Source organism: Marmota monax, unplaced genomic scaffold (assembly GCF_021218885.2).
Source record: "Marmota monax isolate L192 unplaced genomic scaffold, Marmota_monax_Labrador192_F-V1.1 WCK01_AAM20220418_F8-fsc00200, whole genome shotgun sequence".
NCBI lineage: Eukaryota > Metazoa > Chordata > Mammalia > Rodentia > Sciuridae > Marmota > Marmota monax.
Window position 1 is genome coordinate 204,618 of NW_026692549.1, and position 72,089 is coordinate 276,706.

General features: G+C 36.6%; 1 pseudogene; it reads left to right on the top strand.

Annotated features, from left to right (window-relative positions):
- The first annotated feature begins 28,269 nt into the window (after positions 1-28,269).
- Positions 28,270-29,444, top strand: LOC124093504 (MKI67 FHA domain-interacting nucleolar phosphoprotein-like; annotated as a pseudogene).
- The last annotated feature ends 42,645 nt before the right edge of the window (positions 29,445-72,089 follow it).

A 72,089-nucleotide genomic window follows, 5' to 3' on the forward strand; every position in this document is an offset into this window, starting at 1 on the left:
AGAAAACTTTCCAGACATGAAAGATGGAATGGATTGACAAATCCTGGAAGCCAACAGGACCCAAACATAAAAAATCATAATAGACCAACTCCAAGACACATTATTATGAAGATATCCAACATATAGAACAAGGATAGAATATTAAAATCTACAATGGAAAGGAGGCAGATACATTCAGGGGTAGACCAATTAGGTTAATGGCTGATTTTTCATCACAGACGCTGAAAGCGAGAAGATCCTGGAACAACGTATTTCAAATGCTGAAAAATAATGGATTCCAACCAAGAATATTGTATCCAGCAAAATTAAGCTTCAGGTTTGGCAATTAAATTAAAATATTTCATGATAAATAAAAGTTAAAAGAATTTGCAGCCAGAAAACCAGCACTGCAAAGCATTTTGAGCAAAACACTACAAGAAGAGGAAATGAAAAACAGCACCCAAAATCAACAGTGGAAGGTAACTCAGTAAAGGGGTGGGGGGAAATAACCAAAGAGGAAAAACAAGCCAAATTAAAATAAATAAATAAATAAATAAACATGACTGGAAGTACAAACCATATATCAATAGGAACCCTAAACATTAATGGTTTAAACTCACCAATCAAGCAACACAGGCTAGTAACTTGGATTAAAAAAAAAAAAACAGATCCAACAATATGCTGCCTTCAGGAGACTCATATGATAGAAAAAGACATACACAGGCTGAAGGTGAAAGGTTGGGAAAAATCATACCACTCACATGGTCCTCGGAAGCAAGCAGGAGTGGGCATACTCACATTGAATAAAATCAACTTCAAACCTAAGTTACTCAAAAGGGATAAAGAAGGACACTATATAGTGTTAAAAGGAACCATTCACCAACAAGACATAACAATTATCAATATGTATGCACCAAATAATGGTGCTCCAAAGTTCATAAAACAAACTCTCCTCAAGTTCAAGAATCAAATAGACCACAACACAATAATTATGGGGGACTTCAACACACTGCTCTCACCATTGGACAGATCCTCCAAACAAAAGTTGAATAAAGAAACTATAGAACACAATAACACAATCAATAACCTAGACTTAACCAACATATATAGAATATATCAACCATCATCAAGTGGATATATGTTCTTCTCAGCACCACATGGATCCTTCTCAAAGATAGACCATACATTATGCCATAGGGCAACCCTTAGTAAATATAAAGGTGTGGGGATAATACCATGCATCTTATCTGATCATAATGGAATGAAACTGGAAATCAATGGTAAAAGAAGGAAGGAAAATCCTGCATCACCTGGAAATGAACAATATGTTACTGAATGATCAATGGGTTACAGAAGACATAAAAGAGGAAATCAAAAAATTCTTAGAGATAAATGAAAATACAGACACAACATATCAGAATCTATGGGACACAATGAAAGCAGTTTTAAGAGGGGAATTCATTGCCTGGAGTTCATTCCTCAAAAAAAGAAAAAAAAAACAAATAAATGAGCTCACACTTCATCTCAAAACCCTAGAAAAGGAAGAGCAAAACAACAGCAAATGTAGCAGAAGGCAAGAAATAATTAAAATCAGAGTGGAAATCAATGAAATTGAAACAAAAGAAACCATTGAAAAAATTGACAAAATTAAAAGTTGGTTCTTCGAAAAAATAAATAAGATCAACAGACGCTTAGCCATGCTAACGAAGAGAAGAAGAGAGACAACTCAAATTACTAACATATGGGATGAAAAAGGCAATATCACAACAGACACTACAGAAATACAGAAGATAATTAGAAAGTATTTTGAAACACTATATTCCAATAAAATAGAAGATAGTGAAGATGTCGATAAATTTCTTAAGTCATAAGATTTGCCCAAATCTTACTCAGGAAGATACACACAATTTAAACAGACCAATAACAAAGGAGGAAATAGAAGAAGCCATCAAAAGACTACCAACCAAGAAAAGCCCAGGACCGGATGAGTATACAGTGGAGTGTTACAAAGCCTTTAAAGAAGAATTAATACCAATACTTTTCAAGTTATTTCAGGAAATAGAAAAAGAAGGAGCTCTTCCAAATTCATTCTATGAGGCCAACATCACCCTGATCCCAAAACCAGACGAAGACACGTCAAAGAAAGAAAACTACAGACCAATATCTCTAATAAACCTAGGTGCAAAAATCCTCAATAAAATTCTGGTGAATCAGATACAAAAACACATCAAAAAAATTGTGCACCATGATCAAGTAGGATTCATCCCTGGGATGCAAGGATGTTTCAATATATGGAAATCAATAAATGTTATTCACCACATCAATAGACTTAAAGATAAGAACCATATGATCATCTCAATAGACGAAGAAAAAGCATTTGACAAAGTACAGCATCCCTTTATGTTCAAAACATTAGAAAAACTAGGGATAACAGGAACTTACCTCAACATTGTAAAAGCTATCTATGCTAAGCCTCAGGCTAGCATCATTCTAAATGGAGAAAAACTGAAGGCATTCCCTCTAAACTCTGGAACAAGACAGGGATGCCCTCTATCACCACTTCTATTCAATATAGTTCTTGAAATACTGGCCAGAGCAATTAGACAGACGAAAGAAATTAAAGGCATAAAAATAGGAAAAGAAGAACTTAAATTATCACTATTTGCAGATGACTTGATTCTATACCTAGCACACCCAAAAGGGTCTACAAAGAAACTACTAGAGCAAATAAATGAATTCAGCAAAGTGGCAGGATATAAAATCAACATGCATAAATCAAAGGCATTCTTGTATATCAGCAACAAATCTTCTGAAATGGAAATGAGGGCAACCACCACATTCACAATATCCTCAAAAAAAATAAAATACTTGGGAATCAACCTAACAAAAGAGGTGAAAGATTTATACAATGAAAACTACAGAACCCTAAAGAGAGAAATAGAAGAAGATCTTAAAAGATGGAAAAATATACCCTGTTCATGGATAGGCAGAACTAACATCATCAAAATGGCGATATTACCAAAAGTTCTCTATAGGTTTAATGCAATGCCAATCAAAATCTCAACGGCATTTCTTGTATAAATAGATAAAGCAATCATGAAATTCATATGCAAAAATAAAAGACACAGAATAGCAAAAGCAATTCTAAGCAGAAAGAGTGAATCAGATGGTATAGCGATACTAGACTTCAAACTATACTTGAGAGCAATAGTAACAAAAACAGCATGGTACTGGTACCAAAACAGGCAGGTGGACCAATGGTACAGAATAGAGAACACAGAGACCAATCCACAAAATTACAACTATCTTATTTTTGACAAAGGGGCTAAAAGCATGCAATGGAGAAAGGATAGCATCTTCAACAAATGGTGCTGGGAAAACTGGAAATCCATATGCAACAAAATGAATCTGAATCCCTTTCTCTCGCCATGCATAAAAGTTAACTCAAAATGGATCAAGGAGCTTGATATCAAAAAAACTAGGGATAACAGGAACTTACCTCAACATTGTAAAAGCTATCTATGAGACTCTGCATCTGATAGAAGAAAAAATTGGCTCCGATCTACATCCTGTGGGGTCAGGCTCCAAATTCCTTAATAGGGCACCCATAGCACAAGAGTTACAAACAAGAATCAACAAATGGGACTCACTCAAACTAAAAAGTTTTTTCTCAGCAGGAGAAACAATAAGAGAGGTAAATAGGGAGTCTATGTCCTGGGAACAAATTTTTACTCCTCACACTTCAGATAGAGTCCTAATATACAGCATATACAAAGAACTCAAAAAATTAAACAATAAGAAAACAAATAACCCAATCAACAAATGGGCCAAGGACCTGAACAGTCACTTCTCAGAGGAGGACATACAATCAATCAACAAGTACATGAAAAAATGCTCACCATCTCTAGCAGTCAGAGAAATGCAAATCAAAACCACCCTAAGATACCATCTCACTCCAGTAAGATTGGCAGCCATTATGAAGTCAAACAACAACAAGTGCTGGCGAGGATGTGGGGAAAAGGGTACACTTGTACATTGCTGGTGGGACTGCAAATTGGTGCAGCCAATTTGGAAAGCAGTATGGAGATTCCTTGGAAAGCTGGGAATGGAACCACCATTTGACCCAGGTATTCCCCTTCTCGGTCTATTCCCTAAAGACCTTAAAAGAGTGTTATAGGGATACTGCTACATCGATGTTCATAGCAGCACAATTCACAATAGCTAGACTATGGAACCAACTTAGATGCCCTTCAATAGATGAATGGATAAAAAAAATGTGGCATTTATACACAATGGAGTATTACTCTGCACTAAAAAATGACAAAATCATGGAATTTGCAGGGAAATGGATGGCACTAGAGCAGATTATGCTAAGTGAAGCTAGCCAATCCCTAAAAAACAAATGCCAAATGTCTTCTTTGATATAAGGAGAGCATCAAAGAACAGAGCAGGGAGGAAGAGCATGAGAAGAAGATTAACATTAAACAGGGATGAGAGGTGGGAGGGAAAGGGAGAGAGATAGGAAATTGCATGGAAATGGAAGGAGACCCTCATCGTTATACAAAATTATATATAAGAGGAAGTGAGGGGAAAGGGGGAAAAAAACAAGGGAGAGAAATGAATTACAGTAAAATGGGGTAGAGAGAGAAGATGGGAGGGGAGGGGAGGGGAGGGGGGATAGTAGAGGATAGGAAAGGCAGCACAATACAACAGACACTAGTATGGCAGTATGTAAAAATGTAGTTGTGTAACCGATGTGATTCTGCAATCTGAATACAGGGAAAAAATGGGAGTTCATAACCCACTTGAATCAAATGTATGAAATATGATATGTCAAGAGCTATGTAATGTTTTGAACAACTAATAATAATAAAGAAAAAGATGTCTTAAATGTATGATTTTACATTAATAATAAAGGTCACAAGGCAATTATATCACATTACTTTTAGATGCTATAGTATGAATATATAATATTAAAGGCCACAGGGTAGCTATTATATTAATTTTAGATTGCATAGCATAAATATTTTATTAGTAATACAGACCACAAGCCAAATATTATTTTAGTTTTGATGCTATAATTTGAATATCATATTAGAATTAAATAGCCTCAGGGCCATTATTATTTCAGTTTTGAATGCCACAATATTGATATTATATTAATATTTAAGGCTGCAGAGCAATTGCTATCCTAAGTGTGCATGGTACAGTACAGATATCCTATTAGTGTTACAGGTCAGCGACATAGCTTTTCAGCTGCCAAGTTATGCAGCTGGCCCACTGGTCTCTGTTGAGAAGCATCAGCCAAGCAGCAGAGCAAAGCAGAGGAACAACAACCTGGACAGGCTGGAGTACAGGTGTCAAGCATGGGCCACAGCCTCAAAGAGTCTGCCAAGCTGGCATGGGGGACATGACGTGGAGTGGATCAATGCCACAAGCAGGCCATGGTGCACTGACCTGTCATCCCAAGATGACACTGACCTGTCATTCCAGAGGGGCAGAGATGCCGCAGTCCGGCTGCAGCAAATAACCGGGGGATGACGAACAACTTGTGTACGTTGATACAGCAGGAGTGGGAGCCTTTTATTGTAGGACAGGAGCGGTATTTATACATTCCACACAGCTTATCTAATTAACATAAACTAGATACAGCAGTCAACCAATCAGGAATCTCCACACTTAATGGCTCGCTTTTGTTACTTCTCAAACCACTCCCTCTGGCATTTTGCCAGGCACCATCCAGACTTGTTTACGAACTCTAACATTCCCCTGGCAAAATGCCAGGTGTTATTTTGACTTGTTTACAGACTCTAACACAGAGAGATAGAGGAAGTAGGGCAAACCTGAATGGAATTCAGGGCTAACAAACAGTGTTAGTACATTAGCATAATTTTTGGACCAACAGCATTGGTACTTTTTTTAAATGCTGATTAGCATAAGTTTGGACCAATAGTGTGGACCCAAGTGCTGTATAAACCTAGACTGGCACAATCAGATGGCAACCCTTTTCAGGGCTCCTCTTGCACTGCTCACACTGTGAGAGTCCTGTTTCTATGCTCACGTGAATAAATCCCACTCTCACACTCATGCATCTGGTCTGTGGATTTCATTCTTCAAATTCACAAGACAAGAACCTAGAAAGAAGAAGAAACTGACAGGGAACTGCTGGGGTCTGCTGTGTCCCTGGAGGGCATGGACCACCATTGAAAGCTGTAACACTTCTCAGCTGCAGAGGGCTGCAGCTTGTGCAGAAGGAACTCTAGTTTCAACAGGGCAGTAATTATATTAGTTTTAGATGAAATCATGTGGATACTATATTAAATGCTGCAGTGCAGCTATTATATTGATTTTAGATGCTATATTATGGATATCACATTAGCAATAAATGCTACATAGCTGCTATTATATTAGTTTAACAGATTATAGTATTAATATTACATTGATGTTAAGTGCCACAGAGCAGCTATAACATTAGCTTTAGAGCTATAGTATGGATATCATATTAGTGTTAAAGGCCTCAAAGGATCTATTATATTAGTATTGATGCTAAAATATGGATCTCATTTTAGTAATAATGGCTATAGGAAACATTACATTACTTTAAGATGCTTTAATATGTATATTGCATTATATTAAAGAATGCAGGACACATTTTATATTAGTTTTAGATGTTACAGGATGCATATTACACTAACATTAAGGGCCACAGGGCATGTATTATATGTTTAAGGTGCTATTATATGCTTAAGGTGATATAACTAGTATTAAAGGGCACAGTGCAATTATCATATTAACTTGAGATGCTATAGTATAGATATTGTTTTACTACAAAAGGCCACAGGACAGTTATTATATTATTATATTTTGAGTGATATAGCATGGATATTAATATTAACAGCTATAAGACAACTATTATATTAATATTAGATACTATCATATGAATATCATGGTAGTATTAAAGACTCAGAAAGCATTATATTAGGATTAGATGCCATAATACAAATATTACATAAATATAAATGGCCACAGTACAATTATTATATTTAGATGCTATATGAGTATCAAAGGTCACAGGACAACTATCATGAGCTATACTACATATATTCGTAGTAAAAGTCACAGGGCAGATGCTGCACTATGTATATTTTATTAGTAAAGAAGGCACAGGAATGCTATTGTGTTAGTTTTAGATGCTAAAGTATGGATATTACATTAATATTAAAGACCAAGGGGGAGTTATTTTGTTATATTTAAGTGGTATAGTAAGGATATCTTGTTAGTATTAAAGGCCACAGGGAAGCCATTATATTAATTTTAGATGCTAAATATGGATATTACATTAACATTAAAGGCCACAGGGCAGCTAATCTATTACTTTTAGATTCTATAATATGAAATATTATATTAATATTAAAGGCCATAGGACAGCTAATATGCTAGTCTCAGATGCTACAGTAAGGTCAGTCCATCCATTACAGGTAAAAGTGCAGTATTATTTACTTCTAAATGCTCTAGTAGAATATCACAGTAATATTAAAGTCCATAGGAGAAGTATTATGTTAGCTTTAGATATCATATTGTGGCTATCATATTAGTGTTAATTGGCACAGGGCAAGTATTATATTAGTTTCGGATGCTACAGTATTGAATTCTCATTAGTATTAAAGACCACAGCATGCTTGCTTATTTATTTATTTATTTATTTATTTATTTATTTATTTATTTTTGGTATCAGGGATTAGGCATGGGGATGCTTAACCACTAAGCCACATCCCCGGCCCTTTTTATATTCTTTTATTTTTTTTTAAAGAAAGAGAGAGAGAGAGAGAGAGAGAGAGAGAGAGAATTTTTAAATATTTATTTTTTTAGTTTTCAGTGGACACAACATCTTTATTTTATTTTTATGTGGTGCTGAGGATCGAACCCAGTGCCCTGTGCATGCCAGGCAAGCGTGCTACCACTTGAGCCATATCCCCAGCCCTTTTATTATTTTTTAATATGTAGTTTTTAGTTGGAGGTGGATATAATACCTCTATTTTATTTTTATGTGGTGCTGAGGATCAAACCCAGTTCCTCACATGTGCAAGTGAGCATGCTACCACTAAGCCCCAGCCTCAGCCCTTTATTTTTATTTTGAGTCAGGGTCTTGCTAAGTTGCTTAGGGCCTTGCTAAGTTGTTGAGGCTGGCTTTGAATTTGTGATGCTCCTGCCTTAGCCTCCCAAGTCACTGAGATGACAGGTGTTTGTCTCTGCACCCAGCTATTTATTTAATTTGGGATGTCATGCTATGAATATTATAATATTTTAAAGGTAACAGAAAAGCTATTGTATTAGTTTTAGATACTATATTACAGACATCATATTAGCATGAAGGGCAACACTTAAGCTATTATTAGTTTCAGAGGACACACTACATTACATTAATGTTAAAGGCCACAGGATATGTATTACTTTTCCAGGCTACACTATTGATATTATTAATAATGAAGGTAACAGAGCAGTTATTGTATTAATTTTAGTTGCTACAATATCTATATAATATTAACATTTAAGGACACAGGGCAGTAGTATATCTGTATTAGATACTATATTAATGATGTTATATTAACAGTAAAAGATGAAGGGCACTAATATATTGATTTTCAATGCTATTGTACAGATTTCATGTTAATATTAAAGGTCAGCTATTATATTACTTTTAGATGCTAGAGTATGGATATTATATTAAAATTAAAAGTCAGGGGCTGGGGCAATAGCTCAGTGGTAGAGTGTTTGCCTAGCATGTGAGGCCCTGGGTTTGATCCTCAGCACCACAGGCAAATGAATAAATAGAATAAAGGTATTTAAAAAAATTCCTTCCTTAAAAAAAATAAAGGTCAAAGAGTACCAATTATGTTAGTTTTAAAATCTATAATGCTGATATTATATTAATCATAAATGTCACAGAGCAGCTATAATATTACTATAGGATGCTATAGCATAAATATTTTATTAAAATTAAATGCCACAGAAACCTATTATATTAGTTTTAAATCTATAATAATGATATCATATTAATTATAAATGTCACAGGGCAATTATTATATTAGCTTTGAATACTATAGTATGGATATCATATTCATGTCAAAGGTCAAAGTGCAGCTGAAGCCAAAATTAGACAGGCAGTCAGTAAAGATAGGTAGATTGAGTCAGATCAGATCAAGGAGGCCAATTACAGTTAGTCCAGGATGTTGGAGAGGGATTGAAATGCTAATGCCCTCAGAGCCCTTCCTCCACCCTTATCAAGATAATCTGCCCCTGCTCCAACCTGTTGCTAAGGTAACCTGCCCAGGAATTGTCCCTCTCTAGAGAAAGTTGTAAAAGTTGCTAGTTAATTCACCCTGGGCCCCCTTCCTGCCCAGATCACTCCACTTTGGCCCCTGCAGCCCATCTGCTTCTCACCTTTTGGCCATCCCACTGAGCATATCCTGGGCCTAGTCATATATACAAGAAGGAAAGAGATGAAGGAAAGACAGCAAAAGAACAAAAGAAGCCTAAGACATATTAAAAGGCGCTTGGGATTCCAGGATACCATCTATGGCCCCTTTTTCCCTCCTAGAAGTTTGTTACCCCTTTTTAAATAAACCCTGTTTTATATGCTTGCCTCAGTGTGCTTCTCTAATGTTATACTTCAACATGTGAAGAAGCAGAACTCATCACTGGTATCACAACTATTTTATTAATTTTAGATGTTGTAATATAGATACCATATTAGTATTAAAGGCCACAGGTAAACAATTATACCACTTTAGGTTGCTTGAGTATGAATATCACATTAATATTAAAGTCAAGAGGGCAATTAATATATTAATTTTAGATAAGATTATAGGAATATAATATTAGTTATTAGCCATAAAGCAGATATCATATTAGTTTAAAGTGCTATAATATGGATATAATGTTCATATTAAATGCCACAGGGCATCCATTTGTCTGTTTTAGATGCTATAATATGGACAATAAATAAATATAAAAATTGACCAGGAAATTATTATATTGGTCATAGAAATATATACAGGTCATAGAAAGGATGGTATATTAATATTAAAAGTCACAGGACATCTATTACATCATTTAGAGGCTACAATATACATATAATATTAGTATTAAACACTACAGGGCAGCTATTATATTAGTTTTAGATGCTATACTATGTATATCACATTAGTATTCAGGGCCACAGCACAGCTATTACATTAATTTTAGATACTATAGTTTAGATATCTTATCAGTGTTAAGGGCCACAGGGCAGCTATTATACCAGTTTTAAAAGCATTTAGTATAGATATTACACTAACATTATAGGTCATAATACAGCTATTATGTTAGTTTATAATGCCAAAGCACAAATATTATATTACTATCAAAGTCAATAGAATTGTTATGAAATTAGTTTCAAGTGAAATATTATAATATTTATTATATTAAAACTAAAGGCCAAAGGGCAGATAAAATTTTAATATGAGATTTTGTAGTATACATGTTATATCTATTTGTATTAAGGACCAATGTTTACCTATTATATAAGTTTAAGATGTTATTTTATTAATATTACATTAACTCAAAGGCCAGATGTCAGCTATTATATTAGATTTTATGTTATTCTATGCACATAATATAAATATGAGAGGCTACATGTCAGCTATTACATTAGCTTGGGATAGCAAAGTATGAACATTACATTGATGTCACAGGCCAAAGGGCAGTTATTTTATCAGTTTTAGATATTAATATGTGAATAGTACACTAGTGTTAAGGCCACAGGATATACATCATATTAGCTTAGGATGCTATAATAGGGCACTAATTAATATAAAAGGTCAAAAGGCAGCTAATATATTTATTTTAGATGCTATATTATGAATATTTTAGTACTATAAAGGCCACAATATGGCTATTTTATTAGTATTAGATGTGATATATAGATATATATATATAGATATAGATATTAGATAGATAAATATATATTAGATGTGATATATATTAGCTTTAGATAAAATAGTATGGATGTTATATTAGTGTTGAAAGCCACAGAGAAGCTATTACTTTAGGATGCTAGAGCACAGATATTTCCATAGTATTAAAGGACACATGGCAGATATTATATTAGTTATAGATGTTATAGTGTGGACATCATTTTGTTTTAGAGACCACAAGGCAACTGTTATAATAGTGTTAGCATCTATAGTTTCTATAGAATATCATTTAAGGCCAGAGGGCAGATATTTTATCAATTTTAGATATTATATTAATATAATATAAGGCAATAGTTGCTACAAGGCAACTATTCTTTTAGTTTGAGATTCTATAGGATGGATATTATATTAGTAACAAAAGACATAGGGAAGTTAACTAATGAGTTTTAGAAGACTCTGTAGGGACATCATATTAAATGAAAGGCCACAGAGCAACTATTATATCAGTTTTAGATGCTAAAATATGGATCTCATATTACTATTAAAGGCCTCAGGAAAGCTATATCATTTTTGATGTTATAATGTGAAAAATCATGTTAATATTAAAAGATAAACCATAGCTATTATATCAGTTTTAGATGCTGCTATGGATATTATATAAATATAAAAGGCTACAAGGCAGCTGTCTTTTTAGTTTTAGATGCTACAGGGTAGATAGTATATTAGTAACAAAAGACATAGGGAAGCTATTAAGCTAGTTTTAGAGGACTCAGTAGGGATATCCTATTGATATTAAATGCCACAGGGCACTATTATAATAGTTTTATATACTGTATTAAGGATTTATATTAGTATAATAATAAAGGTCACAGAACAGATATTGTATGATTTTAAGATGGAATAGTATAGGGCTGGGGTTGTGGCTCAGAGGTAGAGCAATTGCCTATCATGCATGAGACACTGGGTTCGATTCTCAACACCACATAAAAATAAAGATATTATGTCCAACTATAACTAAAAAAATAAATATTTTTTAAAAGATGGCATAGTATAAATGTTATATTACTATTAATGGCCAAAGGGAAGCTATTAGTATTGAATGCTATAATATGAATATCACATTAGTATTAAAGATCAAAGACTTATTTTACATTAGTTTAAAATGTTTTAGAATGGATATTATGTTAGATTAAATACCATAGGTTACATTTTATGTTAGTTTTAGATTCTAGCATAAATAGTATATTAATGTTAAAGGTCCGGAATATCTATTACATCAGTTTAAGATGCAATAATATGAATACTATATTACTATTGATTACCAGAGGGCAGCTATTATATTAGCTTCAGATGGTAGAGTATGAATATCATTTTGCTAAAAAAAAAAAAGCCTACAGGGCAATTATGACATTTTGAATGACATAGCATGGATATTATACTACTACTAACAGCTACAAAAGCAACTATTATATTAATATTATGTGCTTCCTTATGAATTTCATAGTATTAAAGATTCAGGGCAGCTATTATATGAGCTTTAGATGCTATAGTACAAATATTATATCATATTAAAGGCCAAAGCACAGCTATTATATTTATTTCAAATAGTATATTATGAATGTTATATTAGTATCAAAGTCTACATGGTAACTATCATATTAGTTTTAAATGCTATACTTTATATATTATTTTAGTGGTAAAGGCCAGTAAAAGCAGGTATTATATTAGTTTTAGATAATGCACTATGCATATCGTTAGTATTGAAGGCCATAGAGAAGCTGTTGCATCACTTTCAGATGCCACTGTATGGATATAAGTATTAAAGACCATAAGAAAGCCATTATATTAGTTTTAGGTTATATATTATGAATATTATATTGATATGAAGGCCAAAGGACATCTGTTATTTAAGATGCTATCATGTAGATATTATTTTAGTATTAAAGGACACAGAGCAGCTATTATATATTCAAAACTAAAGGTACAATATGTTTATTATATTAATATTAAAGAACCCAGACAGCTATTTTATTAGGTTTAGATGCTACACTATGGATACCATATTAGTATTAAAGGACATAAGGTATCTAGTATACTAGTGTCAGATCATATGTGATTATTACTAAGGGCACAGGACATGTATTAATATAACATCAATATTATATTCATTATTATGATATTAATTTTTAAGGTCACAAGACACCTATTATATTAGTTAGAAATGGTACCATATGATTATTACATTAATATTAAGAAATGCAGGGCATCTGTTATTAGCTTGAGATGTAATAGAATGAATATATTATTATAAAAAATCATAGGCAGCTAATATATTAGTACAGAATTCTATAGTGTAATAGTACATCAATATTAAAGGTCACATGGCAGCTCTTGTGTCAGTTTTAGAGTCTATAATATGGATATCACAGTAGTATTAAAGAACACAGTTCATCTATTATATTAGTATTAGGTGCTGTAGTATGGACATTGTGTTAGTATTAGAAGCACAGGGACATATGTTAGTTTAAGATGCTATATGTGAATATTACTTTAATATTAAAGGGCACAGGGAATATATATTAGATTATTATTTTTAAGTTAGATTACATAGACAGTATGTATATTACATTGGTATTAAAGGCCACAGGATAGCTATTCTGTTAGATTGAGAGGCTATAGTATGAATGTCATATTACTGTAAAAGACTACAAGGCAGCTATTACTTTAGTATCAGATGATATAATATGGATATCATACAAATATACAGGCCACATGGCAGCTATTATATAAATTTTAGATTCTATATTATTGGTACTATAACATTTTTTAAACCACATGGCAGCTATTATATTTTAGATATTATATGTTGAATATCATTAGTATGAAAGATTACAGAAAGCTAATATATTAGTATATGATGCTATAGCATGGATATTACATCAACATTAAAGGCTGCAGGGCAGCTATTATATTTATTTAAGTGCTGTATTATTGATAGTTTATTAATATTAAAGTTCACAAATCAGCCATTATGTTGGAATTAGATGCTACAGTATAGCTATCACATTAATAATAATGCCATAGGGCAGCTACTATATTAGTTTAATATGCTATAGTATTGATATTAAATTGATAATGAAGGCTATAGTGCAGCTATTATATTAGCTTTACATGCAATAGTATGCACATAATATTAGCATTAAAAGCCACAAGGCAGTTATTATACTAGTTTTAGAGGCTGTGCTATGGTTATACTTAGAATACTATAGGCCAATAAACAGTTATTCTATTATATTTAAAATGTATATTATATTAGTATTAAAAGCCATAGAACAGCTCTTCTGTTTTAGATGCTATAATATAAATATTACATTATTATTAAAGACCACAGGAGAGTCACTTTGTTATATTTATATGGATATCATTAGATAAGAGGAACTAGTCACATTTTATTAATTTTATTATTTTTAGGTGCTATCATACAGATATCATATTAGTATTCAATGTCACAGGCCAGCTATTATATTAGTTTTAGACTGTATAGTATGGAAATCATATTAGTATTAAAGGCCACAGGTCAGAAATTGTATTAGTTTTAGAAGCTATAATATGAACAATATAGTATGGATATTATATTATTATTAAAGGTCACAAGGTAGCTATTATATTAGTGGTAGACTATATAGAATAGAGATCATGGTATTATCAAAGGCCATAGGGCAGCACTTATATTAGTTTTAGAATCTACGATAGGATAATATATTAATTATAATCACCACAGGTGTTATGGTTTGGAAGTGAGGTTGTTACCATTGTTTACCGGTGACGAGTCCTTGCTTCCCCAATGTTGAAGTATAACACCAGAGAAGCACGCTGAGGCAAGGTTAGAGTGGAAAGTAGAGGCTTTATTAAAGGACAGCAGAAAAGACTTCTCCTGGAGGAAGAAGAGGACCCAAGAGGTGGAATCCGTGGAAGGGCTGTTGTCTCCCCTTTTTATAGCTAAGGTCTTCTTTTAGTTTTCCCCGCATTCCTGTCACATTCCTGTCTTTTGTTCTGTTAAGTGTGGGGCACAGGTGGGCCAAAGAAGTAATCTGGGCAAGAGGGACATTTGGGTTAGCATCTCCCTGTTTGCTGGGAGCTGTTTCATTAACACTTCTTTGGATGGGCTCTGGGCCTCGGGGACATTAACATTCCAAGAGTTGCTCTGCTTTTCAAAGACTATTCTCAACATGGCCTTCATTTTGGATTTTACTCAATATTAGACCTGATTTACCTAACTACACTGACTATCTATCTTTAAATCTGGCTTCAAGGTGTCTCCCAAAGTTCATGTGTGAGACAATGCAAGAAGGTTCAGAGAAGAAATTATTGGGCTATAAGAGCCTTAACCCAATCAGTAAATCATTAATCACCTCATTGGATTAATTGAGTGGTAACTGGAGGCAAGTGGGGTGTGACTGGAGGAAATGGGGTATTGGGGGTAAGCCTTTGAGGATTTACTTTCAGAAAGTGGCATGGGTATTGTTGGTGGCTTTTACCCAAATTTATTGTGATATTCAGGAGAAGAAAGCTGAACAGATTTGAAAAACATGGACTTGAAAGGTGGGAGTAAAACTGGGTCTAAGGAAGTTGCAGTTTTTAAAGACTTTATTATTACTAACATATTTTATCATTACTAATATATATTTGTATCTGGCAAGTGGAGATCTAGCTAGCTAGTGAGCTAGCTAGCTATCTCCTTTGATCATCATGAGAGCTGCTTCCCTCTGCCACACTCTTTCACCATATGTCCTTCTTCACCTTGAGCTCCAAGGAATGGAACCAGCAATCTGTGGACTGAGACCTCCAAAACCATGAGCCCCCAAATAACCTTCCCTCCTCTATAATTGTGCTGGTTGGGTCTTTTAGTCAGAGCAGTGAAAAATCTGAATAAATTAAATTAGTACCAAAAAGTGGAGTCATTGCTGTGACTAACCTCACCATATGGTTCGGAAGCTTTTGGAGCTTTTTTGAAATTGGTGCAAGGAATTTTGAGATGCTCAATAGTGAAAGCTGAAAATGGTTTATACTGTTATAAGCAGAAAGCTTAATTTCCAATTCTGGTAGGAGCTCAGAAGACCAGAATGCCAAGGGGACATGGAAAGTGAAGACATGGCTTGAGAGGGTTCAGAGGAGGATACTATTGGTAAGTGGACTAGAGGCCATTAATGTTATGTTCTAGCTGAGAAGTTGTCTGCATTTTGCTTATGTCCTGAGACTTTCTGTGAGGCTGATTTTAAAAGTGATGAACATCTTAACCTGGCAGAAGAAATGTCTAGGCAACATAGAATTCAGGCAGTGGCATGGGTATTGTTGGTGGCTTTCACCCAAGTTTATTGTGATATTCAGGAGCAGAAAACTGAACAGATTTGAAAAACATGGGCTTGAAAGGTGGGAGTAAAACTGGGTCTAAGGAAGTTGCAATTTTTAAAGACTTTATCCATTATTAATGAAATGCAAAAGACTTTGCCCAGAGACAATAAGAAAGATGGCTTGAGGGCATCCCAGGAGCTGACAAGACCACACCCAACTCAGGCTCAAGGGAGCAAAAGTGAAAATTCTCTTGAAGAGAGATAATTGGGGAACCCTTCTTGCACAAGGGGGCCTAGGAAGTTTTTTCAACGTGCTTACCACCAGAAACTCAGAGGCTACTGCAGCCAGGATCCCTGAAGGCTTTACCACTTACTGCTTGGGATGGCAACAGACATTGATAACAACCACATGGGGCTGGTTCTGAAGGAATATAGGATGCTGGAGTTAGGGGGTCTTGGAAGTTTCCATCAAGATTTCAAAGGAAGGCCTGGGAGACAAGGCAAAGTGCAGCAGGGTTGGAGTCCATTCAGGCAGCCCCTGAGAGGGCAAAGTGTGGAGGTATGAGGAGGAAGCCAAAGCTGCAGTGGATACCTCCAAGATTAAGAAATGCCAGTAATATGAGACATCATCCTAGGAAAGCTGCAGGAATCAAGCAGAGACAAGCCAACAGAAAGCCACTTGGCTACAAACAACAAGGCTACAGGGGCAGATCTACACAGGCCCTTTGGAGAGAACATAATGATGCCATGTGCTCCAGATGCCAGCCACAGAACTGCAGAACTTGTTTTCCCAGCTGGATTTCAGTCTTAGTTTGTTCTTTTCCCTTCTTTCTATGCCCCTATTTTTCTGAATGGAAATGTTTGCTCTGTATCATTATATATTGAATACTTGTAAATTGCTTTTAATTTTATGGGAGCTCAAAATGCAATATTGCCTTGACTTTGAACTTGAACTTTGAGCAATATTGGAACTGTTGAAACTATGGGGACTCTTCGGAATGGACTATTAAAATCATTAAAGGAAGCACTGTATTCTTTTGCCTAATCAATACAGCACTGGGAGTGCCCAAGCCCTGGGTGGCTGGCAGCTACCACACTGAACCACCCAGTGTAGTCGCTTTACAGGTTTCACTCTCACTTCCAGGTCCATGATTTACTGCAGATGTTTTTCGTGTGTGATGTGGTGAAGTATCAGAGTTTTCTTCTTTCCAAACCTTGACCCACTTGTTCTACTAACACTAATTGAAAAGTCTTTCCTTTCCCAAGGGAATAAACTTGAAGTCAACTGACAGGATGTGCAGGGGGCCTATTCATAGAGTCCACCAATTCTCCACTGCACTGCCTGATTTCTCTGGCTGAAGAGTAATCTGATTCCTCCAGCTGTTCTTCTTCTGCAAGATGAAGACAAGTTTGAGATTTGGGGGACCAGGGGCAGAATGCCCCTGGATGTGAGGTATTCATGTGTAAGACAATGCAAGAAGTTTCAGAGATTGGGTTATAGGAGTCTTAACACAATCAGTAAATTAATCACCTGATGGGATTAATTGAGTGGTAACTGAAGGCAGGTGGGGTGTGGCTGGAGAAGGTGGGGCATTGGAAACATATCTTTGGGGATATATTTGTATCTGGCAAATGGAAAACTCTCTCTGATCTGTGATCATCATGAGAGCTGCTTCCCTCCACCACACTTCCACCGTGATGTCCTGCCTCATCCTGAGTGCCAAGGAATGAATCCACCTGTCTGTGTCCTGAGAACTCTGAAACTGTGAGCCTCCAAATGACCCTTTTCTCTTCTACAATTGTGCTTTTAGTCACAGCAATGAAAAAGCTGACTAAAACAAGAGGGCAGATATTTTGTTGGTTTTGGATATGACATGTGGATGTCATACTAGTATTAAAGTGTGGGAAGCCATTCTCGCATGTGATTGGGCACCTCCATGATTGGGTGTGAGGCATTCTGGCTAAACTGTGTCAGAACTAATCCCCACCCTCTCTAGGTGCGAGAGCCCATCCGTGTAGGGGTGTGACTGACCATTGACCCTGAGACCAATCACTGACCCTGACCTTGGAATGCTGTCCCCCTCGACCTTCATTGAATGGAATTTTCCCCTGAATTTCTTGTTCCCCAATAAAAGGCCACTCCCTGGCATGCTCTCTCTCTCTCTCTCTCTCTCTCTCTCTCTCTCTCTCTCTCTCTCTCTCTCTCTCCTGCTAGTCTGTGTAAACCTCACTGCCCCACCAGGTGGCTTGAGGCAGGAGCCAGAGGGGAGAGCCATCTCAGACCTGGTCAAAGAAAAAGGTAAGTTGAGTTTTGTGTGTTTATTTTGATCTCACTAGTTAACTTCTATGCTTCGAATCTCTTGTATGAAGCCAGAGTGCTGGTGGCGTGGTGGATTAAAGGCCACAGGGCAGCCATTATATAAGTTTATATATCACAGTTTGTATATTCTATTAATATTAAAGGCAGATATTATGTTAGTTTTAGAGGACAAAGTATAGATATTATGCTAATATTAAAGGCCACAAATCAGTTATTTTATTAGTTTTAGAGATTGAAGAATGGCTACATGGAAGATATTAAATTAGTTTTGGATGCAATACTATGGATATTCCAGTAACATAAAAAGTGAATGAGCAGCTATTGTATAAATTATAGAAAGTATAGTATAGACATTATAATAATATTAAAGGCTAGAGGGCAGCTAATCTATTAGTAACAGATTCTATACTATAAACATCAGATTGGTCTTTAGCACCACTGGAATAACTATTTTATTAATTTCATGTGCTACATGTGGATGAAATGTTAGTATTAAGGTAATAAGACAACTATTGGTATTACATGCCTCACTATGGATATCATATTAATAATAAGGCCACAGATCAGCTACTACATTCATTTTAGATGCTATGTATGGATATTACATTAGAATTAAAAGCCACAGCACAGCTATAATATCAGGTTTTGATACTGTGCTATGAATATAATAACAAGCCACAAGGCAGTACTACATCAGTTGTATATGCTCTAGTAAGGATAGTATATCAATATTAAAGGCCATTGGACAAATATTATATCAGTTTTATATGATATAGTATACATATTAATTTTAGATGCTATAATACCTGTTTATGATACTAATATCATATTAGTTTTAAAAGCAACAGGATAGATATTGTATTAATTTTAGATACTTAATAAAAATGTTACAAAAATATTAATATATTAGTATCAGATGCTACACTATGGATAGTACAAATAAAAGGAAAAGTGCAGCTATCATTTAGTGTTAGATGTTCTAGCAGGATATCAAAGTAATATTAAAGGACACAGGATTAATTATTGTATTAGCTTTAGGTACTATATAATAATATTATATTAGTATTACTTGCCACAGGCCAAGTATTCTATTTATTTCAGATGCCATGGTATTAATATCAAATTCATGCCGAGGCCTCAGTGCAACTATTGCATTAGTTGTAGATGCTATTTTATGGGCATCATATTAGCATGAAAGCAACATGAAGCAATTACATTGGTTCTGGAGGTCACACTGTGGATATCATATTAATGTTAAAGTCCATAGAAAATATATTTGGATATTATGTTAATAATAAAGAAAACAAGCCAGAGATTTAATTAGTTTTAGTTGCTATAGTATCTACATCATATTAACATGAAAGTTAACAGGGCCACTATTATATCAGTATTAGATGCTCTACTAAAGATGCTACATTAATGTTAAAAGCACTAGCATATCAATTTTAATGCTATTGTATAGATATCATGTTGGTATTAAAGATCATAGGGCAGCTATCATATTAGTTTTAAATAGTATAATATAGATATTATGTTAAAATTAAAGGTCACAGGGCAATCGTTACATTAGCTTTAAATCTATAATACCTATATTATATAAATTGTAAATGTCACAGGAAAACTATGATATTAGTTGTGAATATTATAGTAGGAATATCATGTTAGTACTAAATGCCATGAGACAGCCATTATTTTAGATTATAGGCCACAGTGTACATATTATATTAATATTAAAGACCACATGGCAGTTACTGTTAGTTTTATAGGCCAAATAATGCATATTATATTAATATTAAATGCTACAGGTCAGTTGTTATTTTAGCTTTATGGCTAAAGTATGGATATTATATTAATATTAGGGTTAGATGGTCACAGGCCATCTTTTATATTGGTTTTAGAGGCTGTAATATGGATATCATATTAATATTAAAGACCATAGAATAGATAATATATTAGCTATAGAAGTTATAATATGGATAACATAATAGTCTTTAAGGCTACAGGGCAGCTATTTTATTAGTTAGAGCTGCCAGAGTATTGATACTGTATTAGTATTGAAGGCAACTGAACAGCCATTATATTCATGTTAGATGCCACACTTTGGATATCATATTAGTATAAAAGGCCACAGCATAGCTCTTATATCAGTTTTATATGCTACAATATGAATATCATGTTAGTATTAAATGCCACAGAGCAGATATTATATTAAATTTTGATGATACAATTATAGATATATTAGGAAGGCCACAGAGCATGTATTATATCAGTTTGAGATGCTACAGTTTGGATACTGGATTAGTATTAAAAGGACACAGTCAGCTATTATTTCAGTTTTAGAGGCCACCATATGGATATTATATTAATATTAAACCCACAGGGAATCTATCAGTTTTTGATGTTCTTATATGGATATCATATCAGCATTAAATGCCACAGGCAGCTATCACATGAGTTTTATATGCTATAATATGAATATCATATGAGTACTAAAGGCCATAAGGCAGCTGTTCTTTTAGTTTTAGACACTATAGTATTAATATCTTATTATTATAGGCCACAGGGCAGCTATTATATTAGTTTTATATGCTACATTAGTTTTAAAGATCAGTTATATAGCAGATATTACATAAAATTTAGGTGCTATTTTATGGATGCCATGTTAGTACTAAGGGCACAAGGCAGGTAGTATAGAAGTTTTAGAAACTGTAGTAGGAATGCTACATTGATATGGAGGGCCAGAAGAGACCTATTATATTTGTGTATGGATATAATATTAATATAGAAGGCCACAGGTAAGTTATTCTATTGTTATTAGAAGTCACATTGTATATGTATGTATGTATGTATGTATGTATGTATATTAATATATTAGTAATACTAAAGGCCACAAGAAAGCTATTTTATTAGTTTAAGATATTATAGTATAGAGGCTGGGTTTGTAGCTCAGTGGTAGAGCACTTGCCTAGCACATGTGAGGAACTGGGTTTCATCCTCAGCACCACATAAAAATAAATAAATAAAACAAAAGTATTGTGTTCATCTACAACTAAGAAAAATATTTTAAAAATTTAAAAGATGTTATAGTATGATTTTTGCATTAATAATAAGTGCCACAGGGCAGATATTATATTAGTGTCAGTTGTAGTAGTATGGATATTACATTAATGTTAATGGTCACAGGCAGGTATTATATTCATATTTGATGGTTTACTATGCATATTACATTAGTATGCAAAACCAATGGGCAACTATCGTATCAGTTTGAGACACTAAAGTATGAACATTTATACTAATATTAAAGGCCTCAGGATAGATATTTATTAGGTGCAGATGCAGTTGTATTGATACTGCATTAATATTAATGGCCACCAGGAAGGTTTTATACTAATTTTAGATGTTATAGTATAAATATCAATTAGTAATGAAGCCACTGGGTACCTATTATATTAGTATTTGATTCACTAATATAGATGTCACATTAATATTAAAAGCCACAGTACATATATTAGTTTAAGATGTTAAATTAATACTAAAGTTCACAGGCCATCTATTATATTAGTTTAAGATGCTATGCTAAGGATATTACTTTAGTATTGAAAACTCAGGGTAATTATATTATAGCTTGAGCTCATTAATGAATATCATTTTACCACAAAAGACTACATGAGCTATTACATTAGTTTTCAAAGCTATGACAAGGATTTATATTAACATTAAAGGCCACAGGGCAGTTATTAATTTTGCATGCTATAGTATGGATATTATTGAGTATTAAAGACATAAAACAGCTATTAAATTAGTTTTACAGGCTATAAAATTGATATTACATCAAATTTAAAGGCCACAGAGCAGCGATTATATTTATTTTAGATGCTATTATAGAAATATTATATTACTGTTAAGGGCAGCTAAATATGAGTATGCATATAATATTAGGATCAAAAGCCATAGAGCAACTATAATATTAGTTTACTATTAGTTTTGATGCTATAATATGGATATTATATTAGTACTAAAGCCTCAGGGCAGGTATTTTATCACTCTAAGATGATAAGAATATGGATATTACATTAGTATTAAATATCCCAGTACTATAATTGTGTTATTTTTAGATGACACAGTATGGAAAACATTCTAGTATTAGATTTCACAAGGGATTTATCATATTATTTTATAATCTTTTGTGTGGGTACCATATAAGCACTAAAGGCCATAGTGAGCAATTATATTAGCTTTATATTTTATATTATGAATAACATATGAATACTAAATGCCACAGGGCAGCTTTTATGTTAGTTTTAGATGCTGTAGGATGGATATTGTATTAAGATTATAGGCTACAGTAGAGCAATTATATTAGTTTTAGAGGCGATAGTATAGATATAATATTAATATTAAACTGCATAGGTCAGTTATTTTATTAGTTTTAGATGCTACATTATGAATATGAATGTCAAAAATACCACAGAGCAGGTATTATTTCAGATTTAGAGGCCACAATATTGATATTATATTAATAATGACAGGAAGCTATTTTATTAATTTTAGATGCTATAGTACAGAAATTAGTATTAAGGATCAGATGGGGGCTGGGTTTGTGGCTTAGTGGTAGAGTGCTCGCCTAGCATGTGCAAGGCCCTGGGTTCGATGCTCAGCACCACATAAATAAATAAAATAAAGATATTGTGTCCAACTACAAATAAATAAATATTTTATAAAAGGGTCAGATGGCAGATATTAGATGATCTATAGTATGGATATCATATTAATATTAAATGTTATAGGGCAACAATTATATCAGCTTCAGAGGCTATATTTTGGGTATCATGTTACTTAAGGCAAAGAAACAGATATTTTGTTAATTTTAGATGCTACAGATATCATATTTGTACTAAAGGCCACAGTTCAGCCATTATATATTAGCTTTTGATGCTATACTATGGATATATATTAATACTGAAGGTCACATGACAGTCACTGTATCAGTACTACGGGCCACAGAAGAGAGGACAGTTATTTATTCACTTCAGATGCTATAATATGGTCATTATTTTATTATTAAAAGCTTTATGGAACTATTATGCAAATTTTTGATGCTATAATATGCATATCATATTAGAATTAAAGGCCACAAGGCAGTTATTATATTAGATTTTGATGCTATAATATGGATATTTTATTAGTACTAAAGTGTCCAGGGAACATATTACGTTAATTTGAGATGTTATAATGAGGGTAAAATAATAATACTAAATCTATAGGCAGCTAATATACCAATTTTCAATGCTATCATATGGATAATGTTAGTATTAAAAGATTATGTGGTGGCTATTATATCAGTTTTACATGCTATAATGTAGATATGATATTGGTGTTAAAGGCCACAAGGAAGCTATTTTATCAGTATTATCTAATACTGTGGATAAGATATTATAATATTTAAAACTTATATAATATTTCCCTTGTGTCTTTTAATACTAATAAGAATATCATATTAGCATTAAAGACCACACAGGAGAGCTCTTACATCAGTTTTGGATGCTCTATTATAGATATCATGGTAGTATTAAAGGCTACAAAACAATTATTATGCCAATTTTAATTGCTAGAGTGTGGATAATAAATTAGTATTAAAGGTCATAGGCTGCTTTTCTATCAGATTTAGATGTGATAGAAAAGATATTATTTTAATATTAAAATCCACATGGAAGCTACTATATTAGTCTTATAGGTATTATATGGATATTATATTATTATTAAATGTCACAGGGCAGCTATTATGTTCATTTTATATGTCATAGTATCAATATTATATTAATATCTAAGAGCATATGTTAAAGGCCATAAGGCATATATTATATTAATTTTAGGTGAAATTTTATGGATGCCATATTAGTACTAATGGTACTGGCAGGTACTATATTAATTCTGGATGTTATAATACAAATATTATAGCAGTATTAAAAGCCACAGGACAGCTATTAGTTTTAGATGCTATAGTATGAATATTATATTAATATTAAAGACCATGATGGAGCTATTATATTAATTTTACAGCCACATATGTGTATATTAATATTAAATACACATTTTAGTTAAAATATCAGTTTTAGGTGCCACAATATGGATATAATATTAAAGTTCACTGGGGATTTATTATATCAGTTTTGAATCCATAGTATGGATGATAACATACTAGTATTAAAAGACCACAAGTCATCTGTTATTTTACTTTTAGAGGCCACATGATTGGTATTATATTAATATTAAAGGCCATAGGGAAGCTATTATATTACTTGTAGTTGCTGTATTATGGATATCATCATAGTATTAAAGGACATAGTGCAGGTATTATATTAGTTTTGGATGCTATAGTGTTGATATCATAATAGTATTAAAGGCCATGAGGTAGCTATTAAACTAATTTTAGATGCTATACTATGGATGTTATATTAGTACAAAGGGTCAAAAGACCACTCTCATATTATTTCTAGATAGTATAGGATTATGATAGTCATCTTTTCCACCATTGTGTCTCAAAGTCCTGACAAGAACATTTTTAGAGAATGAAAATTTTATTTGGCACTCACGGTTTCCAAGGTTTCAGCCCATAGAAGGCCAACTCCATTGCTGTGGAGGAGGAAAGCATCTCAGAATGTGGCAAACAGGAAGCAGATACAGAGCTCTGCTCATCAGGAACAAATACACCCCCAAAGAATGCCCCCAGTGAAGCACCTCCTCCAGCCACACTACCTAACTACAGTTTCCACCGACTAAAACCCTATCAGTGGATTAATGGACTGATTGGGTTAAGGCTCTCATAACCCAATTATTTCATGTCTAACCTTTCTTGTGCTTTTTTACACATGACATTTTAAGTGACATCTCATATCTAAACCATAATATTCTGCTCCACCCCTCAAAAGTTCATGTCCTTCTCACATGCAATGTACTTTGAGTCCATTTCCAAGAGTTTAGAGGTTCTTAACAGTTCCAGCATTCCCCAAAAGTCCAATTCCAAAGTCTCTTCTGAGACTCAAAACAAAATCACAGTGTGAACCCCTGTAAAAATCAGTATATACATACATCCAATATATAATGACACAGAGTAAACATTTCCATTCCACAAGGGAGAAATAGGGGCAAATAGAGAGAAGGGATGGGACCAAAGCAAGTCCAAAATCCAGCTGGGCAAACAAGACCTGTATTTCCACATCCAGCATCTGAGGCATATGGCATTGTGATATTCTATCCAAAGTTCCTGTGTAGCTCCTATCCTTTTGTTAGTAGCAGTCTACATGGCCTCTTCTTGGCCTGTCTCTGCTCAATTCCTTGAGATTTCCTTGGCAGATGTTCCATGATACTGGCATCTCTTAATCCCAGAGTTCTTCACTGCAGTTTTAGCTTCCTTCTCACTTTTTCATTCATCAGCCTCTCAGGAGCTACCTGCAGGGACTCCAACCCATTACACTTTGCCTAGTCGCCCAGGTTTTCCTTTGACATCTCCATGGAAGCCTCCATGACCCCCTTAGTCCAGCATCTTTCAATCCTACAGAACCAGCACCACAAGGTTGATGCCAAGTTCCCACCATCTCAAGTAGCAGCCAAGCCTCCTGAGACCATGGTTTCAGCAGCCTCTAGGTGCCTCAGCCTCTAAGTATGGTGAAACAACTTCCTAGGCCCCCTTGTGCAAACAGGATGGGGATGGTCTTGCCAATTCCTGAGATGCCTTCAGGCCAACTTTCCTATTGTCTCTGTGAAAAGCATTTAGCATCTCTTTTGTGGTTCTAATTTCTTTAACAACCACAACTTCCTTTAGCCTCAGTTTGCCTCACACTTTTCTGACAAAACTGAAAGTTATTCAAATCTTTCTCCACTGATTTATGATCCTGATTATCACAGTAAACTTGGCCAAAAGTTGCCAGAAATAATTGTGTCCCTGCCTGAATGCTGTGCTTGCCTTGAAATTTGCACCACCAGATTATTTACACTATCACCTTTAAATTCAGCCTCCCAGAAAGTCTCAGAACAATGCAAAATATACATAACTTCTTAACCAGAATTTAATAAAAATGGCATCTCATCCTATTTCCAATACAGTTCTCTTCTCCTAAAACCTCACAAGTCCAATTGTTACTGTCTATACTCCTGTCAGCATTACAGACTTATAGGCTCCCACCAGAACCCCCCATTAAGCTCCACTAACAACATTTGAAAGCTCCAGCTTGCATCTCTAAACTTTTCAAAATTTCTTTCCCCAAAAAAACAGCTTCAAAGTCTTCTGAACCCCATGTGACCATGTGCTGTTATTTACAGCAATTAACCCACTCTAGGTACCACTTTGTGTTTTAGTTAGCTTTTTCTGCCACTGTGATGAAAAGACCTGACAAGAAAAAATTTAGAGGAGGAAAAGTTTACTGGGTGTTCATAGTTTCAGAGGTCTCAGTCCAAATATGACCAACTGCATTGTTTTTGGCCCAAGGTAAGACAGAGCATGATCATGGCCAAAGGGTATGGAAGAGAAAAGAGGCTCAGGGCATGGCAAATAATAAAAAGAAAGAGACCTCTGCTCATCATGAACAAAATATAAACCCCAAAGGCATGTCCCCAGTGACCCATCTCTCCAGCCACACCCTAAGTAAACACCCACCTTAAATTAACAGCCTCTGGTTAAAAACCACTTGATCCCAATGTGTGAGTTAATGTACTAATTAGGTTAGGCTCTTATAACCAAATCTTTTGACATCTCAACTTTCTTCCACTGTCTTAGCAAGGGACTTTTAGGAATTTCATATCTAAACCATAACAGGTATAGATTTGATATTAGTATGAAAGGCCAAAGGTTAGCCATTACATTACTTTTAGATGCTCTAGTAATGAATACCATATTAAAGATAACAGGGCAGCATAGATGTTATTATGGAGACTATATTAGTATTAAAGGTCACAGGGCACATATTACATCAGTTTTAGATAACAGCATGCCTATTATATGAGTGTTAAAGGCCATATTACAGATATTATATTAATATAAGATGCCATAGTATGAATAACAAATTAATATTAATTGCCATATGGCAACTATCATATTACAATTAATACTCTATTATGGATATTATAATAGTATTAAAGGTCAGGGAAACTATTGTGTCAATTTAGATTCTCTAGTATGGATAACATATTAGCATTAAAGATAATAAGGCAGCTATTATATTAATTTTACAGCCCACAGGATGAATATAAAAAACTTAAATGCCACAGGGCAGCTATTATATCAGTTTTAGGTGCTATATATTGGTATCACATTAGTATTCATTTTAAATACTCAAATATGGATATCATATTAATATTGAAGACCATAGGAAAACTATTGTGTCAGTTTTAGATGATGATATAATAAGAATATCATATTAGTATTAAAGACCACAGCTCAGATATTTTATTAGTTTTAGATTCAATAGCATGGATATTCCATTAATATTCAAAGCCACATAGAAGCTAGTGTATCAGTTTTATATAATAGGGAGCTATTATATTAACAAGTAATATTAGTCTTGAAGCCAAAGTTCAGCTACTATAATAGTTTAAGATGTTATGTTATTAATATTAGTTTAATTTCCAGGAGCGCGCCACGTGGAGGTGTGTTGCTGCGGGTCTCAACATGGTGGGGTCTCCGTTCGTTGTCCCACCCAGGCCGATTCTTTCACTGAACCCACAGGAAGACGTCCAGTTTCAGAAGGAAGTGCAGCACGTCAGCCAGCGAGTAACCCAGCAAAAAAAAAGCAAGAAAAACTTATTCCTGGAGTAATTTTTGTGGGCCTTCTGTCTCCAGCACTTTATGAAACCCAAATCAAAGCATATTTCTCCCAGTTTGGCACTATTATAAGATTTAGACTATCCAGAAGTAAAAAGATTGGAAATAGAAGAGGCTATGCCTTTGTGGAGTATAAGTCTGAAGATGTTGCCAAGATAGTTGCTGAAACAATGAATAACTACCTTTTTGGTGAAAGACTCTTGGTGTGTCATTTTATGCCACCAGAAAAAGTACTCAAAAAACTTTTTAAAGAGTGGAATGTTCCATTTCGTCAGCCATCGTATCCAGCCATGAAGCGGTATAATCGGAATCCGACATTTTTTCAAAAACGCAAATGGAAGAGCAATTTAAAAAGAAAGAAAAATTTCTCAGGAAAAAAAATAGCAGCAAAAGGAATTAATTATGATTTTTCTTCATTGGTTTTATCATCCAGTAAGACCAAAGATCCTTCAGATAAACCTACAAAGAAGAAAAAGTCTTCAGGCATACCAAAGAAGAAGAAGAAGTGGGTTTCTAAAGGCACTGCTGCCACTCCTGAGAAGTCTATAGATAGCCAGGGCCCTACACCAGTTTGTACACCAACAATGTTAGAGAAACTAAAATCTGAAGTGGCGGGAATGGATGATGATGAAGATAATGAAATAGTTTTCAAGCAGGACGTATACGGTGCAGAAGGAGCAGTAGAGACTCCAACACCTAAACAGTCAGGGAAGAAAAGACAAAGACAAAAACCAGTGATTCTGAACTTATTATATGAATATATATCTTCTGACAAAATGTGATTTTTTTTTTTTCTTACAGTGGCTGACTATATTTTACAAAGTACAATGAAATGTAACCATCAATAGACTCAAAAGAGAAAACATGCTGTTTGGAAAGCAATCAGTAGTTTGGCCTTTTTGAGCCTGTTGAAGTACCGGGGTACATCAGAGCTTGCAGTGGTTGGGCTCACACTGCCTTTGCCCTAGTCTCAGTTTTCCTATCCCCTCTTTATTTTGCCCATGTTAAAGGGTAACTGTTAACTGTACATTTAACAACTAATCTGAAGCTATTTTTATTGCCACCAAATAAAGACAGTCAATCCTGAAAAAAAAATATTAACTTAATTCAAAGGCCACTGGGCAGCTTCTATGTTAGTTTAGATGTTATACAATGGAAATATATATTAGTAAGAAAGCCTGTAGTGCAGCTCTTCTATTACTGTTGGATACCACATACAGAAATTATATTAATATTAAAGGCCACAGGGCAGGTATTATATCAATTTTATATGCAATAGTATGAATATTATCATAGTTAGAAAACCAAAAAAGGACCTATTATATTAGTTTTAGATGCTATATTTAGATATCATATATGTATAAAATTCCACAGGGCAGCTAATATATTAATATAAGATGCTATAATATGGATATTACATCAATGTTAAAAGCCATGGGCAGGTATTATATTGATTTGGATACTATAATATGGATATCATTTTACTGTTAAAGTATTATAGTGTGGCTATCTTATAATTATAATATTAATTTTAGATACTATAGTATGTATATTAACATAATATCCACAAGGCAGATATTAGTTTTACATGGTATATTATGGGAATAAGTATAGGTCACAGAACACACATTTTATCAGTTTTTGATAGTATAGTAGGAAAGTTATATTAGTATTAAAGGCCACAGCATAGCTTTTATATCAAATTGATATGTTACAATAGTTTTAAATACTAATTTATGAACGTTATATTATTATTAAAGTCCACAAGGCAGTTATTATATTAGTTTTAGATACTATTGTATGGATATTATATTCATATTTAAGGCCACAGGACAGATTATATTTGCTTTAGAACTCACAGCATGAATATAATTGAATGCAAAAATCAGCTATTGTGGGCTGGGGATGTGGCTCAAGAGGTAACATGCTCGCCTGGCATGCACGGGGCACTGGGTTCAATCCTCAGCACCACATAAAAATAAAATAAAGATGTTGTGTCCACCAAAAACTAAAAAATAAATATTAAAAAAATTCTCTCTCTCTCTCTCTCTCTCTCTCTCTCTCTCTCTCTCTCTCTTTCACTCACTCTCTTTACAAAAAAAAATCAGCTATTGTATTAGTATTACTTGCCTCAGGCCAGTATTATATTCATTTCAGATGCCATGGTATTGATATCACATTCATGTCAAGGCCTCAGCACAGCTATTGCATTAGTTGTAGATGCTATCTTATGGGCATCATATTAGCATGAATGCAACATTGAAACAATTACATTGGTTCTGGGAGCCACACTGTTAATATCATATTAATGTTAAAGGCCACAGAAAATTATTATATTGGTTTTTCAGGCCACAGTTTGGATAATATGTTAATAATAAAGGAAACAAGTCAGTGATTTAATTAATTTGAGTTGCAGTAGGATCTACATCATATGAACACTAAAGTTCACAGGACAGCCTATATATCAGTATCAGATGCTCTACTAAAGATGCTATATTAATGTTAAAAGCCACAGGGCACTAATAAAATCAATTTTCAATGCTATTGTGTGGAATATCATGTTAGTATTAAAGATCATGGGGTAGCTCTTATATTAATTTTAGATGTCATAGTATGGATATTATATTAAAATTGAAGGTCACAGGGCATCTGTTACATTAATTTTAAAATCTATAATATCTATATTATATAAATTATAAATATTAGAAGAAAGCTATTATATTATTATCAGATACTATAGTATTATATTGGTTTTAGATTATATAATATGGATATTATATTGGTATGAAAGGCCATATTTTATTAGTTTTATTTTATTAGTTTTAGAATCTATAATGTAGATAATATATTAATTATAATCACCACAGGGCAGCTATTATATTAGTTTTGAATATAAGACTGATCACAAGTTCAAGATCAGCCTCAGCAACTTAGTGAGGCCCTAAGCAACTTAGTGAGACCCTGTTTCAATTTTTTTAAAAAAGGGGGGTTGGGGTTGTTCTGTGGCAGAGCACTTGCCTTGCAAATGTGAGGCACTGGGTTTGATCCTAGCACCACATAAAAACAAATAAAGGTATTCTATTAAATCCAAAACTTCAGTTATTATATTAGTCCATATACAACTAAAAATTTTTTTAAATGGTGGGGGGTGGGGGGCTGGGGATGTAGCTCAGTAAAAAAAAGTGACTGGGAAGCCATTAGCAGCTTTTATATCAGTTTTAGAAAATATAGTTGGGTATCATAATGATATTAAAGGTTACTGGGCAGTTATTGTATTAGTGATATATTCTACACTATGAATATCATACTAGCATTAAACACCATCATGTAGTTATTTTATTATTTTCAGGTGCTATGGTATGAATACTATATTAGTACTAAAGGCCTCAGGACAGCTCTTATGCCAGTTTTAGATGCTATATATGGATATCACATTAGAACCAAAAGCCACAGAGCAGCTATTATATCAGTTTTCAATGCAATATTATGTTTAATTTAACATATGATACAAAAGGCCACAGAACAGTTATATCAATTTTTGATACTATAGGATGGACATAATAATAGTATTAAACACAACAGGGCATCTATTATATTACTTTTAGATGCTGCAATATAGATATCATATAAGCTATGAAGGCCACAGGGCAGATACTATATCAGTTTTATTTTTATTTTTTATTTTTTTGGTACCAGGGATTGAACTCAGGGGGACATGACCACTGAGTCACATCCCAGCCCTATTTTATATTTTATTTAGAGACAGAGTCTCACTGAGTTGCTTAGCACCTCACTTTTGCTGAATGAAGCTGGCTTTGAAATTATGATCCTCCTGTCTCAGCCTCCTGAGCCACTGGGATTACAGGCATGTGTCACTGTGCCTGGGCCTATATCAGTTTTAAATGCTATATCATGGATATCATTTTAACATCAGAGGCCACAGAGCAGCTGTCATATCAATTTTAAATGCTATATTAGTCTTAAAGGACACAGAGCAGCCACTTTATCAGTTTTTGATGTTCTATTATGGATATCATATCAGTATTGAAGGCCATGGAGCAGGAATTATAGCAATCTTAGATGTAACAGTATGGATATTGAATTAGTATTAAAAGCTATGGGGCAGTTATTATATTGACTTGAAATGCCATTATTTTATTTTATTAATTAATGGAATCATTTTATTATAAAAGGCTACAATGCAGCTATTTTAATAGTTTTGGAAGACAGAGCATGGATATTATATTAACATTAAAGGCCAAAGGGAAGCTAGTATATTAATTTTACATGCTGTTCTGTATATCATAATACTATTAAAACCACAGGCAGTTATTATATTAGCTTAAGATGCAATAGGATGGATATTATATCAATATTAAAAGCCACAGGGCATGTATTATATTTCTTTCAGATGTTATACTATAGATATTATATTAATATTAAGGGTTACAGGGAAGCTAAGTAATAAGTTTTAGATACTATGGATATGATATTAGTATTAAAGACAACAGGGCAGGGGCTGAGGTTGTGGCTCAGTGATAGAGCACTTTCCTAGCAAGTGTAGGGCCCTGGGTTTAACCCTCAGCACCACATAAAAATAAATAAATAAAATAAAACAACAGGACAACTGTTATATTATTTACAATGATAAAGTATGGATACTACATTAAAACTATAGGCCACAGGGCTGCTATTTTATTAGTTTTAAATGCTGTAGTATGGATATCATAAAAGAATTGAAGGTCACAGAGCAGGTATTGTATTCATTTTAGATGCTGTAGTATGGATTTCATATAGTATTAAAAGGCCACAGGGCAACTATCATTTAAGTTTTAGGGGGCACAGTGTTGATATTACTAAAGACCATAGGGCAGCTAGTATATTAGCATTAGATGCTATATGTGGATATTGTATTAATATGAAAGGACACAGGTGAGCTATAATATTACCTAAAGAGGCCACAGTATGGTTATAATATTAACAATAGTGTCACTGGCAGCTCCTACAGTACTTTAAGATGATGTAGTGGGGCTGGGGCTGGGACTCAGTGGTAGAGCACTCATCTAGCATGGGTGAGGCATTGGATTTGATCCTCAGCACCACATAAAAATACATAAAATAAAGCCATTGTGCCCAACTACAACTAAAAAAATACCTATTTAAAAAAAGATGATGTAGTATACACACTGAATTAGTATTAAAGCCCAGCCAGGCAGTGGCACATGCCTATAATTCCAGTGAGTTAGGAAGCTAAGGCAGGAGGATTACAAGTTCAAGACCAGCCTCAGCCACTTAGTGAGTCCCCAAGTAATTTATCAAGACCCTGTGTCAAAATAAATTTTAAAAAATCTAAAAAGGGCTAGGGATAGGGTTAAATGCCCCTAGTTTCAATTTCTAGTACCAAAAGCAATGTATTAAATCCAAAACTTCAGTTATTATATTAGTTCTATATGCTATACTATGTATATCCTATTAGTATTAAGCTATTATAGTCACTTTAGGTACTATAGTTTGGATATCATATTACTATTAAATGCCAGAGCTATAGGCATTTAGTTAAATTATATTAACTTTAGATGCTATATTATGGATATCATAATAGTATCAAAATCCACAGGGCAGCTATTATATTACTTTTAGAAGACATAGTATAGAGATTTTATTAAATTTAAGGCTAAAGGTCATAGGGCTGATATTATATCCATTTTAAATGTTGTATTATTGATATCATATTATATGGATATCATAATAAAGGCCATAGAGTATCTATTATACTAATTTAAAATGCTACAATAAGGATGTCATGTTGGTATTAAAAGATACAGGGCAGGGGCTGGGATTGTGGCTCAGCAGTAGAGCACTTGTCTAGCATGTGTGAGGCCCTGGGTTCAATCTTCAGCACCACATAAAAAAATAAATAAACAAAATGAAGGTATTGTGTCCAACTACTTCTATTATATCAGTTTTAGATGCAATCATATGGGTATTACATTAGTGGCTACAGGGCAGATATTATATTAGCTTGAGATGCTATACCATGGATATTAATTTAGTATAAAAGACTACAGGGCATCTATTATATCAGTTTTGTGCCAATCACCACCCATTCCTGAGTCACCATGCCATTCAGCACCCACCACGTCACCAAAGCAGCCCTTCTTAAGCTGAAGCTTGTAGACTCACACTGCTGCTTTCTTCCTCTCCTTTTCTGTATTCTTCCTCTCCCTTTCTGCTCTCTTCCTCTCCTTTTCTTCCCCTTCAGGCAGCTCCCCAATAAAAACTCTTGGTTGAATTTCCATCTCAAGTGAGTCACTTGCCTTTCATTGGATATAGTTTGGATATTTTATTAACATTAGAGGTCACAGGGAAGTTATTATATTAATTTTAAATGCTGTGTATGAGTAATGTAATAGTATTTAAACCTCAGGGCAGTTATTATATTAGTTATACTTGCTATAGTATGAATATTACATCAATATTAAAGCCTCAGAGCAGCTATTATATTAATGTAGATGCTGTAGTATGGATATTATACTAATATGAAAGGCTAGAGGAGAGCTATACAATCCTATTCTACAGCCACAGTATGCATATATTAATACTAAATGCCACAGAGAAATTTTTACAGTACTGCAAAATGCTACAGTAAACATACTACATTAGTATTAAAGGCTAAAGTTTAGTTATTATATTAGTTTTAGATACTAAAATATATTTATATAGTTTTATGGATATCATAATAGTGTTGGCAGCTATTATATCAGATTCAGATGCTACATTATGGAGAATTTATAAATATTAATGGCCAAAGGGCAGCTATCTTATCAGTTTTAGATACCAAAACAAGTCATCAAATTAGTACTAATGGCTGCAGGACAACAATTATATTAATATTAGTGTTAAGACCACAGGGGAGATATTATATCCATTTTAGATGATAGAGTGTGTGTGTGTGTATATATATATATATATATATATATATATATATATATATATATATATATAGTATCAAGGCTACAGGGCAGATATTATATCAGTTTTAGATGCTACACTAAGCAGTTTTAGATGTTCTACTAGTATGATATCATATTAGTATTAAAGGCATCATGGCAACTATTTTAGGTGATGCAGTATGTATATTATTTAGTGTTAAGACTACAGTACAGCTATTATATTAATTCAGATACCACAGTATGATATTATACTAATATTAAAGGTCACAGGGCAGCTATTTTATCAGCTTAAGATGACATAATATAAATATCATATTAGTATTACATATATTATATCATTAAAGGCCACAGGGCAGCTCTTATATTAGCTTTGGAAACTATACGATGGATATTTTGTTAGTTTTTAAGATCTCAGAGCAGCCATTATATCAGTTTTAGATGTTCTAGCATGGATATCTTATTAGTATTAAAGGCCCAGGTTAAGAATTATGTCACTTTTAGATGTTCAAATATGCATAACATGTTAGTATTAAAGTCAACATGACAGTTGATATATTAATTTCAATAGTATACCATAAATATCATTAGTTTAATGGCTAAAAAGCAGATATTATACTAGCTTAATGTACTATAATAAAAATATCATGCTAATATTTTTAAATTTTTTTATTAGTTATTGATGCACATTTATTCATTTATTTGTTTATATGTGGACCTTTATTCATTTATTTTTGTTTATATGAGAATCAAACCCAGTGCTTCACACATGCTAGGCAAGCACCCTACCACTGAGACACAACCCCAGCTAGCATGCTAATGTTAAAGGCCACAGAGTACCTGTTTATCAGTTTTAGATTCTATATCATGTATATTAAATATTAAAATCCGCCAGAGAGTTATTATATTGCTTTCACAGGTTGTAGAAAATGTGTCACATTCATATTAAAGGTCACAGGATATCTATTACATTGGTTTTAGAGGCCATAATATGGATATCATATTAGTTTTAAAAGCTACAGGGGAGCTATTATATTAGTTTTAGATACCATAGTATGGATATCACATTAGATTTAAAGGCCACAGCCCAGCTACTATATTCATTTTAGGTATTATAGTTTGGATATCATATTAGTATTAAAGGCCTCTAATGGCTCTGATATTTGTTTTTGATGCTATAATATGAAAATTGTATTAATAGTAAATGCCACAGAGCAGCTATTTTATCAGTTTTCCATGCCATATTATGGAGATCATATCAATAATAAAGGTCACAGGACATCTATCATATTAGATTTAGAGGTCATAATATAGATGATATATTAATAGTGAAGTTTGGGCTGGGGTTATGGCTCAGCAGTAGCGCACTTGCCTGGCATGCATGAGGCACTAGGTTTGAGTCTCAGCACCACATAAAATAAGTAAAGGTCAATCAAAGAATATTTTTTTTAAATAGTGAAGTCTATAGGGAAGCTATTATATTAGTTTTACATGTTATCACAAGGTAATTATATTAATATTAAAGGGCAGAGGGAAGCTATAGGATGGATATAATATCTGTATTGGAAGGCCACAGGACAGCTTTTAAAATAATTTCAGGGACCATAATTTTTATATCATATTAATATTAAAGGATACAGGGCAGGGGCTGGGGTTGTGACTCAGTGGTAGAGCACTTGCCTGGCATGCATAATGCAATGGGTTTGATCCTCAGTATCACATAAAAATAAATTTAAAAAATAAAAGTATGTGTTCATCTATAACTTTAAAAAATATTTTTAAAAGGCCACAGGGCTGGCTGGGGTTGTGGCTTGGTGGTAGAGTGCTTGCCTAGCACATGTGAGGCACTGGATTTGATCATCAGCACCACACAAAAATAAACAAATTATGGGCTGGGTTTGTGGCTCAGCGGTAGAGCACTCACTTAACACATGTGAGGCTCTGGGTTCAATCCTCAGTTCCACCTAAAATAAATAAATACATACATAAATAAATAAAGGTATCATGTCCATCTACAACTAAAAAAAAAATTTAAAGGCCACAGGGCATGTATTACATTAGTTTTAGATGCTAAATTATGGATATTATGTTAATATAAAAGGTCACACAGCACCTATTTTATTAGATTTAAATGTTATCCTGGGGGGAGGGTGGAGGATGGGAAAGGCAGCGGAGCACAACAGACACTAGTATGGCAATATGTAAATCAATGGATGTGTAACTGATGTGATTCTGCAATCTGTGTATGGGGTGAAGGTGGGAGTTCATAACCCACTTGAATCAAAGTGTGGAATATGATATGTCAAGAAATTTGTAATGTTTTGAACAACCCACAATAAAAAATTAAAAATAAAAAAAATATATATGTTCCAATGGCAAATTGACTCACTTCAACTTTGGATTAGTTATCCCAAAGAATCCTTGTCTCTATTTTGTTTCTATGCACACACTTTAGCAATAATAAAATAAAATATTTTCCCTGGACAAATAGTCAAAGAAAAGAAAAAGGTAACTGCCACAACATTGGCAGTGATGATGAGTGACACCTTCTGGCATTAGAGTTTAAGAGGACACCAGTGTTCATCTTCATGATGCTCTGCGAGAAGTGGTGAGCCCAGAAAAGCACAGGTGGTAGTCAGCCCAACAGTGACTTTAGATGCTTCTGTGTTATGGGAAACATTCTACTTTCTAAAAATCATAAGGAACTATCAGATGCCCAAACTCTTAAATGAAAAGAAAAAGGTAAACAAGATTGGAAAACAATCTGCCTTGTGAGCAGAAGAGTTTAAAAAGACACAAAGGTTCATTTCCTCCATGACATTCTGAAGGAAATAGTGAGACACAAGGAGCATAGGTGGCAGCTCCATCCATGCCTGATCTTAGATGCTGCTAAGATCAGGCATGGATGGAAAAACACTCTACTCTTTAGAGATTTCAAAGAATTATTAGATGCCCGGACCCTTTAAAGTTTCAAATTCAGAAGAACTTCTATGTAATTTTATTATCACTCTAGCTAGTCATGAAGCTAATCATAACTAAAGGATCTATGGAGCTGTCAATGCAGTTCAGTGGAAGAGTGTTTGCCCAACATGTAGGAGGCCCATAAAAAAAAAGAATTTGTATCTTATTTGTGTAATCAAATAGGAAATGAATGATCACTGCTTCCAGGAAAATATGTTGGACCCGAAACACCATTGAGACTATCAGAATCAAAATATTCTTGCTGTGAATTGCATAACTAGACTATCATGAACAGCAGGGACACATCTTAAAGCATGTTCATGTTAAAGAATACCATTGAAAAAATAAAAAGGCTTTATTGACTGTTGAGAAGAAAAATGGACATAATATAGCTTATGAAATTATTAACACATTGGAAACATGATAATGGCATCAAACTCCTCCAGGACATGCCAGGCACATCCCTGTCATCCCAGTTACTTGGTAGGCTAAGGCAAGAGGATCATAAATTTGAGGCCCATCTGGGCAATATAGCAAGACCATGTCTCAAAATTAAATTTTAAAAAGGACTGGGGATGTATGTAGCTAAGTGCTTATCAAGCACATAGAAGGCCCTGAGTTCAACACCCAGTGTGAAAAAAAATTCTCCAGGCCACACATCTGATCATAGACAACCACTGCAGGAATAGAACAGGGAAGAAGCCATTATATCAACCTCCCAAAAATAATTAAAGTAAACCTGCACTTTGTTCAGCTCACAATACTAACATATCTAACCTCTGCTTCTATAAATTTAAATATGATAACATTTTAAATATGATAAAAAGTGTATGTACTTTTCTAATAAACCCAGCATATATGCAAAATACTCAACTCTGCTCTAAAAGCCAACTTATAAGCACATAGGGGCACAAACATTAGGATAAAATGTAATTATGGCATTTCACATGAAATAACTCTAAGTGATAATAAACATATAACCTCAAAAGTATAAATTCAAATTTCTGAACTCAAAACATAATGGTATATTAACAAGTGATAATTTGAACAGACACAAAACACAAATAGAGTTTTCCAACAAGAATTCCTGGCAATATACAAAGCATCATGCGCATCAGAAGACCCAATCCCTTGCTTGCAATGAAAAAAAGAACTAACTTTTTATAAATGTAAAACTTTAGGGGCTGGGGATGTTGCTCAGTGGTAGAGCACTTACCTAGCATGCGTGAGGCACTGGCTTCGATTCTCAGCACCACATAAAAATAAATAAACAAATGTAGAAGTTTAATAAGACATAGGGATATGCTTTCTAAATTGAAAAGTAGAAAAGAAAATGTCTGTTTAAAAAAATTTATTTTTAGTAAAAATATTTTTTAATTACAAAACTCAGCTATTGACTTGTCTCTTACACATTGTAATGACTTGAGTCCTAAGGAAACTTCATGTACAGTGATTTTAAGAATCATGCAGGGCTGGGGATGTGGCTCAAGCAGTAGCACACTCGCCTGGCATGCGTGCGGCCTGGGTTCGATCCTCAGCACACATACAAACAAAGATGTTGTGTCTGCCGAAAACTAAAAAATAAATATTAAAATCCTCTCTCTCTCTCTCTCTCTCTCTCTCTCTCTCTCTCTCTCTCTCTCTCTCAAAAAATAATAATAATAATAATAATAATAATCATGCAGGGGGGCTGGGGTTGTGGCTCAGAGGTAGAGCACTCGCCTATCATGTGTGAGGCACTGGGTTCAATCCTCAGCACCACATAAAAATAAAATAAAGATATTGTGTCCACATATAACTAAAAAATAAATATTTAAAATAAAAGAATCATGCAGGGGACTGGGGTTGTGGCTCAGAGGTAGAGCACTTGCCTATCATGTGCAAGGCCCTGGGTTCAATCCTCAGCACCACATAAAAATAAAATAAAATAAAGGTACTGTGTACAACTAAAAAATAAATATTAAAAAAAATTTGAGGTTGTGGCTCAGCAGTAGAGTGCTTGCCTAGCATGTGTGAAGCCCTGAGTTCAATCCCCAAAACCACATAAAAATAAATAAAAGTAAAAAAAAGGAATCACGCAATATAATAGTTGACATTGAAATTTTTTCTTAAAATAATTTCATCTAAATCTGGAAGAGATATATGTAAATACATAATGTTTTTAAACATATCTCTGGATTCCTCTGATGCTTAAGTTCTGCCAAACGACATTGTGTGTGTGTGTGTGTGTAAAAATATATGTGTGTGTGTGGTGCTGTAATGGAACCCAAGGCCTCTCAATTGATAGGCAAGTGCTCTGTCACTGAGCTGCATACCCAAAGACATTTCAATAAGCAGAAAAATAATTAAAATCATTTAAGATTATCATGAGAATTTTCAAACAAGACAAGTCTCTCAATGAAAAACCAAGAAAGCTAAAAGCATATTTTAAAAATATTGCCGATGGAAAACAACAGACTTTCACAGGATTAAGAATTCTGTAGAAAACTAAAAAGAGAAGAAATTAAAAATTGAATAGGAGAAACCTACTGCACAGAACTGGAAACCTGGAAGATGGAAAACATGGGGCATTTTCTAGTAAATACAGAGATTGCAAAACAACTAAAATAAGAAAACTCAATCAATTAGCATAGAAAAGTTTGGACTGCTGCTTAGAGATCTACCATTGGAAAAGACCCTGGGATCATTAAGGCTCAAAGCTGAGTGTTACCTGACTTTCACAAATTCTGATTTTATTTCAAATGTTTATAATCTAGAGAAAAGATATGACTTTTCTAAGTTCAGTTTCTGTTCCATCAAAGCCTGATATACTCAGGTTATTTCATCCAATGTAGAATGTCAATGTTTATACAACAGGCTATTTTGTGTACTACTGCAAATGTACTGTCAATTAGTGCACTGAGCTGTGGCTGTGAGAGGGGGTTCTGGAGAAGGGTAGGGCCTAGAAACAGGGTAGAGTCTGGAGGAGGGCCACAGTCGGGACAGGGCAGGGATCCGGAGAAGAGACACAGCCTGGAGAAGGGACAAGGCCTTGGGGGAGGGGTGTAGGGCAGAGCATGTGGAGGGTGCGGTCTGGAGGATGGGGTGGGATCAGGAGAAGGGAGGCAGGGCCTGGAGGAGGCCTCTGGAGGAGGGTCAAAGCAGACAGGAGGGACAACATGTGGTGACAAAATAGTGGCCTTGGTAGCTCAGAGCCCCTCCTTCTCTAGACTTCCATCCCAACAACTCACCCCAGGGAAACTGACCTGAGCTGGGCGGAGGCAGTGACAGCCTGCCTGACCCACCACCCTCCACCTTGTACAGTGGGCACCAGCAGCTTCCCTGAATCTGGGGCAAAAGTCCCTGGGCCATCCACCACCACTGCCAGCACTGTACCAGCCAACTTAAAGTGCATGGAAGTGGCAGGTGTTCCACTGAAAGAGGACAGGAGCGAGGCAGGGTAATTTATACCCATAATCCTAGTTACTATGGAAACTGAGAAAGGAAAATCCTAAGCTTGAAGCCAGTCTGGGCAATTTAGCAAGATCCTGTCTCAAAAAAGAAGTGAGAGTATTGCTCACTTATAGATGGTAGAGCACTTACATAGGATGCATGAAGTCCTGAGTTCAAACCCCAGTACTAAAATATATATATTTTTTAGGTGAGGGATATGCTGTTATTATAAAATTCAATTCCTTTTATTCTACATTTGTCTTTATCATTATTTAAATGCATTAAATGTTCATGGAGAATTAACTATTTTGGCAGAAGCTGTAGAGCACTTGAAAACTAAAATTTAAGATGCTATTTATTATAGATAAATCAACTGAAGATAAATGATTCTAAAATGAAGATGTAAGTCAGTGGAAAATCTAGATTGTGCTCACAAAAACCTAACTCTCCAACATATGGGTGCAGGCAATGATTTTCTCAACAAGACCCATAAAGTTCAAAAAATAAAACCATGACTCAATAAGTGGGATGCCTTCATATTAAAATGCTCTGCCTAGTAAAGGAAATAGGATCATAAAGAGAGCCCCTCAGAATGGGAGAATTTTTTTTCCATTTACTCTGCCAACAAGGGATTAATATCCAGAAATATAAATTACTCAAAACACTTAACAACAGAAAAATGAATAGCTCAATAAAAAAATGGGTGAAACAACTAAACAGACATTTCTCAAAAGAAGAAACACAAATGGCCAAAATAACATGAAAAAAAAAGGTTCAACATCCCTGGCAATCAGAGAAATGCAAATCAAATCTACATTGAGATTTCATTTCCAGTTAGAATGGCAAGAATACAAAAAAACAACAAACACTGGTGAGGATGTGGAGAAAGGTACACTCACTGTTGTTGGTGGGACTGCAGACAAGTGCAACCACTCTGGAAAGCAGTACAGAGATTTCTCAAACAAAAAAAAACTAGAAATAAAATCACAAGATCCAGCTGTCCCTCCACCTTTTTTTTTTTTTGGTATTTATCTAAAAGAACAAAAATAAGTTTGCTACAGTAATACAGACATATCAATGTTTAAGCCAGCACAATCACAATAGCCAAGCTATGGAACCATCCCAGGTATCCAACAACAGATGAGCAGATAAAGAAAGTGTGGTATATACACACAACAGAAGTTTACTCAGCCATAAAGAAGAACGAAATTACTGTATCTGCTGCTAAATAGATGGAACTGGAGAACATCATGCTAATTGAAATAAGCCAGACTCAGAAAGTCAAGGGTCAAATGTTTTATCTTATATACAGAAACTAGAGATAAATAAGGAAATATAAAAAGGTGGAGATCCCATGAAGATAGAAGGGAGGTCAGTGGAATAGAAGGGGATGTAGGGGGAAAGAAGAGGGATGGGAAAAGAGGAGAACTGTAGAAGGAAACTGACCAAATGGTGTAAGTACATATACAACTATATTACAGTGAATCGCACCTCCATGTATATCTATAAGCCACCAATTTAACAAAAAAATAAATAAATAGAAGGAATACCCTAGAGAAAGGGGAGGAAAAGGAAGAAACTGGAGAGGGAAAATAAAAATACTGGGGTGAAATTCAACAAATTATATTCCATGCATGTCTGCATATATCAAAATGGACCCCACTATTATGTATAAGTAAAATGCACTAATAAAAACATTTTCAAAAGAGAGAAAATGCACATATACTGACAATTAAACTGCAATTTTCTCAACCAAAGAAAAATGTGGTTCATGAGTTTAGTTCCCATAAAAGCCTTAGAATAAAATTTCTTAATATTTTTAGGTGTAGATAAAACAAATACCTTTATTTTATTTATTTGTATGTGGTGCTGATGATCAAACCCGATGCCTCACACATGCTAGGCAAGCACTCTACCAGAAAGCTATAGCCCCAAACCTTGGAATACAGTTTTAATAAATAAATTTGTTACAAATAATATGTTAAACTGAAATAAAGTAGTGGGCTATTAATACATGTGCTTTTTCCATATTCTTTTCTACTACTTTTTTTAAAATTATTTATTAGTTGCTCAAAACATTACAATGATCTTGACATATCATACATTTGATACAAGTGGGGTATGAATTCTTTTTTTTCCACTTGTACAGATTGCAGGATCACATTGGTTTTACAGCCACGTTTATATATACAGCCATATTAGTGTCTATTGTATTCTGCTACAATTCCTATTCCCCTCTTCCCTCCCTTCCCCTCCAATCACCTCTCTCTACCCACTCTGACACTTTTCTCTCTCTCTCTCTCTCTCTCTCTCTCTCTCTCTCTCTCTCTCTCTCTTTTGTTCCTCACACCATCTTATATGTAATTTTGCATAACAATGAGGGTCTCCTTCCATCTTCCCTGTGATTCCCCTTCTCTCTCCCATTCCCATGCATCTCTCATCCCAATTTAATGCTAATATTCTTCTCAAGCTCTTCCTCCCTGCTCTGTTTTGAGTTGTCCTCTTTATATCAAAGAAGACATTTGGCACTTGCTCCTTAGGGATTGGATAGCTTCACTCAACATAATCTGCTCTAATGCCATCCATTTCCCTGCAAAAGCCATGATTTTGTTATTGTTTAGTGCTCAGTAATATTCCATTGTGTATAAATTCCACATTTTTATCCATTCATCTACTGAAGGGCATCTGGGTTGATTACACAGTCTAGCTATTGTGAATTGTGCTGCTATGAACATTGATGTAGCTGTGTCCCTGTAATATGTTCTTGTAAGGTCTTTTGGGAATAGTCCGAGAAGGGGAATAGCTGGGTCAAATGGTGGTTCCATTCCCAGCTTTCCAAGGAATCTCCATACTGATTTCCAAATTGGCTGCACCAATTTGCAGTATCACCAGCAATGTACAAGTGTATGCTTTTCCCCACATCCTCGCCAGCACTTGTTGTTGTTTGACTTCATAATGGCTGCCAATCTTACTGGAGTGAGATGGTATCTTAGGGTGGTTTTGATTTGCATTTCTCTGACTGCTAGAGATGGTGAGCATTTTTTCATATACTTGTTGATTGATTGTATGTCCTCCTCTGAGAAGTGTCTGTTCAGGTCCTTGGCCCATTTGTTGATTGGGTTATTTGATATCTTATTGTTTAATTTCTTGAGTTCTTTGTATACTCTAGATATTAGGGCTCTATCTGAAGTGTGAGGAGTAAAAATTTGTTCCCGGGATGTAGGCTCCTTATTTACCTCTCTTACTGTTTCTCTTGCTGAGAAAAAACTTTTTAGTTTAAGTAAGTCCCATTTGTTGATTCTTGTTATTAACTCTTGTGCTACGCGTGTCCTATTAAGGAATTTGGAGCCCAACCTCACAATATGTAAATCGGAGCGAACTTTTTCTTCTATCAGATGCAGAGTCTCTGATTTGATATCAAGCTCCTTGATCCATTTTGAGTTAACTTTTGTGCATGGCAAGAGAAGGGGATTCAGTTTCATTTTGTTGCATATGGATTTCCAGTTTTCCCAGCACCATTTGTTGAAGATGCTATCCTTCCTCCATTGCATGCTTTTAGCCCCTTTATCAAATATAAGATAGTTGTAGTTTTGTGGATTAGTCTCTGTGTCCTCTATTCTGTACCATTGGTCCACCCACCTGTTTTGGTACCAGTACCATGCTGTTTTGTTACTATTGCTCTGTAGTATAGTTTGAAATCTGGTATCGCTATGCTGCCTGATTCACTCTTTCTGCTTAGAGTTGCTTTTGCTATTCTGGGTTTTTTATTTTTCCATATGAATTTCATGATTGCTTTCTCTATTTCTACAAGAAATGCCATTGGGATTTTGATTGGCATTGCATTAAACCCATAGAGAACTTTTGGTAATATCGCCATTTTGATGATGTTAGTTCTGCCTATCCATGAACAGGGTATATTTTTCCATCTTCTAAGATCTTCTTCTATTTCTCTCTTTACGGTTCTGTAGTGTTCATTGTATAAATCTTTCACCTCTTTTGTTAGGTTGATTCCCAAGTATTTTATTTTTTTTGAGGATATTGTGAATGGGGTGTTTTTCCTCATTTCCATTTCAGAGGATTTGTCACTGATATACAGAAATGCCTTTGATTTATGCATGTTGATTTTATATCCTGCGACTTTGCTGAATTCATTTATTAGTTCTGGTAGTTTCTTTGTAGACCCTTTTGGGTCTGCTAGGTATAGAATCATGTCACCTGAAAATAGTGATAATTTAAGTTCTTCTTTTCCTATTTTTATGCCTTTAATTTCTTTTGTCTGTCTAATTGCTCTGGCCAGTGTTTCGAGAATATATTGAATAGAAGTGGTGATAGAGGGCATCCCTGTCTTGTTCCAGATTTTAGAGGGAATGCCTTCAATTTTTCTCCATTCAGAATGATGCTAGCCTGAGGCTTTGCATAGATACCTTTTACAATGTTGAGGTAAGTTCCTGTTATCCCTAGTTTTTCTAATGTTTTGAACATAAAGGGATGCTGTACTTTGTCGAATGCTTTTTCAGCGTCTATCGAGATGATCATATGGTTCTTATCTTTAAGTCTATTGATGTGGTGAATAACATTTATTGATTTCTGTATATTGAACCATCCTTGCATCCCAGGGATGAATCCTACTTGATCATGGTGCACAATTTTTTGATGTGTTTTTGTATCTGATTCGCCAGAATTTTATTGAGGATTTTTAAATCTAGGTTCATTAGACATATTGGTCTTTAGTTTTCTTTCTTTGAGGTGTCTTTGTCTGGTTTCGGGATCAGGGTGATGTTGGCCTCATAGAATGATTTTGGAAGAGCTCCCTCTTTTTCTATTTCCTGAAATAACTTGAAAAGTATTGGTATTAATTCTTCTTTAAAGGTTTTGTAAAACTCTGCTGTATACCCATCCGGTCCTGGGCTTTTCTTGGTTGGTAGTCTTTTGATTGTTTCTTCTATTTCATCCATTGATATCGGTCTGTTCAAATTGTGTGTATCCTCCTTACTCAGTCTGGGCAAATCATATGACTTAAGAAATTTATTGATGTCTTCACTATCTCCTATTTTATTGGAATATAGGGTTTCAAAATAATTTCTAATTGTCTTCTGTATTTCTGTAGCATCTGTTGTGATATTGCCTTTTTCATTCCGTATATTAGTAATTTGAGTTCTCTCTCTTCTTCTCTTCAGGGTCTGTCGATCTTATTTATTTTTTTGAAGAACCAACTTTTAGTTTTGTCAATTTTTTCAATAGCTTCTTTTGTTTCTATTTCATTGATTTCCACTCTGATTTTAATTGTTTCTTGCCTTCTGCTACATTTGCTGTTGTTTTGCTCTTCCTTTTCTAGAGCTTTGAGATGAAGTGTGAGCTCTTTTATTTGTTGTTTTTTTCTTTTTTTGAGGAATGACCTCCAGGTGATGAATTTCCCTCTTAAAACTGCTTTCATTGTGTCGCATAGATTCCGATATGTTGTGTCTGTATTTTCATTTATCTCTAAGAATTTTTTGATTTCCTCCTTTATGTCTTCTGTAACCCATTGATCATTCAGTAACATATTGTTCATTTTCCATGTGATGTAAGATTTTTCCTTCCTTCTTTTATCATTGATTTCCAGTTTCATTCCATTATGATCAGACAAAATAAATGGTATTATCTCCACCCCTTTATATTTACTGAGGGTTGCCCTATGGCATAATATATCATCTATTTTTGAGAAGGATCCATGTGCTACTGAGAAAAAAAGTATATCCAGTTGATGATGGTTGATATATTCTATATATGCCAGTTAAGTCTAGGTTATTGATTGTGATATTGAGTTCTATAGTTTCTTTATTCAACTTTTGTTTGGAGGATCTGTCCAATGGTGAGAGAGGTGTGTTGAAGTCACCCATAATTATTGTGTTGTGGTCTATTTGATTCTTGAACTTGAGGAGAGTTTGTTTTATGAACATTACAGCACCTTTATTTGATGCATAAATATTGATAATTGTTATGTCTTTTGGTGAATGGTTACTCTTAACAGTATATAATGTCCTTCCTTATCCCTTTTGATTAACTTAGTCTTGAAGTCGATTTTATTCAATATGAGGATGGCCACCCCTGCTTGCTTATGAGGACCGTGTGCGTGGTATATTTTTTCCCAACCTTTCACCTTCAGCCTGTGTATGTCTTTTCCAATCAGATGTGTCTCCTGGAGGTAGCATATTGTTGGATTTGTTTTTTTTAATCCATGTTGCCTGCCTATGTCGCTTTATTGGTGAGATTAAGCCATTAACGTTTAGAGTTACTATTGATATATGGTTTGTACTTCCAGCCATGTTTGATTATTTATCTTTTTAAAAAAAATTTGGTTTGTTTCTCCATGATTAGCTTTCCCCCCACCCTCTGGCTTTACTGAGGTACTTCCCACTGTTGGTTTTGGTTATTGTTTTTCATTTCTTCCTCGTGTAGTGTTTTGCTCAAGATGCTTTGCAATGCTGGTTTTCTGGCTGCAAATTCTTTTAACTTTTGTTTATCATGAAAGATTTTTATTTTGTTGTCATACCTGAAGGTTAATTTTGCTGGATACAAAATCTTTGGTTGGCATCCATTGTCTTTCAGTGTTTGAAATACGTTGTGCCAGGAGCTTTTCGCTTTCAGCATCTGTGATAAAAAATCTGCCGTTAACCTTATTGGTTTACCCCTGAATGTAATCTGCCTCCTTTCTCTTGTAGCTTTTAATATTTTCTCTTTGTTCTGTATATTGGATATCTGCATAACAATGTGTCTTGGCGTTGGTCTACTGTGATTTTGTGTGCTCGGTGTCCTGTATGCATCTACAATTTGTACATCCGTTTCCTTTTTTATTTCTGGAAAGTTTTCTATAATTATTTCATTCAGCAGGTTGCTCATTCCCTTAGTTTGAACCTCTATACCTTCCTCTATCCCAATGATTCTTAAGTTTGTTTTTTTTATGTTATCCCATATCTCTTGGATGTTTTTCTCGTGATTTTTTACCAGCCTTTCTGAGTTGGCTAGACTCTTTTCAAGATGATATATTTTGTCTTCATTATCTGATGTTCTGGCTTCTACTTGCTCCACTCTGTTAGTGATATTCTCATTTGAGTTTTTAATTTGGTTTATAGTTTCCTGCATTTCTAGAATTATTGTTTGATTTTTTTTATAATCTCTATCTCCTGATAAAGATGCTTATTTGCTTCTTTTATCTGTTTATGTAATTCATTTTCAATGTGTTCTTTCATTGTTTGAATTTGCTGTCTCATAACCTCTTTAAGATTCCATTCCATCTGTCTAAGGTATTCCTTGAGCTCTTTATTCGACCATTTTTCTGATGCCTCTAGGTCCTCCTGAATATTTAGACTGTCCTGCATTGTTTGTACTCCTTGTCTTCCTTACTTTTTCATGCTGCTCATGTTACTTCTTGTTCTGTTTGACTGTTGAGTTACTGTTTACTCCTATAAATTTATTTGATGCTTGGGTGGAAAGGTATTAGAAGGGAAGGGAAGAAGTCACTAAAGAGAATGAGAGTAAACAGGTAGAATTCAAGGAAGGGGGAATAAGATAATTGAAAAAAAAAATGAAAAGACAAAAGAAAAAATAGAAAAGAAAAAAAATTAAAAAATAATCAAAAAAACAAAAATAAAAAATAATTTAAAAAATCTAAAAAATAAAAATGAAAAAAAAACCCAAATAATAATAAAAAAAATTAATAAATGCAGTCTTAGAGTTTCATTAACTTCTCTTCCAGTAGGTGGAGCTGTGCCCACTGGGCCAAGCTTCTCCTCTCAATACGCGGGAACCAATCACTGTGCAGCAGCTCCTACTCCCCACTGGGTGGGTCTCCAATCCTGAGTGCCTCGGGCCTTTTCTTGTGTCTAGTCACTTCCCCACTTTTCCTCCAGCCAGGCCCTGCTCACCGGTGATTCTCACCACAATACTGGCTACACGCCAGGTCTGCTGCTCCTGGGATACCTATTTTCTTGAACAACTGGGCACACTCTCTCTGTTTGCCATTCCCTCAGACCCTAAGTTTGTGGAGCTTGGGGCTGAGAACCCTCAGTGTATTTTGCTTGCCCTCTGGTAGCCATGCCCCCGGTAGCTGGTGCAAGAGACCTCAGTTGTCAGCACTGGTGGGAGCGGTAGCCGGGGGTCCCGCGCCACTCCTGATTCCCTCGGTCTGACTATCGCACTCACGGGAGAGCTGGGAGGGGTCCTTGAGGTTTCCCCGCTGTGTGGAGAGGGAAGGCTAGGGGGTTACACACCTGCCGCTGCTGGTTTCAATGAAGTTCTCTCCTCCGCTGCATTCTGGTGACGTCAGTTCTCTGCCATGGTGGTATCCCATGCAAATCGCGGCAGTTCGTTCCCTTTGCCGGGTGACCAATGCAACGGGTGCATCCTGACTGGCTCTCCCAAACCCCGTCTCAATCCTGTGGCCACTGCCTATGAAGGCTCAGTTGGTATTAACCTCCGCAGTTTCAGAAGGGCCAACCAGTTCTTTCAGTGGGATCATTTAGCGCTGAGTCACAGCGGTTTGTCTGTGAGACACAGGCGAACGGGAGCTTGAATTCAGCCAATCAGGGCTTGGTGTGTGTTCTGAGAGGCACAGACTGTTCGCCCCAGATCCACGTCAGCTCAGCATTGCCTAGTGATCCTGAGCAAACAGCATTTAGATGGTTTAAGACTCCCTATGCCCACGCAGCTGAAGAGGTCAGAGACTTGATCTCTCCACGCCCCCCGCCATGTTGAGTCTCCAGTCTCTTTTCTACTACTTTAACGTTAAAAAAAAAGAACCATTAAAACAATAAGTAAGACCGGGATTGTGGCTCAGTGGCAGAGCACTTGCCTAGGATGTAGAAAGCACTGGCTTTGATTCTCAGCACCACATATCAATAAATAAAATCAAGATCCATTGGCAAATAAAATAATATTTTAAAAAATAAACAATAAGGAAAACAAGTAATAGAGTCCCTCCTGGGCTTAGAACCCTCATTTATTATTCCTCCTTCATCCCATCCAGGTTCTCCAGAAACAATCTGGGGCAACTGTATTAAGATGATGAGGGGGCTGAGGTTGTGGCTCAGTATTAGAGCACTCGCCAAGCATATGCAAGGCACTGGGTTCAATCCTCAGAACCACATAAAAATAAATAAATAAAGTTATTGGGTCCAACTACAACTAAATTTTATTTTAAATTATGGCAAGAGGAGAGGGAAGATGGCGGCGAAGGGAGTGCATCACCCCCGTGTACCGTGTCACTGTGTGGGAGAATGATGAGTTAGAATGGCTAAAAGCTATCTTGTTATGAATTTCCAGCAAAATTGGGGTGCTCCAAAACCTAGAGGAAGGATTTCCATTGCACGAGGATCAGCTACGGGGGCTCAAACGCGAGAGATTTGTCCGCACGGAGGGTCACACTGCTTATTCAGCAAATCGCCCCGCAGCAAGAGTCTGCGGTGCACGCTGGGAAACGATGAGATAGCAACGCAAAGATACAGCACTGCGATTTCTGCGGGCTTCTGCCAGCTGTGCAATCACTGTGCTCAGTGCTGAATTCTGGGTTTGAGACGGGGGAAGGAAGTGGTCCAATTCGGTTCTCCACACCGGTCAGACCACAGAGGAAGCCAGCGGCCACCATCTTGGAGAGCTGACGTCACCATCCCTGTTTTAGACTGATCACAGCTCATTCAGCCATAGAACAGGTAATTTCAGGCTGCAATTCGCCTGCGTCTCGCAGACAAATTAGTCAGGCTCAGTGCTAAAGAACCTGCGGAAACTGCTTCTTGGAGCCTGCTCTAATCAGAACATACACCGAGCCCGGAGCGGCCGAATTCCAGCTCCCGGAACTGCTCTGGCCCAGGGCTAAAGAACCCGCAGAAACTGCTTCTCGGTCCAGGTCCTGCTGAATACTGTGGAGGTAAATACCAACCGAGCCTTCATAGGCAGTGACAACAGGATTGAGACGGGGCTTGTGAGGGCCAGTCAGGACTCTCCCGTTGCTTTGGTCACCCAGCAAAGGGAATGAAATGCTGCCATTTGCATGGGATACCAACATGGCAGAGATCTGATGTCATCAGAAAGCCGCAGAGGAGAGAACCTCATCGATACCAGCAGCGACAGAAACAGTTGGTCTCCTGGTAAAGAAAGTGAGTCACAAACACCCGAGTCTCTCTCACTTTGTCATCAAGCCAGAGTGGCAGAGCAGAGCCACTGCCCATGCCCGGAACAGGCCCAGCGGCCGGGGTAGTCACGTCACCCCAATTGGAGTAGGGGCAGAGCAGAGCCGCCACCCGTGCCAGCAAGGTAGGCAGACCTGCGACAAACCAGCGGATCAGGCCTAGCAGCCCGCCAGCGTGGTAGGCACGTCACCCCAATTGGAGTAGGGGCAGAGCAGAGCCGCCACCCACACCCAGAACAGGCCCAGCGACCTGCCGGCGTGGTAGTCATGACAGCCCAATTGGAGTAGGGGCAGAGCAGAGCCGCCACCTGTTCCCGCAAGGTAGGCAGACCTGCGACCGACCGGCGGATCAGGCCCTGCAGCCTGCCAGCGTGGTACACACGTCACCCCAATTGGAGTAGGGGCAGAGCAGAGCCTTCACCCGCACCAGGAAAAGGCCCAGCGGCCTTCTGGCATGGTAGACACATCACCCCAATTGGAGTAGGGGCAGAGCAGAGCAGCCACCTGCACCTGCAAGGTAGGCAGACCTGCGGCCGACCGGCGGATCAGACCCAGCGGCCCGCGAGCGTGGTAGGCACGTCACCCCAATTGGAGTAGGGGCAGAGCGGAGCCACCACCCGCACCCAGAACAGGCCCAGTGACCTGCCAGTGTGGTAGTCACGACACCCCAAATGGAGTAGGGGCAGAGCCGAGCCGCCGCCCGCGCCTGCAAGGTAGGCAGACCTGCGACCGAACGGCAGAACAGCCCTAGCGGCCCATCAGCGGGGTACACAGATCACCCCAATTGGAAGAGGAGCACAGCCGCCGCCCGCCCCTGCATGGGAGACTTTTCAACTATACAAGAGCAATATAAATATATAAGGGGAAAATTTCAAAAACACAACAGTTTCACCAAGCAGAAAGAAACGCGAGCAGTATGAAAAGACAAGGAAAGAAAGGACCACAAGCAATGCAGGTCAACTCAACTTTAGAAGAGGTAATAGCTGCAGCAGATGGAATGTCAGATAAAGAATTCAGGATATATATGCTTCAGATGATCTGGAGTCTCAAGGAAGACATTAGACAGCAAAATCAGACAATGAAAGATCACTTCGACAATGAATTACATAAACAAATCGAGGAAGCAAAAGATCAACTATACAGGGAGATAGAGGTTATAAAAAACAAACAAACAGAAATCCTGGAAATGCAGGAAGCAATAAACCAACTTAAAAACTCAACTGAAAATACTACCAGCAGAGTAGAACACTTAGAAGATAGAACATCAGACAATGAAGACAAATTATTTCAACTTGAAAAGAACATAGACAGCTCAGCAAGACTGTTAAGAAACCATGAGCAGAACATCCAAGAAATATGGGATAACATAAAGAGACCAAACTTAAGAGTCATTGGGATACAGGAAGGTATAGAGGTCCAAACCAAAGGAATGAGCAATCTATTCAATGAAATAATACGAGAAAACTTCCCAGACTTAAAGAATGAGACAGAATCCCAAATCCTAGAAGCCTACAGGACGCCAAATGTGCAAAATCATAAGATATCCATACCTAGACACATTATAATGAAGATGCCCAACATACAGAATAAGGAGAGAATTTTAAAAGCTACAAGAGAAAGGAAGCAGATTACATTTAGGGGTAAACCAATCAGGATAACAGCTGATCTTTCAACACAGACTCTGAAAGCTAGAAGATCCTGGAATAACATATTTCAAACACTGAAAGAAAATGGGTTCCAACCAAGAATTGTGTATCCAGCGAAATTAAGCTTCAGGATGGAAGATGAAATTAAAACCTTCCACGATAAACAAAAGTTAAAAGAATTTGCAGCTAGAAAACCATCTCTTCAAAACATCCTCGGCAAAACATTACAGGAAGAGGAAATGGAAAATATTAATAAAAAACAACAGTGGGAGGTAGGACAGTAAAGGGGGGAAAATAATCAAAGAGGAAAACAAACCATGTTTAGTAACAGAAATAAACAAATATGGCTGGAAGAACAACCCATATCTCAATAATAACCCTAAATGTTAATGGCTTAAACTCACCAATTAAGAGACACAGGCTAGTAGAATGGATCACAAAACAAGACCCAACAATATGCTGCCTACAGGAGACGCATTTGATAGGAAAAGACATACATAGACTGAAGGTGAAAGGTTGGGAAAAATCATATCACTCATATGGACTTCGGAAACAAGCAGGAGTGTCCATACTCATATCAAATAAAATAGATTTCAAGCCAAAGTTAATCAAAAGGGATAAAGAGGGACACTACATACTGATCAAGGGAACCATACACCAACAAGACATAACAATCATAAATATATATGCCCCAAACAATGGTGCAGCTATGTTCATCAAACAAACTCTTCTCAAGTTCAAGAGTCTAATAGACAACCATACAATAATCATGGGAGACTTCAACACACCTCTCTCACCACTGGACAGATCTTCCAAACAAAAGTTGAATAAGGAAACCATAGAACTCAATAACACAATTAATAACCTAGACTTAATTGACATATATAGAATATACCACCCAACATCAAGCAGTTACACTTTTTTCTCAGCAGCACATGGATCCTTCTCAAAAATAGATCATATATTATGTCACAGGGCAACTCTTAGACAATATAAAGGAGTAGAGATAATACCATGCATCTTATCTGATCATAATGGAATGAAACTGAAAATCAACGAAAAAAGAAGGAAGGAAAAATCATGCATCACTTGGAGAATGAACAATAGGTTACTGAATGATCAATGGGTTATAGAAGACATCAAGGAGGAAATTAAAAAATTCTTAGAGATAAATGAAAACACAGACACAACATATCGGAATCTATGGGACACATTGAAAGCAGTTTTAAGAGGAAAATTCATTGCTTGGAGTTTATTCCTTAAAAAAAGAAAAAACCAACAAATAAATGATCTCATACTTCATCTCAAAATCCTAGAAAAAGAAGAGCAAAACAACAGCAAAAGAAGTAGAAGGCAAGAAATAATTAAAATCAGAGCTGAAATTAATGAAATTGAAACAAAAGAAACAATTGAAAAAATTAAAAGTTGGTTCTTTGAAAAAATAAATAAAATCGACAGACCCTTAGCAATGCTAACGAAGAGAAGAGAGAGAACTCAAATTACTAGCATACGGGATGAAAAAGGCAATATCACAACAGACACTTCAGAAATACAGAAGGTAATCAGAAATTATTTTGAATCCTTATACTCCAATAAAATAGAAGATAGTGAAGGCATCGATAAATTTCTTAGGTCATATGATCTGCCCAGATTGAGTCAGGAGGATATAGACAACCTAAACAGACCAATATCAATTGAGGAAATAGAAGAAACCATCAAAAGACTACCAACTAAGAAAAGCCCAGGACCGGATAGGTATACAGCAGAGTTTTACAAAACCTTTAAAGAGGAACTAATACCAATACTTTTCAAGCTACTTCAGGAAATAGAAAAAGAGGGAGAACTTCCAAATTCATTCTACGAGGCCAACATCACCCTGATTCCTAAACCAGACAAAGACATTTCAAAGAAAGAAAACTACAGACCAATATCTCTAATGAACCTAGATGCAAAAATCCTCAATAAAATTCTGGCGAATCGGATACAAAAACATATCAAAAAAATTGTGCACCATGATCAAGTAGGATTCATCCCTGGGATGCAAGGATGGTTCAATATACGGAAATCAATAAATGTTATTCACCACATCAATAGACTTAAAAATAAGAACCATATGATCATCTCGATAGATGCGGAAAAAGCATTCGACAAAGTACAGCATCCCTTTATGTTCAAAACTCTAGAAAAACTAGGGATAACAGGAACATACCTCAATATTGTAAAAGCAATCTATGCTAAGCCTCAGGCTAGCATCATTCTGAATGGAGAAAAATTGAAGGCATTCCCTCTAAAATCTGGAACAAGACAGGGATGCCCTCTATCACCACTTCTATTCAACATAGTTCTCGAAACACTGGCCAGAGCAATTAGACAGATGAAAGAAATTAAAGGCATAAAAATAGGAAAAGAAGAACTTAAATTATCACTATTTGCAGGTGACATGATTCTATACCTAGCAGACCCAAAAGGGTCTACAAAGAAACTACTAGAGCAAATAAATGAATTCAGCAAAGTTGCAGGATATAAAATCAACATGCATAAATCAAAGGCATTCCTGTATATCAGAGACAAATCCTCTGAAATGGAAATGAGGACAACCACTCCATTCACAATATCCTCAAAAAAATTAAATACTTGGGAATCAACCTAACAAAAGAGGTGAAAGATTTATACAATGAAAACTACAGAACCCTAAAGAGAGAAATAGAAGAAGATCTTAAAAGATGGAAAAATATACCCTATTCATGGATAGGCAGAACTAACATCATCAAAATGGCGATGTTACCAAAAGTTCTCTATAGGCTTAATGCAATGCCAATCAAAATCCCAACGGCATTTCTTGTAGAAATAGAGAAAGCAATCATGAAATTCATATGGAAAAATAAAAGACCCAGAATAGCAAAAACAATGCTAAGCAGGAAGTGTGAATCAGGCGGTATAGCGATACCAGACTTCAAACTATACTACAGAGCAATAGTAACAAAAACAGCATGGTACTGGTACCAAAACAGGTGGGTGGACCAATGGTACAGAATAGAGGACACAGAAACCAATCCACAAAACTACAACTATCTTATATTTGATAAAGGGGCTAAAAGCATGCAATGGAGGAAGGATAGCATCTTCAACAAATGGTGCTGGGAAAACTGGAAATCCATATGCAACAAAATGAAACTGAATCCCTTTCTCTCGCCATGCACAAAAGTTAACTCAAAATGGATCAAGGAGCTTGATATCAAATCAGAGACACGGCGTCTGATAGAAGAAAAAGTTGGCTATGATCTACATACTGTGGGGTCGGGCTCCAAATTCCTCAATAGGACACCCATAGCACAAGAGTTAATAACTAGAATCAACAAATGGGACTTACTTAAACTAAAAAGTTTTTTTCTCAGCAAAAGAAACAATAAGAGAGGTAAATAGGGAGCCTACATCTGGGAACAAATCTTACTCCTCACACTTCAGATAGAGCCCTAATATCCAGAGGATACAAAGAACTCAAAAAATTAGACAATAAGATAACAAATAACCCAATCAACAAATGGGCCAAGGACCTGAACAGACACTTCTCAGAGGAGGACATACAATCAATCAACAAGTATATGAAAAAATGCTCACCATCTCTAGCAGTCAGAGAAATGCAAATCAAAACCACCCTAAGATACCATCTCACTCCAGTAAGATTGGCAGCCATTATGAAGTCAAACAACAACAAGTGCTGGCAAGGATGTGGAGAAATGGGTACACTTGTACATTGCTGGTGGGACTGCAGATTGGTGCAGCCAATTTGGAAAGCAGTATGGAGATTTCTTGGAAAGCTGGGAATGGAACCACCATTTGACCCAGCTATTCCCCTTCTCGGTCTATTCCCTAAAGACCTAAAAAGAGCATGCTACAGGGACACTGCTACATCAATGTTCATAGCAGCACAATTCACAATAGCAAGACTGTGGAACCAACCTAGATGCCCTTCAATAGATGAATGGATAAAAAAAATGTGGCATTTATACACAATGGAGTATTACTCTGCACTAAAAAATGACAAAATCATAGAATTTGCAGGGAAATGGATGGCATTAGAGCAGATTATGCTAAGTGAAGCTAGCCAATCCCTAAAAAACAAATGCCAAATGTCTTCTTTGATATAAGGAGAGTAACTAAGAACAGAGTAGGGATGAAGAGCATGAGAAGAAGATTAACATTAAACAGGGATGAGAGGTGGGAGGGAAAGGGAGAGAGAAGGGAAATTGCATGGAAATGGAAGGAGACCCTCAGGGTTATACAAAATTACATACAAGAGGAAGTGAGGGGAAAGGGAAAAATATTACAAGGGGGAGAAATGAATGACAGTAGAGGGGGTAGAGAGAGAAGAGGGGAGGGGAGGGGAGGGGGATAGTAGAGGATAGGAAAGGCAGCAGAATACAACAGACACTAGTATGGCAATATGTAAATCAATGGATATGTAACTGATGTGATTCTGCAATCTATATATGGGGTAAAAAATGGGAGTTCATAACCCACTTGAATCAAAGTGTGAAATATGATATATCAAGAACTATGTAATGTTTTGAACAACCAACAATAAAAATTTAAAAAATAAATAAATAAATTATGGCAAAATATACATAATGTAAATTTAAAAAATAGATTACGAGGGTCAAAACCTAAGGCCTGCTGCACAGCCAGCCTGAAAGAAATAGTAAAGCAGCAGGGCACATAGCCAGGCTATCCTCAGCTCTCAGTCCCAAGATGGAGCTCTTTCTTCACCAATAACACATTTCCCACACCTGCTGCTGGTCACTCCAGAAGCTTCTGGGGCATCACACTCAGGCAATTCTAAGGAGAAGGAAGTTTCAGGCATTCCTAGACACATGACCCACAGTGTCCCAAAGACAGGCATCTCCCTGAGGTAGCTCCGAGGAAAAGGGAGCTCCAGGCACCCCTAGAGACATGACCCACAGTGTCCCAGAGCCAGGTGTCCACCTGAGGTAGCTCTGAGGAGAAGGGAGCTCCAGGCATCCCTAGAGACATGACCCACAGTCTCTGCAAGCCAGGTGCCTCCCTGAGGTAGCTCTGAAGAGAAGGGAGCTCCAGGTGTCCCTAGACACATAACCCACATTGTCCCCAAGCCAGGTGTCACCCTCATGCAGTTCTGAGGAGAAGGGAGCTCCAGGTGTCCCTAGAGACATGACCCACAGTGTCCCCAACCAGGTGTCTCCCAGCTCTGAGGAGAAGGGAGCTCTAGGCATCCCTAAATACATGACCCACAGTGTCCCCCAAGCCAGGTGTCTCCCAGAGGCTTCTATAAGGAGAAAGGAACTCCAGGCTTCCCTAGAGACATGACCCACAATGTCCCCAAGCCAGGCATCTCCCTGAGGTAGCTCTGAGGAGAATGGAGCTCCAGGTGTCCCTAGAGACACGACCCACAGTGTTGCTGAGCCAGGCATCCACCTGAGGTAGCTCTAAAAATAAGGGAGCTCCAGGCATCCCTAGAGATATGACCCACAGTTCTGAGGTCATAGTGGCTCCCTGAGGCAGTTCTGAAGAGAAGGGAGCTCCAGACATCCCTAGACACATGACCCACAGTGTCCCCAAGCCAGGTGTCACCCTGGGCAGTACTGAGAAGGGAGCTCCAGGCATCCCTAGAGACATGACCCACAGTGTCCCCAAACCAGGTGTCTCCCTGAGGCTTCTCTGAGGAAAAGGGAGTTTTTCCCTCCCTGAAGGGTGACCCACAGTGTCTAGGAACCAGGCTTTCCAGTGTTGGTCCTGAGGAGAAAGCTGGCCTCTCACCTTGAGGGAGGTAGACCAGCATCAAAGATGTGATGATGCCTCATCCCCTTATGGTCATGCCCCTGATGGCCACGCCTTGCAGGACGCTGCTCACTGCTCAGAGGCGGTGCCAGCTTCTGGGTTCCTGGTGAATCTCAGCCCTTTCTCCACTCTTAGCAGTTACTGTATAAAACCTGTTCCCATGGCTGTCACGAGGTCTGGCTGTGTTGTCTGTGGCATCATGGAGTGGAATCTTAGGAGAGGAAGTCCACCTCCCTGTTCACAGGAAAGCAGGGAGTTGAAACTCCAAACCCCAGCTCTTGTGTTCCAATGAAGGAAAATTTAAAGTCAGACACCAAAAATCATGTAGGAGAGGTTTCTTAGAAGTGAGAGTGAGATGAAAATAAACTAAAAGAAAAGTGAGGTTAAGCAAAAGCACTCTCAAGGAGGATAGTGGGCATCTCCAGGCAGAGAATTATAAAGGAGGCTGTCCCTGAATTGTAAACGAGGCTGTCCCCAAACTTTATTACTGTTTGATTTTACCAAGAGAACTGGGGACCAACTCTGTACTTTGGCAATCAGGTATTCAATTTCTCCTTCATGTTGTGCAGTGGAGTTTTTTACCTTAGCTGGTCCTCTCCAGAACAGTCATGGTGGCCATCCTATTTAGGGGGCTTCTTCTACAAGTCAGTCCCATGTTAATGTGGGCACTGGGGTCAATTGCATGTCAGAAGTTACCTTAATGTGACTATGCTACTAAAGGAATCTTCTGTAATGGCACCCCCTCCTCCACAGAAAATCTTAACTAAGTTTCTCCAAAAATCTTCACCATAATTGATTTTAGGACTATCAGCAAAAGAGTCTCTATCTACAAGAGAGTTCAATATATGTAAACTTCCTATTTTCCTGTTTCTCTATTTTACTTGGCCACTGGCCTGGAAGAAATCATCACTCCAGGTGCTGAATACCCCATTACTAGTTTTTCCACAAATATTTATCCAGTATAGTAGTTTGTAGAAGTGTGGGGAGCCACTCTGAATGACCCACACCTTCCAGTCCTGAAGCAAGAGGCTCTGACCTGTCACTACATTTTGGGATCACTTGGGTGTTGTCCAAGCCCAGAAAGTCAAAGTCATGTCTTCAGATGTAGGTGTCACCCCTGAGGTTGAACTACACTGACCAATTCTTTTGTAATACTACCCCTTTGCCCTGTTTAGGATAGAATGTTCTATGAAAACTCCCTTTGTGTATCCCCTTCTCTTGCTTTGCTTTTGGGTGTGGCCTTCCTAGATGTCAGTCAACCTGCTGACAGCAGACATCACGAAGCTAGACACAACCCCCTGAAACCTGATCCCTTGCCTCATTTGAATGGCTTCTCCTCAATAAAGGGGTTTAGCACGTGATCTCTCTCTCTCTCTTTCTGTGGACCCTTAAGGTCAGAGGAGCCATCATAGGACCCAAAGAAAAAGGTATTTCTGTCTCTTGTGTGATTATTCTGTACAGCCCACTTCACCTGGAATAACCCTCAGTGTTTTAGTCATGAGAAACCCGACAATTTGTGGCCCATACAGAGTGACTCAGGATGACTTTTAGAAATTTAGTGGGTTTGAAATTTTTCTTCAGAAGTTAAGCATGCTTAGGATTGCAGAGTATTGTGGGCTGAATTGTAGAAAGTAAGTCAATTAGACAGAAGAGAAATCTATGATGCTAAACTTTTTAATATTTGGGAATAGTTTGTCTTTAGAAAGAAAAATATATTTTTATAATTCTAGGGAATTATAAAATAATGTAAAGAATTATTAAGATGATTAGTGGGATATGCTGTTAAGTTTGGTCCTCTTCCCATGGGAAAAGTGCTTTTGTGGACTTTTTTGAATTGTTTTGTGAATCTTTATATTTTGAAATATTAGGTAAAGATTTTTGGGGTTTATATACTAGAAGTCTGTGCTTGGAGAGTGAGAAAAAGAGAAGGAAAATTTTGTGATGAGACTTAATAAAAGGATTCTTTACCTGTAGAGGAGTGAATTTTATTTTCCTATTGTTTTTGTGAATACTCAGAACGCTTATACTGAACTCTTTGCTACATTCTTGTCCTACTGGATCAGAATAGCTGGAACTCAGCTGCTGCAGACACAAGACTTGAGCCACTTTCCCCGATAGTGTCTGTAACTAGACCCACCACCAGCAGTGCTTTTAACCCTTAAGCAACCTGGCCTGGGTGCCAAATGCAGACTGCCTTAAAATCTGATAGTAACACTGGTGTCTGCCATTAAAACTCACTTTTAAAGTCTCACATGCTACAAGGGAAAGTACAAAATACAGGAGAATACAAGCTGCAAGCGCAGGTCTCAAAGACAAAGCAAGCTGCTATACACCTGTAGGATCCTGCTGGACAGGGATAGGGGGTGGGTATACAGACAAATCAAATGGAATGCAACTGACTAGGGAAGCTCCAGGAGCCTTTGCCCTGACAATGGGCAGGTGGCTCCATGCCTTTTCCATCACCATGGTAACTGCCCAAAACCTAGCATTGGAGTGACCTTCCTGGTCCTGCTTCCTGCATTTTTGCAGGCTTCCCATTGGTTCTTCCACTGTCACTCACACAGGACTTCTGGTCCCGCCTTCCAGCCACTAACCTGTACTTCCTGTTTTGGACCTGCTACCAGGAGCTACCCAGAGCCTACATTTTTAAGAATACCCTCCTGTAAATGCTAACAAAAGATATCTTTTTCAGGCAAAATTTAATTCCATAGGTTTCTATGATGCAGCCCTAAATATAAGTTATTTTTGAATTAAATAACCTGACTTTTCTCTATGGTTTTGTTACTAAATAATGCTATTGGTGGGAGATTTTCAACATATGCTTTTTTATATTTTGCTTTTAATTTTGAAGGTTACGAGGGTGCATTTTCTTGTCATAGGAACAAAAGCTGGCAATGTTCCCGTGATTAACAAAAAAAAAAATCTTTATTCTCATTCCTAATAATTACAATAAATAAATAAATAAAATATACATAAGGATCTTATTTCAGCTACATCATGTCACATATAAGAGTGCACTCCTAGTTAAAATTAATTGAAATGAATCCAAATATCTTAAAAACCATGTGGCTACATAAAGTTAATACAATTATAACTTATGCCCTTATTCTTAATATATATTTTTCTAGGTATTTGGATAACCTATAGTTATTAATCCATAAAATAATTAGCATATATGTCTAATTGTTTAGTTAATATACATTTATCCAATTGCTTTTCTTCAACAGAAAACCCATCATTTCTGTTGATTTTCTTATAAATGATTTTCTTACAAATGCATTTATCTGATGCTTTGCCTTTTAGTTAGATATTTTAGATAAATATATTTTACTATAAATTTGCTTTCAAGAGAGAATACAACCTTCAAGCAATCTCTAATTCTCAAGTTATTGTACAAACTTTTTAATATATATATATATATATATATATATATATATATATATATAGTTTGTTTGTTTGTTTGTTTGTTTTAGTTGTAGTTGGATACAACACCTCTTTTTTTTTAATTTTTATGTGGTGCTGAAGATCAAACCCAGCACCCCACACATGCTAGGCAAGCTCTCCACCACTGAGCCACAACACCAGCCCCCGTACAAACTTTTATAAGATGATTAAAAATATATAATTCTATCTACAGAAATATTCAAGGGCTTTAACTAGATTTTCATTGATATTTCTTCTTATAAAAGTACAAAATTTATTTAGATTCTAAGATTTTCAGAAATTATTCCAAAGTATAGCCAGGAAAACTTTTTAAAAGATGCTTCAACAGAGAGGAAGCACACATTGGAGGTCCTAAGAAGAAGAAAACATCTTTGTGTGAAACAAGATCTTTAGATTCTAGATTTTAATGATAAAGGTATTTTCCTAAACCAGAAAATCTTTATATCATTATCTGGACAGATGATATAGAAAGTTAAAACAATTAAAAAAAGATTTATATGTACTGGACTGACTATAAAAATTTTAACTGATTAATTCAAGAATATATTAGGCGAGGCTGGGGATGTGGCTCAAGCGGTAGCGCGCTCGCCTGGCATGCGTGTGGCCCGGGTTCGATCCTCAGCACCACATACCAACAAAGATGTTGTGTCCACCGAGAACTAAAAAAATAAATATAAAAGAAAAAAAAGAATATATTAGGCTATTTCTGTAATTTTATTATGCTAATGTGAGCTAAGATTTTGTCCATATTCTGACATAATAAAAACCTATTAAAATGTTAAGTTTATTTCCTTTAAGGAAGGTCTTTATTGACTAATGATTCTTACTGTTTAATGTGATTTTTTAAAAAATACAAATCCTTTAAGAAGGCCTCTGTCCTTGAGCTGGAGCTTCACTGAAATGTTTACATTCCTAAGATAAAAGAAGTTACCAATCGGGCTCCATGGTAAGAGCTGGCAGGGGGGGTCGGGGGAAGAAAGGGGAGAAAAAGCTCTCCCCTTCTCAGTCATGGTCCTTTAAGTGTTAACTTGTTCAGAACAGTGAAAGAAAAAGCCGCTTTTGTGTGAACTTCTGCAGACTGTGAACTTCTGAACCCCTCCCCTTACATGCAGAGTATAAAGTTCTGAAACTATCTGAACTCGGGGTTCAGGGGGATTGATTGATTACAGCAAAAGCTGTGCCCCCTGAACCTGGCTTTAGCCAAATAAAATCTGCTTCCTGATTGGTGTCTTGCCTAGTCTGTGCCCTGCAACACTTCCTTTACAGACAAATGGAGTCATCATTAGCCATAATTTGTAGCTTCACACCAATTTCAGTGGACAGTCAAAGAGTTAGTCCCATTACTCCCTTTTCTTAACTAATGAAACTAATGTCTTCCCATTAGCTCTTTTGCTTCTGTTTATTTTCTACAAATTAACTACCAGATTTTCTTTCTTACCTACTTTGGAAGTAGTTTAAATTTGTACTATAAATTTACTTTCAAGAGAGAATACAAAATCTGCCTGCATTTCACTGCTCATTGATAGCTACTACCTAACACCTTCACCCAGCCCTGCACTCCACCAGGCCAAGCGCTGCTGCAGCCAGGGGCCAGGTGGGCAGAGGTGCAGACATGTGCAGCTGCAGGAGCCAGGAAATTCACTTATGCACCCAACAGAAGCCCAGAAACAGGCCACTGCAGAGGTCTCTGGGAAGTGTGGTCTTTGAGACAGAGTGACTTAGCCAGAGTCTGCCCCATTTTAGGATCATGGTTTTTAAGAAAAGAAGTTAAGGCTGGATGTGGTAGCACACACCTGTAATCCAAGTGGCTCTGGAGGCTGAGGCAGGAGGATCGCAAGTTCAAGGTTAGTCTCAGCAATTTAGTTAGACCCTAAGCAACTTGGCAAGACCCTACCTCAATATAAAAACTGAAAAGGGCTGGGTTGTGGCTCAGTTGTTAAGCATCTCTGAGTTCAATACCTGGTGGGAAAAAAAAAAAACAGTTTAATCTCAGCCCATGGTGACCACTGTTAAGGTGAGGAGAACTTGATTTCAGATCAAACCCTCTGGTGATTCTGGGAATGCAGGCTTCAGTCCCCTGCCTTGGGGCATTCTAACTAATTCTAAATAAATCATTCTAGATAACTCAGCTCTAATCATGGATACCCTTGGGAGCTGCAGGCTACACTTTCATTCAGAATTCCCAGGGATTCTTGACTGTAATCTGGTGTTCTGCCCACACAGGAGGATCTGAAAGCTGTATGCCATGTGCTGGTCCAGGCACCTGGAAGACCATGGTAGTATCTCCTGGTTCTCTGCAGCCCTTGCCACAGAGGACCTGAAAATTGTGTGCCCCATGCTGGTTCAGGCACCTGGAGGCCCCTGGCAGTGTCATCTGGTGTTCTTCCTATATAGCCCTTGCCACAGAGGGCCATGGGGGCTGCGTACCATGTGCTGACCCAGGCACACTATAGGTGTCATCTGTTGTTCTGCCCATGCAACCCCTGCCACAGAGGACCTGAGAGCTGTATGGACCCTAGGAGCTGCAGGCCACATGCTGGCCCTTGTACCCCAAGGATTATAAGTACTTCAGTGAATAAACTGCCCACACAGCCATCAACACTGTGGGACTTGTCAGAGGGCCCACCTCACTAGGAACATACTCACCCAGCAAACTCCAGCATCATCAGGTTTCTTCTAAAAAAAATTGTAGTCATGTAATGGAAAGAAGTCTTTAATACAGCCATGGTTGAAAATAATAACTCTTTAATATATAATACCCAACTAATACACAAATTTCTCCAGCTATTTCAAATAAATTTTAGACAAAAAAAATCAGGTTCTAATAGAAGCATGCAATGTATTTGATTAATATATCTTAAGTCCTCCTTTACTTGTGGTTAAATTATACTGTAGATCTTCAAGTCTGTGTTTTGCTTCTTTGTTTTATCTCATAGTGCCTGGGATGGAGGCACTCCACCCCTGATCTATAACCCCACCTGCCGCAGTCTGGCTGGGCACAATCAGGAGCCACTTGTCAAAAGAAACTAACTTTATTTTTAGAACCACACACGACAAACAAAATAGTCTCTCAGGAAAAACCCTCAGAGCCTCAACTGCCACCACCGGCTTTCCCCAAGCCTCTCTCTCCCACACAAGCTTCTCTCCACCTCCCACAATCCTCCTGCTCTTGAGGCCGATTGGCTGGGTCACGTGGGCGGAGCCAAAAAAGTCCCCCAATGAGCAGCTCCGTGGTCTGAAAGGGCAGGGAAACAGTCCAATGAGCATCACCGCAGAGGAGCCAATCAGCTAGATGTTGCTGGGGCCGAGGAGCCAATCAGCTAGATGTTGCTGGGGCCGCTGTGAGCCAATCATCAGCCAGCAGCTGGAAGTTTGCTGGCAGCTGGAAGTTTGCTGGGGCCCCTTTGGCTGTGGCTCTCAACATCTCCCCCTCTCTGTTTAAACAACAAGCATGTGGCTTAGGGACCGTGCCTGTTAGGCAGTCCAATTCAACATATGGTCCTTACCCGTCATCGGATGAACTGACCTCTAGGCATCAGCCTCCTGTCTTAGGTTGGTACCACTGCAATTGGATCATACCCGTCACTGACTACCGGTCCAGCATACAGCCATACTTGTGGATAGGCCTTTGCACCTGTGGGGGGTGAGGTTCTTTGCCTCACCTCTGTTGGCCCCCAAATTTTAGACCATCACTAGTAGAGGAGGATGCAAAATGCCATGACATTAAGCCAATTGAGGGCTCCTAAATTGTACCACCGGTGACACCATCAGCAAAAATACTCCAGCACTACCACAATTCGCTGTACCAACAGATAGTTCACAATGCATACAGGTGAGCTCACAATGTGTCCAGGCAAGTTCTGCAAGCAGTTCAGTGATGGCTATTGTAGAAGCTGTAGATTGGTTTTATCTTTCACTTCACCAGCACTGGGATGAAGATAGGAATTCTGGCAATAATGGCTAAAGAAAAAATTATGTAACATTCCAGAAGGCACTAAAAGAAAACAATTTTCTTAACAATTTACATTGTCTTTAAGAGAATTATTAAATATAATGAAAAGGAAAGGTGAAAGTAACAACAGATCTGTTAACCTTCTTTTTTGTTTACATATTAAAACAATCCTCAACAGTTGTTTACCCAATTTAAATTAAACCATATAAATCACGTGAAAAAAAAATATTTGGATCCATTTTATCATGAGCGCTCATCATATATGATATATGGACATACGTACATTCAAACATATAACACAAAACACAAGTGTGCACACATAATATAATACATACAACACATAACATTATAGTAAAGGCCTTATAACTTTTTACAGGTGAAATCTCCATTGCAATGCTTAAAAACTCTATAGTCAAAAAATAGAACTGATCAGCAAAACATTAACCTAGGTCTGTATGAGCTCAAAAAACAAAATAGAACTTCATGATATGGCAAAGGGCAATAATAAAATAGATATTGAAAAAAGCATCCTGGTTCTGTTGCAGATGTAAGAATAGCCAAACTGGAGTTTTGGATATCAGTTGTTATGGATTTGAGCCAAATCATCTTCTTTTTGGTCTGTAGAAATCGCTTTAGTTAATCTTTCTGGAATCCAAATCGGCTGCTGTTCTCCCTGTGGAAACACATAAACAGACCCCCGACTCCAGACAATCACTGGGTCAGGACCTTGGTTAATCTCTCTGGAATCCAAATCGGCTGCTGTTCTCCCTGTGGAAACACACAAACAGACCCCCGACTCCAGACAATTACTGGGTCAGGACCTTTCCATTGTCCTGTTAGAATATCCTTCCAAAGTACCTTGGGCTTATGTACATTTTTTGGACACATATGCCTTTCCGCAGCACTAAGTCCTGATGAATCCAAATTTAAAAAGTTTAGAGTAAAAAGGGTTATTTTAAGTTTATCTTTGGGGAATATATACCCCTTCCCAATTCCTTCTTTTTGCTTTAATAAGTACATTTTAATAGTTTGATGAGCTCTTTCAACTATGCCTTGTCCCTGTGGATTGTATGGGATTCCTGTTATATGAGTAATGCCAAATGTTGAGCAAAATTGTTTAAAAGAGGTAGAAGTATAACCAGGGGCATTATCTGTTTTTAACTGTTTTGGAACACCCACAGTGGCAAAATTTTGTAAGCAATGAGCTATAACATCTTTAGTTTTTTCTCCGGCATGAAGGGAGCCCATCAAAAATCCAGAAGAAGTATCAACTGTAACATGCAAATATTTTAATTTTCCAAATTCTGGCAAGTGTGTGACGTCCATCTGCCAAATATGGTTAGGTATCAATCCTCTAGGATTGACTCCAAGATTAACTTGTGGTAAAAAGGTCACACAATTTTGACATTGTTTTATTATTTGTCTAGCTTGTTCCTTAGTTATTTTAAAACGCTTTTGTAAAGTATTAGCATTGACATGGAACTTTTTATGAAAATTTATAGCTTCTTCTAGTGTAGAGAAAATATGTATGTCATGTGTAGTTTTATCTGCTAAATCATTGCCCAAACTAAGGGCTCCAGGCAATCCTGTATGTGCCCTGATATGTCCTATAAAGAATGGATCTTTTCTGTCCCAGATTAGACTTTGTATAGTGGAAAGCAAAGAGAAAACAGTAGAAGAAGGGGAAATCCTACCAGCATCTTCAAGAGATACTATAGCATTAACTACATACTGACTATCAGAAAATAAATTAAATACAGAATCTTTAAACATCACAAAAGCTTGTAAAACTGCATTAAGCTCTACCTTTTGAGCTGATTGTTTGGGTACTAAAAATGTAAAAGTTTGATCAGGGGTAACTACTGCTGCTGTACCATTATTTGACCCATCAGTGAATATATTTGGAGCATTTATGATAGGTGTTTTTCTTGTCATTTTTGGAAAAATTACAGGATGCAATGACCAAAAAGACAATAAAGGATTAGATGGTAAGTGGTTATCAAATGAAACATTAGATTTGCACATGATTATTGCCCAAGTATTTAACTCATTAGCTAACTCATCAATTTGATTCATAGTATATGGAGTAATAATTTTATTGGGAGAAATTCCAAACACTCCCTTTGCTGCTTTTATTCCTTTGAGTATTAATTGTCCTACAGCCTCAGGATACCTAGTAAGAATAGTGTTAGGAGAATAAGATAAATGTATCCATAATAATGGACCTTCTTGCCAAAATACTCCTGTAGGAATATTTTTTGTTGGTAGTACAATAAATAATAAAGGCAAACTTATATCAATTCTATCCAAATGCATATTTTCCATATATGTTTCAATGATTTTTAATGCCTTTCTTGCTTCAGGCGTTAACATGCGGGGTGAATTTGGATCTGATGGACCTTTTAGGATATCAAATAAAGGTCCCAACTCTCCTGTTGGTATACCTAAATAAGGCCTTATCCAATTTATGTCTCCTAATAACTTTTGAAAGTCATTAAGTGATTTGAGTTGATCTACTCGTATTTGAATTTTTGGTGGACGGACCATAGTTGAGGATAATAGAACTCCTAAATAATTAATTGGAAAATTTAATTGTACTTTATCTATTGCTATCTCTAGATTATAATTTTTTAATAAGTTTGTAAGTGTGGCATAACATTCTAGCAATGTGTTTTTATCTTTGTGTGCTAATAATACATCATCCATATAGTGAAATATTTGTAGTTCAGGATTTTGATTTCTAAGTGGCTGGATTACTTTGTTAACATAAATTTGACACATAGTTGGGCTGTTAGCCATCCCTTGAGGGAGTACTTTCCATTCATATCTCTGATCAGGACCTTCATGATTCAGTGCAGGGATAGTAAATGCAAAACGTGGACTATCCTCAGGATGAATTGGAATTGAAAAAGAACAATCTTTAATATCTATAACTAAAACATACCAGGTTTTTGGCAAAGCAGACAACTGAGGAATCCCTGATTGAGCAGGTCCCATAATAACCATCTCATTATTAATGGCTCTTAAATCTTGCAGTAATCTCCATTTACCAGATTTCTTTTTGATGACAAAAATGGGAGTATTATGGGGAGATACAGAAGGTTGTATATGTCCTTCTGCTAATTGTTGTTTGACCAGGTCATGGGCTGCTTGTATCTTTTCTTTAGTCAGGGGCCACTGAGGAACCCATACTGGTCTTTCTGATTTCCAAGTAATTTTTATTGTCTCAGTGGCCCTTTCTGAAAATCCAACCCATGTCTGTCTGTTCCTTGATCTATTTGTATTGGTGCTGCTATACCTTGTTCTTGTTTTTCTAATCTTTTTCCTTTCCTAAAACCTTGTCTAGTCATAATAGTGGGTGCATTTTGGTTGATGTTATTTGTTAATGTCAAACCTAATTGATCTAGGACATCTCGTCCCCATAAATTTACGGGAAGATGATCCAATACATATGGCTGTATAGTTCCTTCACATCCTTCAGGATCCTTCCAATCTAATACCATTGCACTTCTATGGGGATTAGTCGCCACTCCTAGGCCTCGAAGCGTTTGAGTGGCTTGTTGTAATGGCCAATGTTTTGGCCATTCTTGACGAGAGATGATGCTAAGGTCTGCACCTGTATCCAGTAGTCCATTAAATTCATGTCCTTGAATATTTAGTTTTAGCATGGGGCGAGAATCTAAATTTAAAGAAAGCATAGCCCAATCTACACCTGTGGAGCCTAATCCCTTGGAACCTCTTTCTACAGTACGACTGGAAAATTTATCATGTAGGCTGGGTATTATTAGTAACTGTGCTATTCTATCTCCTGGTGAAATTACTGATATACCCTTTGGAGAACTGGCTATAATTTTTATTTCACCTTCATAATCAGGATCAATTACCCCAGGACTTATCATAAGTCCTTTTAGAGTACCCAATTTAAATTAAATTTTAGACAAAAAAAAATCAGGTTCTAATAGAAGCATGCAATGTATTTGATTAATATATCTTAAGTCCTCCTTTACTTGTGGTTAAATTATACTGTAGATCTTCAAGTCTGTGTTTTGCTTCTTTGTTTTATCTCATAGTGCCTGGGATGGAGGCACTCCACCCCTGATCTATAACCCCACCCACAAGGTTCTTCTTGTAACAGACACAAATACAATATTAAGGTAACTTTGAATTTTAACACATCAACTTCTCAATATTTCTCAAGTACTTAAACCTATAAGAAAAATTAGTCATTAAAACATGAATAAGAGCAAGTGTGAGAGTAGAAGCAAATGTGACTCCATTTTATTTTATGAATTCATCTTGTAAAACAACCATGCCAAGTAGAAGGGTCATGACCAAGGCAAAATGTTCTTTTCCTTTTGCTACAGAAACCTTTAAGAACAGGAACTCCCTAATGGGGCATTGTTTCTGTAACTAGGGTAACAGGGCTCTGTTTCTGTAACTGGGGTGACTGGGCTAACTGTGATTGGTTAGGCTTCCCTCTGCTTGACTGCACTCTCCCACTTCTGTAACCTGGCTTGCTTGCATTGGCTAGACCCCCAAACATCCCTTTTGTGGTTTTCAAGCTTATAAGGAGTGCCCTTGCAATTGTTCTGGGCTGATCAGGGGAACAGTTTTATGTTCTGGTTAGTCACCACTAGTGTGCTTCAATAAAGGCTTGATTTGATTATACATGAGTGGTCTGGAAGTCAGTTTATGAAACCCTGGGATGAAGCTTTAACTATAACACAAGCAATGAGGTGCACATTAGCCCTTCCCCTCAGGCCGCAGTGAGACTCCAGGCAATGGGCCCTCCCTGCACCATCTTGAGGGGCCATCTGTGTTTCTTCTGCATCCTTGGATTTCTCCCCAAAAAATATACTCAAGCCAAACAAAACGCACTGAAATGTCATAATGATGAGCAGCCAAAGCCTTAGTAAGGAATACTGTTGTAAAAGAATTTCTGCTAGGGCTGGGGATGTGGCTCAAGCGGTAGCGCGATTGCCTGGCATGCGTGCGGCCCGGGTTCGATCCTCAGCACCACATACAAACAAAGATGTTGTGTCCGCCGAAAATTTAAAATAAATAAATAAATATTAAAAAAAAAAAAAAGAATTCACACATCAAAAAAAAAAAAAAAAAAAAAAGAATTTCTGCTAAAATATTACCTGGGAAAGTAAAGAATATGGCAGAACTTCTTCCTCAGCACACCAGGCAGTGCCCAGGAAGCTTCTTCCTCATGTTTTCCTCACATGGATCTCTGTCATCCTGAATGCACAGTGAGTCTCCATGGGTAGGTGCCAAGGAGAAGGAAGCTTGGTCCTCACCAC